This window comes from Nematolebias whitei, chromosome 14, assembly GCF_014905685.2.
Source record: "Nematolebias whitei isolate Nwh7 chromosome 14, NemWhi1, whole genome shotgun sequence".
NCBI classification, from domain to species: Eukaryota; Metazoa; Chordata; class Actinopteri; order Cyprinodontiformes; family Rivulidae; genus Nematolebias; species Nematolebias whitei.
In genome coordinates, this window is record NC_056511.1 from 14,882,582 (window position 1) to 14,951,031 (window position 68,450).

A 68,450-nucleotide genomic window follows, 5' to 3' on the forward strand; every position below is an offset into this window, starting at 1 on the left:
AGAAACCATCTTAGCTCCAGCAAACTGGTTGGTCCACTTAAGAAGTTTACTGCTTGGTGGGGAAACAGTTTACTGGAACTCCTCTGTCTGATGAAGCCCTCCGGATAGAGAGCGAAACGTCTTTATTAAAAGGAAACTGTCCAGATGAACTGACTGAGAATTATTGGACTTGTCTTTCTTCCATTGTTGTTCAGCTTTCCTGTATTTTTTCCTGAGAGAGTGACTGACATCATTTAACCACAGCTCTGCTCTTGGTTTGGTGAATTTAAATAAAAAAGGAGCAATGGAGTCCAGAATTTAAAAGTGGTTTGGAAAGAGATAAAGTCATCTGGACAAAGTTCAATAGAAACATAAAATTGTGAATTCATAAAAGCAGCAGTAAATGGTCCAGCTGTTTCAGGTAGTGGCTGATAGGGGGGATGAGAACTCCAAAAATAATGAGAAAGTGATCCGAGATAACAGACTCAGATGTTTTACAAAGTGAGATGGACAGCCCATGGAGAATAATAAGATCCCAGGTATGGCCATGAAGATGTGTCCCACACTGTGGTACGTCAAAAGAAGCTAAAACATTGATAAAATCAGAGGCTAATGGATCAGAAGGGCAGAAAACATGAATATTAAACTTCCCACAAATCAGCAGTTATCAAATCTTGGACTTCCACTAAAATTTCAAAAACTTGTTGAATTAACCCCTTATTATATTTATAGATGATCGACAAAAGGAAATAATACAGGCTGTGGCCGCTTTTCTACAAACAGCTGCAATTCAAAAGAAGAATAAATGCTGGCAAGCAGAAGTCTGCATTTAAAATTGTCACGGAAAACGGAGGCAATGCCCCCACCACAGCTGGTCAGACGAGGGAAGCTGAAGAAGGAACAGACGGGCAGGCAAAGCTCCGAGAAGGCACCTTTCTCAACTGGTTTCATCCATGTTTCTGTTGAAAGAAGAAGTTCCATTGTGTTAGAGGAGAAAAAGTCATTTGTGGTAAAAGTCTTGTCAGTGATATGATGTTACTTTAAAACTCTAACTCACCAATGCACATTGCACTCCCATGCTAGATGACCTGCTTTTTCATTCGCCAGTGCAAAACACTGATGATGGTCTTATCTACAAATCTGCAGCTCATAAAGTAGTTGTTTCTGGCTGATATTTACTGAATTTGGGAAAATAAGGCCTCTAAATATGAAGCGTTAAACTATTGGAAGTCTAAATCCAAGTGAGTCCTAATGAATGGCAGTCATATTGATATTGATAATGGCATTATACTCATATTGATCCAAATGTCTTTAAATTCCTTTAGCGAAACTGGTAACCTGCCTCTCACATGATGAACATACAGTAGAAGGTAAGAACGGCTTCCCTGTGAACGTGCACAGAAAGAAGGTAGAAAATTGGATGGCTGGAAACATGATGGCCGACTGGTCTTGTTGTTGTCCCAAAGAGACATCCATAACAATCTGTGTCCATGTGTTTGTACTAATTGCAGTTTGAGCTGCTGTTTCTCTTGGCTTGGACACTTGTGGCTGCGATTTTAAACAACCCTCTTTCATTCTGGTTAAATTAAAGTCTGAAGTCCAACAGTGACGACAATGAGAGAGAAGTAGAGTCATACAATTCTAGAAGAAAACCCCTAACCTCACATTAAACCATGGTTTGTTAGTACCGTTAGCCTATCACGTTTACCAAACTGCAAGGCAATTTTAATGCTTCCTGCTGTGGCTGCAAAACAAATATACTGATAAGATATAAATCGGTGGAGTTATACGTTGTTTTCCTGAATACTAAGAAGTATTTAGACTATAATCTTGTTCACGAAAAATGAAACTTCTGTGTGGTTTGAAAGTAGAGGAGTGATAATAATGAGTGAAACAGCATATTTTTTTCCTGAGGCAAGAACTGCATAAAGCTGACTCAGAACTATACTCGGTATGTCTTGGAGAACCAATCATTTTTAAAGTCCATACATATTGACCATTATACATGATGTGCTTTAGCTTCTAATACCTGGTCCAAATTGTTATGGGAGGGAGGCAATTGGAATGATGAGGGTACAAGGGACAGAGGTCACAAAGGTGCAGAACTTCAAGTAGTGGGGTCAACAGTCCTGGAAGGATGGAGATGATGGAGAAAAGTTTCAGGGGCGATTTGTGATAAAAGTGTGGCAGCAAAGGTCAAAGGAAAGGTTCACAAGACAGTGGTGAGACCAACTATGTTGTATGGTCTGGAGACAGTGGTATAGACAAAAAGACAGGAGAAAAAATGGAAATGGCAGAAATGAAGATGTTGAGGTTCTCCTTAGAAGTGACAAGGGTGGATAAGATTAGGCATGAAGTCATCAGAGGTACAGCACAGGTTGAATGAGAGGGTAGACTGAGGTGGTATGGACATGTCCAGAGAAGGGACAGTGGGTATATTGGTAGAAGAATGTGAGAAATGCACCTGCCAGGAAAAAGACAAAGAGGAGATACTGTATATGGATGCAGTTAGAGAGGAGGTGGAGGTAGTTGGAGTGAGGACAGAACAGAGGACAGAGTGAGATGGAGGAGGATGACTTGCTGTGGTGACCCCTGAAGAGGGAACATCTAAAGAAAACAAAAAGAAAACTATATTTTAGCATGGAAAAAACATCCAACATGCAGAAAATCTGGTAATAAATAAAGGTTAACATTCCTTTAAGGGATGCAAATCCCTTGTGTCCATTCAAGTCGGAGTTTCTGACTAAGATTATTTTATGTTCAGAATGATGGAGTTGTAGCTGTTCTGGTCAAACCTTGAAAAAACATTACCGGTAGTCATGAGATATCACAAGATTTACAGTTCAGATATGTGTTGTGTATGATTCTCAGCTATTTTAGCTCAATATTAGTAAAATTAGCAGTTATAGACATTTGTGTGTTGGGAAATATTGATTAGCTGTGGCGGCCATGTTGACCTGTATTGTCTTCAAAAGTTATTCAGTTGGAAATGTTCAGTATGACTATGAGATTGAGAAATACCAGAATGACGGATGATATTATGGTGTGTTAAGCCATAGGGATGCCATGTTTGTGGAACATTTTAAAGGATGTTCCCCTTCTCTAGAGTTTAACCCTGCAATGAATCATCTCTGATCTGACCAAAGTATTACTGTATTCTTTAGAAACATGAAAAGACAATTTGAAGTTCAGAAAAACTATAACTAGACCTAAGAAGACAACGTAGTGCACTATTCTCCAGTCATCCAATTTGGGCCAGACATATAAATGATATGGGCACAGAAAATACACGCAAATCTTTTTTTTAGAGATGCTATTTAAAATGATTACCGTATGTGGTTTGAAACTTCACTGTACGGGTTTTAGAGCAAGCAATGCCTGACGAGTGAAGATGGAATTTTCAGAGAATATAAAACACTTTCAGTACGAGTTCAATTAAGATTTGGTTTATCATTGCTTTTTAATATAAACCAGATTAATTTTGGATACAATAATTATTGAAGCCATGTATCAATACTGTGGTCAAATCTGACTACTATGGAAGTGTACGACCATCAAAATGCATCTTAGATAGGAATGAGTATGAAGAATTGTTTAGAATCTTTTTACATTTTACACAATATTTCAACTTTTTTTAGTTGTGAGAAAATATTTATATATCATTGAACCAATGTGACTGTGAGAATGTTCACAGTTGTGGTTTTGGTGGAGATGCTCTGTTAGAGAACGACACCAGTGCTGCGTGTATGCATGTACCCGTATGTGGCTGGGGGTGGGGGATTGCCATGGTAACAACAGGTAAGGGATGTGTGAATGACTATTTAAACACATTCATCATAGGATGTGTGAATGACTATTTAAACACATTCATCATAGGATGTGTGAATGAAAAATGAATAAAAAAAAAACACCATCTATGCATCAGAACATTCATCTTGTGCACTAGTCAAAGCAGATTAGAAGCTGCTAGTCCTTTTTGTTCCACTCCAGAAGTGCTTGGTTTCTTATTTATGACATTTTTGATCTATATATTCTTTAATGCAAAATGTGTTCTGCTGATATTTTGATGTTGTTACATTTAATAAAACCAGATGCCTTGCTCAGATATTGAATCATCAGGGGCTCATTCCAGCCAAGGAATTGTAGATTTCTATCTGACAACTGAATCATCCATCCATTTTCTTTACCTTTCTTTTTTCCATCTCACTGAGGTGCTGGTGTCTATCTCCAGCACAGGACCACTGTTAAATAATTTCAAGCTATTTACAAATGAACATTAACATGGTTGTCTTTTTACGTCCTTATGATGGACTTGAAAACTATCCAGGGTGTATCTCCTCAGGCGATGACTGCTGGAGATAGCACCAGTTCCCCAGTCACGTGGAAAGGAATAAAAGGTAAAGAAAAGTGGACTTCTGTGTGTGTTGTACCAGTTGGATTATGTACATTTTTTTAAAATTATTTTACAAATTTGTATTTAGCATAAAATAGTTTTGTTCCAATTTTTTAGTTGTCAGAAGTAGTAAACTACAAAGAAGAAATTGAGCTTTAACACAAGTCTGCTATGGTCTGTTCTCAAAGACTGGCTCTAGGAAATGTTTTACAGTGCCTATTAAAATTATTCACACCCTTGGATTTTTCATGCTTTTATTGTTACCATAAATCAAGTTCAAGTTTTTTAATTATTATTGTCATTACCATCACCACATGGTACATGAGGTAGAACAAAATTATGTACACAGGGTCCCAGTTACGTCACAAAACACAAAGTATAAAGAAAGTCTTTCAGCACCCTCCCAGGATGTTGTCTGGGCTATTTCCTTTATTAGTCCTCCTGAAGGTCCTCCTTACTTCTTCTGATGAGGTCTCGCTGAGGAACTCTTCTGGTGGTGCGGGGAGTCTGGTGCTAGGTGGTCTACTTGGGTCCTCAAAGCAGGCATAGAACTATTAAGAGCATCAGGCAGTGTTGGGTCGCTAGGGCATGTGCACCCCTGCTTTTATAGTCTGTGGTGCACTTAATGCCCTTCCACATTGACCACAAGCATGGTCAATATAAATTGTCCTTCTTTAAAAAAAAACCCAACACAACATAGAATAGAAACAGCCTTTATTGTCCCACGGATGGGAAATTCAAGTGTAACAGCAGCAACAGATAAAAAGATAAAAAAAGATTTCACACAAAAGTTCCTAAATGTAAATAAACAATACAATATATAAAGAAATATGATCATCAATATCAATAATAATGTGCCATATGTATTGGAACATTGATAAGGACAGACTATTTACAATACAGTAGTATAGGCAGAGTGTGTGTTTTAGCAGAGGTCAGCATGTTTTTAATACTTATTGAGTATTCAACATCAAAGTGAAGCTAAATTTCTACAAAGGTACACAAATTAAATTTAATTGTTATGTAAAATAAGTGACTGCATAAATATTTGCGTTCTAATGACTGTCCCAATTCAGCTCAGTGAAAAGATGAATGAAAAGCACAAGTGAGGGAATGGATACAAAATGATTTCCAAATCTATTACCAAAAAAATGGAAGGAATAGAGGATGTGTCTATATATACCAAGAACAGGGAGTTCTCACAAACTGAATGACAGTGAAAGAAGAATAGTGAGAGTTCACAGGACACGTGATCACTCTGGATTTAGAAACTTCAGCAATGATATGGGAGACTGTGCATATTTGTGCATACCTCATTGAACCATCACCTCTGGAAGCCTCAACTGAGCTGTGCGACAACTTCTTACATTTCTTTTTGGAAAAAATTGTGACCACCCAGGCTCTCATTTCCCCTCCAACTCATGACCCATCCATCCCACCGCAATCTGTAGCTCCTTTTAACCATTTTGAACCCGTCACTCTATCTTCTCTAGAGCAGGTCATGTGCAGCTTGAAACCTTCTGGTTCCCCCTTTGATGTGGTCCCCCCTCGACTACTAAAGGAGGTTTTTCCAACTCTAGATCCGTCCATTCTTGATATAGTAAACAGTAGTTTATCCACTGGCGTGGTGCCAAAATCTTTTAAACATGCTGCCGTCCAGCCTCACCTGAAAAAAAAACAAATTTGACCCCTCAGTCGTGTCCAACTACCCGCCTGTCTCCTAACTCCCATTTGTTTCTAAAGTACTGGAGAAAATAGTCGAGTCCCAATTGAAGTGCTTCCTGGAGGATCACGCCATTTTAGAGCTTTTCCAATCTGGCTTTAAACCTCTCCACAGCACTGAAACTGCCCTGCTGAAGGTCTTTAACAACATCTTCAGATTCACAGATACCGGTGATTCTGTGCTGCTTGTCCTGTTGGACCTCACAGCCGCCTTTGACACCATCAACCATGAGATCCTCATTGCTAGGTTGGAGCAGTGGGTGGGCATCACAGGATCAGCCCTCAATTGGTTTAGATCTTACCTCGCTGACAGATCCTTTTGTCTCCATCAAGGATTTTAGTTCCGCAGAGGCAGAGCTTAAATGGGGGGTTCCGCAGGGGTCCATCCTGGGTCCCCTCCTATTCTCTTTATACCTGCTGCCGCTTGGTGCTATTTTCCGGAAACACAACATGCCCTTTCACTTCTACGCCGATGGCTGTCAAATTTACTTCCCCCTAAGACACAATGGTACATGCTCTATTCAACCTCTGCTCAACTGCCTGGCTGACATCAGTGACTGGATGGCTTTAAATTTCTAGAGTTTCAATGAAAAGAAGTCTGAAGTCATGTTGTTCCCTCCCAACAACACGATCACAAACCACTGTATCGACCTCTCCGCTCTAACCCTGTCAGAAAAACAGAGTCACTAATCTGGGCGTGATAATGGACCCTTCCCTGAAGCTTAACGATCATGTAAACATGATTGTTAAATCATGCTTCTTCCAACTGAGGCGGCTGTCTAAACTGAAGCCCATATTATCCAAAAATAACCTGGAGACAGTAATACATGCATTCATTACATCTAGGCTTGATTACTGCAATTCACTCCTGTTTGGTATCAGTCAGACCTCCATTGCACGACTACAACTGGTCCAGAATGCAGCAGCCCGATTTTTAACCAGTACAGGCAAAAGAGAGCACATTACACCAGTTTTAGCCTCACTGCACTGGTTACCGGTTCACTTTCGAATCCAGTTCAAAATACTCATGTATGTCTACAAATCACTGAACAGTGTCGCCCCCCCCCCCCCCCACCTCTCTGATCTGCTACAATCGTATGTACCACCACGTTCCCTGAGGTCAGCGGACCAGTTGCTCCTCACAGTTCCAGGAACTCGTCTTAAGCGCAGAGGTGACAGGGCCTTCTCTGTAGCAGGACCAAGACTCTGGAACGAGTTACCTCTGTTTGTCAGACAGGCCCCCTCCCTCTCGGTTTTCAAGTCCCGTTTAAAAACTCACTACTATTCAATAGCTTTCAACACAAGATGATCTGTGTTTTGAACCTGTACGCTCCACACTGGTTTGTCGTCATTATCTGCATCGTTTTTATGTCTATATTCTGATTTACCTCATTTTGTATTTTGCTTTGTGTGTTACCTGTTTTGTCTGTACAGCACTTTGGTTGGCCTTGTAGCTGTTTTAAGTGCTTTATAAATAAAGTGGTATGGAATATTTGTTATTATGCATATCAGTTAATTTGAACTGTTGCCTCAGTTCTTCCCAAAATCTAAATCGCATGCTTTGCTAAGCCAATTTATTTCTATCAATTAAATTCACTCACCAACCAATGTATCTCAGAAAATTCTTAACTGCACAATTATATTAAAAATATAATTTTTAAATTGCCACTTATCTATGCTGTCCAGTCCTGTTTGTCTACCATCTTAGTCAAATGCAACAGTTGATTGTAGTAATTTGTTAATATTAATATACAAGTTTCCCTATTTAAGATACAGCACATTTACAATTGTTTTCTTCATAAAATATATGCATCGTTTGAAAAGTTTTATATTAACTAATGCAAATTCCATAAAATTCCTTCTTTTATTCAAGTAGCAACAGTATTTTTTCATTCAACCTTTATTTAGACAGGTAAATTCCATTGAGCCTCAAGGACTCATTTACAAGAGAGACCTGATTTCAACAAAGAAAGATGACAACAATGGACAACAGCGACAACAATAAACAGTTATAAAAAGTCATACATTTTTTTTTTTTAACAAATAGGATGGCTAAAAAAAAGAAAAGTAACAAAAAAACAGCTAGATTACAAGGTGAATGTAGAAAACTAAAAACAGGAACATGTCTTTGTTGGTCCCTGCCAGGAGTCCAACAGATTCTTAAAGCCACTTAGAGGTCAAGGTTGAGAGCTTCAAATCTTTTTGTAAGATATTCCAAGAAACAGGAGCGGAGTAGGAGAAGGCCCTTTTGCCTAGTTCAGTCCTCATTGAGGGAACACTGCAGGTAATAATGTCCTGAGAGCGCACGCTGTAGCTGCACTCACGCAGAGACATGTAGGAGGAGATGTATGAAGGCAGCAGACCAAGAAGTGATTTAAAGATGAAAATGCACCAGTGCGAGAGTCTGCGTGAAGTTAATGATGTCCAGTTAACCAGTGAATACAGGGTGCAGTGGTGGGTACGATAATCACAGCCAGTTATGAATCTTAGTGCACCATGATAGACAGCATCCAACATCTGCAGGGTGCTTGTAGGAGCATTCATGTAAATAATGTCACCGTAATCAATGGAGGGAAGGAAAGTCACAGATACAAGGCGTTTTCTAGCATTCAGGGTTAGACAGGATTTGTTTCTGAAAAAGAAACCCAGTTTAACTTTCAGTTTCTTTATCAAGTTTTCCACATGGAGCTTAAGAGAGATGCGAGTCGACCAAGATACCCAAATATTTATAGGACTCAATCAGTGGTGGAGAAAGTACTCAAACACTGTACTTAAGTAAAAGTACAAATAAACAGACAAAAATGTACTCTAGTAAAAGTACCACATTAACATTTTTACTAAAGTAAAAGTAAATAAGTACTTGCTTTTTAAAATACTTAAAGTATTAAAAGTCAAAGTACTTGCTGAATGTATTACCTAATGCAATGGTCTACAATATCTTTAAGTCTGCATACCATATGTATATTTTCTGTAATACATTAATAGTGTTGTTCCATTTTAATGAACGATGCTGCAGATAATACGTTTTTATTGTGTCTACTCTGTGACACAGTTCACACTTGGACTTGTGATTCTGTGCGCTAGAATTTCAGGGATGACATGCAGAGTTAAATGACATTAATCAAAATAAGAAAGAGGAACGATTATACCTTTGAAAGTTTTTATTTAACACAAATCAAAACCAATGTGTCATTTTAACTGCAGTAAAATATTTAAGTAAAAGTTGTCTGCCTGAAAAAAAGGAGCATTAGACACAACTGACAAAGGAACATGCTCTGATCATTTCAACTGATATTTCAACTCCAGTTTGTCATCAACTCTAGTTAAAATACTGTCTATTCAACCTTGTAATGGGTCAATATTGAACAATATTTTAACTTCCTGACACCATTTTTAAAACTTGGACCCGAGTGTTGAGCCATTTGGAGACATCTCGTCTCCTAACATCCCATGAAATGTCACATTTTAATATTGCAGCAAGAATTTCTTGTTCAAGTTCAGAAGAAGTTGGTTTTCAAAGATTTTTTAGTCCAATCTGGCTCTTTTGGGAGAGAGAATCTGTCCTGTTGTACTAAGCAGTCTTTCTATAAGGCCATGGGTGGAGCATATCTTCTGACTGACTCTTGTGGTGGAATACGGTTTTGGGTGTGTTAGTGGTGCTGCAGGTGCACCCAGCTCAGTGACATATTTACTAGAATATATGTCATTGGTCCAGCTCTTCTTGAAGGTGGGCCTAACGTTACCTGCCCACTTTGCAGTGATTCAATGGACCAGCTCCCCTCTCACCATTGGTTACTTTCAAAGTAACAAACAAATCAAAATGCCGCAACACGAATGTAACTTGTAATGCAACGCATTATAGAAATGTAGTGTAGTAGAAAGTACCGATACTTGATGTAAAATGTAGTGAAGTAAAAGTATAAAGTATCCACATTTAACTCTACTTAAGTAAAGTACAGATACACGAAAAATGTACTTAAGTACAGTAACAAAGTATTTGTACTTGGGTACATCCCACCACTGGAATCAACAAACTCAATCGGGACACCATTTGAGGATGAAATCAGAGGAAGAACTGCTGGGACCAACTTCCTGTTTGAAAAAAACATCCCTTTGGTTTTGTCGGCATTTAGGACAAGTTTGAGGTGAAACAAATCAGTCTGGATGATGTTGAATGCAGATTTCAAAAGCTGGAAGGCCTTATCAACCATTTTAGCTCGACAATAAACAACTGTGTCATCAGCATAGAAAAGTATGGATGCATCAGGGATGTTTTTACCTACATTACGAATGTATATTGTAAAGAGGGTGGGTCCTAAGACTGAGCCTTGTGGTACACAATTGTTGACTGTTAAATAACTGGAGGAAGTACCATTATGTTGAACACATTGCCTCCGGTCTAAGAGATAGTTAGAGAACCAACCAATGGTGTGTTCTAAGAAACCAATTTCTGAGAGCTTATGACACGAGATGTTATGATCCAAAGTGTCAAAAGCTTTAGACAGGTCTAAGAAAAGTGCAGCACAATAATCCTTAGCATCCAGTGCTTCAACGTCATTAAGAACCTTCAGAGAAGCAGTCGTGCTGTGTCGTTTCCTGAAACCAGATTGATGTGGAGGTAAGATGTTAAATGAGTCCAGGTAATTTTTGATTTGAGAGTTTATCAGTTTTTCTAGAACCTTGGCTAAAATGCAGTTTAGAGATTGGTCGATAGTTGTTCAGTGAGGTGGAGTCACCTCCCTTCAGCAAAGGAAGAACAAAGGCTGTTTTCCAAGCGTCTGGGATGGAGTTTTGTCTTATGGAGAGATTGAAGATGTGGGTCACAGGGACTGTGATGATATGAGCAGCCAGCCTTAAGAAATAAGGTGGAAGTTCATCTGGACCTGTAAAAAAGTATGTAAAAGAAAGCTTGAATATTTTTTTACAGAACTCTCCTACAGTCAACCAACCTTGCAAAGATTTTGTGATAAAGATATCTTTATATTTAAATAACAAAAACCAGAGGGGGGAAAAAAAAAAAAAGCAGACAGTGCAAACAAATACACTGATATTCAGTCTTTTGAGTTGCAGCACACATTAAAATCAGCACAAGAGTAGAATAAACAAATCAAAGCACATAGAACAATGTCAGACTCGGCACCAAATCTGGTCACGGGCAAAAACATTTATTTTTCAGTGATACACATTTCATTGCTGTGTGAGACAATTACAATAAATATTTCATTGGAATACAGATCGAAAAAACACAGTTAAATAAAATATTAAATAAATAAGATGTACGCATTGTAAAAAAAACAAACAAAAAAAAAAAACAACTAGATTTTACAAACATACAAGGCAGTACTAAACTATTGCATTAATATTTTGAATTTTCAAATCTTTCCGCCCAGATATTTTCTGTCATTCTAATTGACAACGTTCAGAACTACAACTAGACCTTTGTGAGTTGTGAGATTCTAGATGTAATCCATCGGAAAGGTCAGGGGCTGGATGGAGTTTTGGTGGAGCTGTTCCATCCTTTCATATTCCTACTTCTGCTACAAGCCACAAGGTTGTCCAGCAGATTTGTGATGGACTTTTTAACTTTTGACGCGGTCACATTCTTCAGAATCTCTGTACAGTTAAACTGAAAAACAAGAAATTCAGTCCATTTAGTGCACGACGAGTCAAATGTGTTCCCATTTCTTTAAAAGCAGACAAGACAGAGAAAACAAGTGCCTTTTCTTAGTAAGGTTGCGTTTTTTGGCTGTATATAGATAGAAAAAAAACCACAACAATCTTACATGTAATCTGTTGTTGTAAACGCCAAGTTCACGCACAATCTGGTGCACGGTCTCGTTTCTTTTATGATGCTCCAGGATGGTTTTCGCTTTGCAAAAGAATGCTTTCTGAATGGAAAACAAAACTTGACTTATAATATGCAACAATCACACATAAAAATGATTTTTTTAGTCATAGCATCTCTCTCACCTTACATCCTTCTTCAACCAGCTCCTGCACATCCTCCACAAAGATGTCCTGCGGGGCCAGAACATTACTTTCACTTTATCACAAATTTTAAAGATAAACGTTGCATATAGGTAGCATTTTTCAGTGGAGCTCTTACCTTTGTTAGAGTGTCCGATTTGTTACTAACCAGATCAATAATACTATTGAGGTGGACACTTGGAGGAGGAGCGATAGCTGGGCTGACCAGCTGAGCCACGGCAGAAACTAGCAGAATCATTACCACCTCCATAGTTGATGATCGTCGGCCGAAGAATCTGTTCGTGTAGCAGTTCTTGATTGTTCAGATACAAGCATGCAGTTGCTCTGAGGTCTTGACTGAAAGTTCGAAATTTATACTTGCTCTGCCCACGCCTCTAACGTTTCCCCCGTGCAAAAAGTAAAATGCAACAGATAAGAGAGTTGAGGTTGACGTCCTACTTTAGAGAAGAAAAAAGTCACTTTTTTTCAGAAGAAACCCGTCACCTTGTGGTCAACAATCACTCCAACCTCAGTGCTCTAGAAAACTTTTGATAAAACATCTCAAGACAGAAACGAGAAAGTTTAAACTGCTATACCTAAAATTTGGACACCAAAGGAGTCTGTTGCCAAAGCTAAACGTTTTAAAGACTCAGATGCAGTTGGCTTTTTTTTTACTTTAGAAAATCTATTTTTTAGACAGTTTCATCTTTAGTGATCTTATATTTCTTAAACACTTTAAAGCCAGAAACCGAAAGCAGGATGTGCTGTCACTTTACCATTTATTAATCGTGTTTAAAACAATTTCTAAACAAACACTTTTGTTTTTCAGGCACCAAATCTGGTGAAAATACGACATAATAATTAACTTTGGTATCACTAAGCACTATTATTAAAGCATGCATTCAAAACCCGTAGAGAAAACAACATCAAAATTATTTTCAATACTAAAAACATAAGAAGTTGCAGAAAAAAAATGAACACATTTAGTCACGAATGCCTGCCAATGTCTGTCTGAGGCATGTTAAATATTTAAATTTGTTACCGTTCAAGTTATTTAAAGTGACTCATTTGAAGGTGGATTTTCCTCAAACAGCGAGAAAACTAAACGTGAACGATTTCCAACAGAAAACTGATTTTGAGGCATTGCTGCACATTTCTAAAGCAGAACCTAAGAGCTTCAGTGGAGATAGGATGACAGGGAGGAGATACTGCACTTTATGATTTCGGAGTTCTGGTCCTGGTTTTTACGGATACGGTAAAAGTGTTCGATGTAGCTGGACCGGCCCAACAGCTCCACAAAGTCTTCATCGTGGGTGATGACGAGCAGCTGGAAGTTGCGCTGACGAGAGCGACTTTTAATGATTCTGGAAAAAGAGAAAGGAGAAAAAAAAATAAAAATCAAAAAAGTTTTTATTGGTTTAGTTCAAACAGTAATAGATCTGAATAAGAGTCTGCTGAGTGATGTAAACATATCAAACACAAAACAAACAAGGAACACGTTTAGATGATCACTGTGTCAAAAAGTGTCTTTACATTTTTTTTTTTTTCAGTCTTTGGCAAAAGAAAATATATGTATAATATTTAATTCAATTCATCCATCCATTTATCCACCATCTTTACCAGCTTCTTCCTTTTTGGGTTGCGGAGTAATTCAATTCAATTCAAAAATACTTTAGTCATCCCAAAGGAAAATGAAATGTTGTTGTAACTCATCATACTGGTTTCATTAGAGTTTTTATAGAAGCTGATGGCTGTATAATCAGAATCAGAATAAACTTTATTATCAATGCACAATGAGAACATGTACGTACAGTCGTCCAAAAGATGCGCGGAGTGCATGTAGCTGCAACTATAAAAAGCACGACCCTCTTAATCTTATTCAGAATAATATTTTGCTTAGATGAGAAAAGGAAAGAAAACATGAGGAGAGACGGTATAAAAAAAGATCTCTCACTCCGTGTCCTAGACAGGGCACGATTTGAGGCATCAAAAAAATCTACCACAGCAAAGCAACATAAACAGACGTTGTTATACAAGTACATATAGGCCGGAGAAGACATTGAATTTTTAAGGGAAAGTCGTAGCATAGTCCAGAGCCCCCCCCCCCCCCCCCTGCCATTGTCCAAATAAGAGGTGTCATTCATCACCAGCTCGGCTGAGGCTCTGTCACATGTCCACGGCCTTGGGGAAGAGAGGGATGAGGAGACAAAGCATCTTTGTTGTTTTCTAAACATTCCAGGAGTTGAGATAATTGGCGTAAAGGCCACAGTTGGAGTCAGGCAGAACTCATGAATTGTTGTTTCTGCCTTTTAAAGTCTCGCTGGTATATATTCCTCTGATGGAACTCCAAAACAGCCGAATTGATCCTTTACGCCAAAAGTCGAGCTCACAGCTTCTCCTAGATTATTTCCCCTTCATGTGTGCTGCTAGAGTCCAGAGTCCTGATAACAGCTGCTCCAGCTCTCTGACACAGCTCCCAAATTCAGTCTGAGCGCTGTCGAGCTTCGACACCCCACACAAATTTATAGACAATCCAGAATTCACCAGCCAAAACAGCAAAAAAAAAAAAAAAACAGTTGTCATCATGAATCCAATTTGTTTCAGTCGAGGTAAGAGGGTCCTCCTTACCCTGACGGGAGAAGTTGATCAATTTTGTTGGGAGACCAGCTGAACCTTTGAATTAGGAGGTATGCAGAAAAAAAAAAGGCTTTTTAAGAATTCACAGGACGAAAGAGTGCGAGCAGGGAAGCGGGGGGGGGCACAGGGAGACACGCCTGTTTTCACTGGAGAAAGACAGATAAATGTAGGCCGGAAGGATCTGTTTTAGCAGTCCGTCTTAGAGAAGATCTGAAGAAACTAGCTGCAGATGTTGATCTGTCTACTTGGACTTGGTGGATTTCTTGGTCTTCTTTGGCAGCAGGACCACCTGAATCTTGGGTAGAACTCCTCCCTGAACGTTGGCCACTCCTCCCAGCAGCTTGTTGAGCTTCTCGTCATTGCGGACAGCCAGCTGCTGGTGTCAAGGGATGATCCTGGACTTCTTGTAGTAACAAACTGCGTTTCCCACCAGCTCCAGGATCTCAGCGGACAGGTACTCAAGCACCTTTGTCAGGTAGATGGGGATGCATCCACGGCACCTCCTTTTTTAAAAAAAAAAACAACCTCATTTGTGATTTGGGGCTGTAGCTGAGGCATCAGTTGAGCTTTTGAGATGTTAATCAGCTGCTCCCAATTGTAAAAACTACCTTGTTGCCATGGTTACATATAATAAATATCCAAAAGTAAAAATGTTTCAGTAAACATCCTTTGAGCTACACAGCATCTGATGGAGGAAATAATCATAAAAAAGCCATTTACATCCAAAAAAATAGGAATTACAGTTTTCAAGAGCAAAATCCCAGAATGAAAGTAATAGAGCTACTCCAACATGCAGCCACCTTGAGCGGCGCAATTTTAGAACATTTATAAAACATATAATAATAAGAAGAAATGCCACAAACCAGAGAATGAATTCTGAGTGCTGAATGATTGCAAAAATTTGTTGGAGAATGAATGGTTAACTGAGTTTTTAACGTTAAAACAAAAAAAAGAAGCTAAAATCAGCAACACAGTAATAAAAAGATAAAGTTAGGATACCGTAGCTAAAAGCTAAATTATAATAAAAAAAATGTAGTTAAAAGCTAAAATGAACAAAACAGCAAAAATTTGTAAAACTGGAGAGAAAAGCTTAAATTGGTAGAACAGTTGTTAAAGGGTAATATTAGCAAGACAGTAGCTAAAAGCTCAAATGAGCACAAGACAAAAATATTAAAAGTCCACTAAAGTGGATTTTGAAAATAACTTGTTTTTGATTAAATTGAAGAGATCTATGGACAATATATATATATATTAAAATAGAAGAAAATTCAAACGTTTTAAAGTTACAAATACTAAAAGTCATGGCATGCTAGTCCCGTTCAAGCAGAACGTTCTGATGTATAAATGCTTAAAACAGGTGCTTTTGCAAAAAAACAGGGAGAAATTTACAAAAAAAAACTATAAACAGGAAAACAATGGTGTGATTGTTGACTCGGCATTCACACAATTAGCACAAAACATGTTTGATCTGGTCTGGTATGTAATATGTTGGAAAAATCTGTGCACATTTTTTTATTACTGTAGACATATTTAAGTTGAAGTTGTGAGATTAACTATTGTTTAACTGCATGGGTGTGTGTATACTAACTCTACAAGGGCATGTGCCAACGATTCAATGTTCTCCCTGTCCAGATTGGTAGTAGGTTCATCCAGGGCCAGGATCCCACAGTTCAGACAGAAGGTCTCTGCCAGAGCGAGACGGATGATCAGGGACGCCAACACCTGCACATCAGATGGCAAGACTGATTTAAAAACGAGCACAAAATAGATAATTGATGTAATTTTAAATTGGATCTCTGCTGCTGATATAATTTGGTTGTTCTTTTACACCTGAAAGTGTTTTTGCAACACGAGTGCTAACCTTTTGACCAGCACTGCAGCGTCCTCTCATATCCAAAGCTGTGTCTCCCTTCACCATAACAACCCTGTAGTTGTAAGTCCTCCGTCTCACTCCAGCAGATGAGTTCTCATCCACATCAGATCTGATCTCCACATATTCAATATCTAGATAAAAGGCAAAAGACAATACAAAAGTTTAGGACTGGGTAGAATAAGGCATCAAAGCTTTGACTGTTTTTTATTTCTAATGGGGTGCACCTTGACCCCTGTAGGTGCTGCGCCACAGGTCTCTGATGATCTTATTAATCTCATCCATCTTCATGCTGTGGAACTTCATGATGGTTCTGTAATGGAAAAAAAGGCACACGTCTAAAATGAGAAGTGTATTCATTCAAATACATTTATATTACAAATGATATAATAAGTGCAACAGAGAGGCACAATATTACTGAACAAACACATCAAAACTAGATAATTTAACAATGTTCAAATGAGGATTCCACCTGGAAAAAAGTAACTAGAGAACTTGCATTTCCTGCGAAAATGCAGTGCGAATGCTTATTGCTGAAGAGCTTGCTGAAAAACAGCTGAAATTAGCTAAAAACATGCTGAAATGTAGCTGAAACTGAAGAACAAGCCTAAATTAGCAGAAGAAAGGAGACGGACCACGTTTGCTGAATTAAGTTTAAATTAGCCGAAATGAGCACAAAAACTAGGGAATTAACTAGAAAAGCTGAAATTTGAAAAAAAAAAAAAAAAAAAAAAAAAGGCTGAAAAGTAGCTAAAAAAAGGGCTGAGAAAAGCTTAAAATATCAGAAGGAAGTCTAGAGAGCACAATTTTGTTCAATTAGGCTAAAAAAAAAATGCTAAAACGAGTACAAAAAATGTGGAATTAGCTGAATAAGCTAAAATGAGCATAACAGCTAAATAGTATCTGAAAGGAACATAACAAGCTGAAATTCGCATAAAGTACCGGTAGTTATTTCAGCTGAAAGTCGAAGAAATCACCAGAAAAAACATGAATTTATCTGAAAACAGCTGAAATTAGCTAAAATGCTAAAATATTAGCTGAAAAGGTAGAACAAGCTGAAATTAACACAAGAAAGCAGAAAGTACATGTTTGCTTAATTAGACCAACATTTTTCAGTCAGGTCATCTGGACAGTTTCTTTTTTTTGTGCTGAAACGTTTCGCCTTCGATCCGGAAGGCTTCATCAGTCAAGGAAACACACAACAAAAGTGATTCTTCCCCCAACAGCTTACTCCAAAGTGGAACAAACCAGTTTTGTTTTTGATAAGATGGTCTCTTTGGTACGGTCCGTCCTCAATTGCCGGCCCTCTTCCTTGTTGACAGTCGTGTCAAACTGATTCAAAACAACAAAGTCCATGCTCATTAATGTTGGATTGTATACCTGGATTATTGAGCATGGACCTTGTTGTTTTCAACCAGTTTGACACGACCGTCAACAAAGAAGAGCGCCTGCAATGGAGGAGGGGCCGTACCAAAGAGGCCATCTAATCACAAACAAAACTGGTTTGTTCCACTTTGGAGTAAGTTGTTGACGGAAGAATCACTTTTGTTGTGTGTTCCTTGACTGACGAAGCCTTCCGGATTGAAGGCGAAATGTTTCAGCACAAAAAAAAAAGAAACTGTCCAGATGACCTGACTGAAAAATGTTGGATTGTATACCTGGATTATTGAGCACGGACTTTGTTGTTTGTTCAATTAGGTTGAAAGACGCAGAAATTAGCTAAAAAAAAAAAGTGGAAATTATCTGAAAAAAGCTAAATTTAGCCACAAACAGCTGTAAAGTAGCTTAAAAAAGGGCAAAAAGAAGCTTAAATTACAAGAAGAAAATGGAGGGAGCACATTTTTGTTGAATTGGGCTGAAAAAAGTTTAAATGAGTGCAAAAATATTTGGAATTAGCAGAAAAAGATAAAATTAGCATAAAACAGCTAAATATTAGCTGAATTAGTAGAAAAAGATGAAACTTGCAGAAATAAGCTGAAATGAGCATAACAAGCTGAAATTAACAAAAAGAAGTAATAAGCATAAAAATGTAGTTAGATGAAAGAATCTAAACAGAACAGCTGAAAAAACAGCTGAAACTAACTCAAAGTAGCTGAAAAAATGTTTAAATCTGCACAAGGAAGCTAAACCAGAACAAAATGTGAAAGGAGCAGTAAAAGGTTGTAAACATATCTAAAGATCTGAAGAAGGTAAAATGAGCTCAACTCATTTCTTAGGAGAAAAAAATGGCAGAAAAGCCTAAATATTTCAAAAAGCTAAAGCACCAATACCAAAAGTCATAGCACCCTTCTCCTGAACGAGCTAAACGTTTTGACATTTAATTGTTGAAATAGCACAAAAATTGTGGAACAAGAAAGATGCCGAAAAACGTACTGGAAAAAAAAAGGATCACAATAGTGTGAATGCTTCGTAAACATTCACACTGTTACTCTCAAGGTGATAGAATTCGATCGTCATCAATAAGATTTACGTTGGTCAAGTTGGTTAGCTGTTGCAAATATGGCTTTACTGGTTTCTGTTTTCTAACAGTTTGGTTACAGAACACAAATGGCTTTTTTTCTTGTTTCTTCTTTTTGAAATCCATTTTTTATTGATCCGTGCCAAGATATATCTTGAATTTGTGGATAGTCAACTATTTTCCTGCCTACTGAGAATTTTTTTTTCTTATATTCTAGCAAACTTAAAAAGCTTCAATGTGGTTTAACCGAACAGTGTGATAAATGCAGCACACACCGCGTCTTCCTATGGCCATATATGGCAAACAACACAAAAGATGAAAAGCGTACAGACAAACTCTTATCCAGTCATCTGACCTACAATTGCTTGTGTATGTAACTGCTTACTCAACATATGTAATGAATGACTACTGACGTCTATATATGAGCACGAGAATCCCCCACACACAAGAAAGCCCTAAATGAAACAACTTTCAGGTAGTCCAATAAAAAGTAGCTTTTTTAAATTAGATTTTCAAGAATACTTTTTAAAAACGGTTCGAACTGAGATTTTGGAAATGACGTTATTCTTTACAGAACTGAGATAAAACAAACAAACTCTAACTCTGTGGAAATGTTTACAAAAAGTTAAAATAAAAGTAACCTGAGCAGATTAAATCAAGTTATGTCAGCATTAGGTGTTGAGCGCCAAGTTGTGGTGGAAACAAACGGTGGTAGTAACAAATGGAGACATTTATGAGTTACATGAATCTACTGGAAATATGGATGAATGTTTAATAAGATGCTTAGTTTGTTTTATGATGCACTCTGGGAATAATTTAGAGTGCTATAATCTAAATAAGGAGTTTCTTGTTTGCACTGTGTTGGTTTCTAATAAAAATCTGAAATTTGATCCTGTTGTATTTTCATAGAAGCCCAGGAGGGTTTTCATCAAACTGAATCCTTAGCTAAACCAGGGCCAGTGGTTGCCTAGCTCGTTTCCTTCAAACCTCAGAAGTACCAGCTCAAGCACCAAAACATCTGAGCCAACTTGGCATCAGCTCTCTGCTGTGCCAAAGGACACAAACACAAAGATAAAGACACCTGAATTAAAAAAGATACATCTATGACTTTCTCCCAGCACTGCAATCTCATGTTCAACATTTCAACAACATTCAACACTAATTTATAAGCTTCTTTCTATGATCAAACCAAAGTAGCTCTGCAATACAAATTGCTGTGGCAACATACAAGATGTCATCTGAATGACCCATTAACCTGTTTCTTTGTGCTTTCACTTCCCAAAACGTACACCAATGTCAGATGAAATACATGCAGTAAATTCCACATACCATCTCCCACTAACATTAGTTTGGTCAAATACTTGTTTTGGTTTAATATATAGCAAACCATAAAGCAGAAGTCACAAAGATGCAGGACTTCACATACCGGTACTTGGGGTCAAATATTCAGGAAAATGAGGAGTGTGGTAAAGAAGTGAAGAAGAGAGTCCAGACAGGACAGAGTGGATGGAGAAAAGTTTCAGGATTTGTGTCAGCAAAGGTCAAAGGAAAAGTTTACAAGACAGTGGTAAGACAGCTGTGGGTCTCATTTGAGAGTGACAAGGATGGATAAGATTAGGAATGAGATCATCAGAGGTACAGCACAGGTTGAACAACTGGGAGATAAAGTTGGAGAGGCCAGACTGAGATGGTTTGGACATGTCCAGAGGAGGGATAGTGAGTATATTAGTAGAAGGATGTTAGAAATGCAGTTGCCAGGAAAAAGACAAAGGAGATATACGGATGCAGTTAGAGAGGACTAGAGCTGCGATTTTTGGCCTGAGCCCCCAGCCAAAATTATGTGCTTGATGGGCGGGCCGGGTCAGGCTTTTGATGCGGTTTTAATTGCACATATGGCCCCGCCTGCCCTTTGCTCTTATCATATATCTGAGGATTTGCAATTGACCCACAACAAGTGACATAATGGAGCTGGCAAGTATTAAACAAAAGCTAACAATGGGAGAACTCCCTCTACAAAGCCAGCACAGTGAAACCTGCTGTGTGTAATGTCAGGTGCACGCTCAGGTCCGACCGGCGGTTGAAAGAGTTAAAAAAAAGTTGTGTTAAGCTTCAGATGAACAACTGGATCATCGGCTGCACGCGTCCACTGACCAGCCAGCGGAATGAGGTAAAAAAAAAAAAAGTTGCGTTAAGCTTCAGATGGACAACCGGATCAGATGGGCAACCGGATCATCGGCCGCGCGCATCCGCTGACCGGCCGGATGGATCACCTGATCATGGGCTGCGCGCATCCCGGTCCACCCTGCTGTCATCTGCGGTGAAGGAAGTTGCAGCATCTGATGCTACAAAAGCTGAAGCGAGCAGCGCGTTCAATTAAAACAGCCTTGCTCTATATTTTTCCAAATAATTTTGCTCTAAAAATATTTTTCTTCATCTGTATAACAGCCTATCTTTAGAGTTTATTTTTTCAGGCAATTTGTTTTGTATGTTAATTTCTATTTGGTGACTTGTTAATAAACAAGAAATCTTATATGTTCCTTTCGTTATGTTTTTTAAAACATCTTGTCAAACTGATTTGCTGTAATTACGTAATCCTGTAATTACGGTAGGTAATTTATTGGGTCGGGTCAGGCTCGGACAAAATGGCTACGGGTTGGGTCAGATTTTTTAGGCTCGAATGCAACTCTAGAGAGGACGTGGAGGTAGTTGGGAGTGAGGACAGAGAGCTGGAGGAGGATGACTCACTGTGGCAAGCACTGAAAATGGAAAAGCTGAAAGAAGAAGTCTTGTTTTGGTTTGAGATGACAACAGTAGTATATCTTTCTTTGCTGTTTTGCTTTGTTTTGTTTTTTTTGAATGTCCAGAGGACCAGATTTAACTTTTTTAGATTTTTCTACCTGGATTATTGAGCATGAATCAGGATATTTGTGCTCAGTGATTTCTTCAGTCACAAAACTTTTCTCAAAACAAGTAGAATGTCTCACTTGAGTCCACCTGTAAAAACGGTTCATCTAAACTCAACACTTTAAGACTGAGAAAGACAACTCTTCATTTGTTATGATAAAAACTGATAAAGAAACAAATGCACCGTGTTTAACCGCAAGTCCCTAAACAAAATGTAAAGTTATTAGTCACCCTATTGCCTTTTGGTCTTTACATGATAATGCTGGTGCTTGGTGCTTTTGAAGTGTTGCGCTTAGGTTTTTTTTTTTTTTTTTTAAACCGTCAAATCAGAACATCTTACCATGAAAGAGTTTTCTGTGTATTCAGACAGAAACTGCCGTATGAGATGTACGCTCTGCTGAGCCTCCTTACCATCTTGATAACTCTGCAGGCAATGATGCTTTAACTAACCCACAGATACGGGTAAGTGAAGTTTCTGCAATGTTCTGAGAAATTATTTGAGGCTGCAAGAACCCATTTCCTTACAAGCTTTACATTTTAGATTCGTAAATCTGTGGGAACTAATGTTGAGGTAGAACAAGAAAGACGACCATTAAAATGTGTACGCATTTTAACAGTACGGTATTTTTTTTTTATTCTAAGGTTAAAAATTACACTACACAATCTACTCTCAATGCGTTTGTTTTATCAATCGAAAATACCAAAGATAACGGTTTAACTGATTTATAACGCCACCAAGGTGATTCTCACAAAGCCATTAGCTGAAAGTTTGACCTACAATAAACGATTCAGCCAAAGGACGCTGCATCGCTCGGGTCTTGAGTCAGGTCTTTGCTGGATATTTCCCCCTTCATTTTTTTTAGCAACATGTCGTTAGGAGACTTTTTTATTGTTGTTTTGTTTTAGACCTGGTGATTCTTTTCTTTTCAAGTTTTGCAAAAACCTCAGGAGTTTAAAGTTGCAACTCTTCAGGAGTCTTCATTTAATAAAACTGACCTCAAATAGTAAATACAGATGCAAACAAACAGCAACAACTCAACCTTTCTGTCATCATGAAAAACAATATGCAACAGTGTGAGGAACTTTAAGATGAAACCTACTGATCAAGAGCTTTGTAGTAGAGATCCAGGTCTTTAATGACCAACTCTGTCGTTCTCATTATGATCATCTTGTTTTTATAGCGCTCATCAGCTTTGTCGTACTGATCCTCTCGCAACTCTTGCCTGTAATAAATTAAAAGATCAAATGGAAAAGAACAAGCTCATTTTCAAGAAAAAAAAGATTTTTCTCCAACATTAAACACTTGCACAATAGTTCTTCTTGTTAAAATAATAATTTTCCTCTTAACAAACAATTAGTTTGGTCAGTATGCAGTAAATATGCTATAAATGAATAAAACTGTCCTATATTGTAGAATGAAAGTAAGTGCAGAAAATACATGGCGTTACAAACTGATGAATAAAAACAGATTTAAAATTTCACGAGCTGTACTTTTATACTGTGCTGGATAAAAAAAATGAACATCTTAGCTGATATTGATTAGCTGTGTTGTGCTACCATCTTATTATATTATATATTATTATTATTATTATATTACCTATGATGCAGTAGCTCCTCTTCAAATCCTTTCTGACGACCCAGAGCAATGCTGCGGTTCTTTTTCAAATCTTCTAGCTTGCGTTCTGCTTCACGACGTTCTCTAGAAAACCAAAAAAACTGTGAAAACGTTGCTTATACCTTTATTTTGATCATTTAAACTTATTTTACTAATAACACATGAGAGTGATTTTGTACAGTTGGTTTGTATGAAGCGAAAGTCGTCTATGACCATCCCATGTATTGGGTTTACAGACTAAAGATAAACAGTTAAATGTTCTTACTGGTGCAGCTTCAAGACTTGCATGTTGCCCATTTCTTTCAGAAGAGCTTGTCGTTTAGTCATAACCTCCTTCAGCTCCTCAACACGTTTCCTCAGGGTCAGATTGTCCTGCAACCAGCGCTCTTGAACCTAAACAAATATACAACATACATATATGTACATATATATACAACAAATTCTTTCAATCCTCTGACCTGCCTGTCATTAGCTACGTGCCTCTCAAGTTAGCAAGCTAACATTTAGATAACCTAGCCTAGGCTATTGCCTTGTAAAACTTTATCCAGAAAAATAATTTAACGTAGAGGTAAATATATCAGTGTTAGTAACGTTATCTTTGTCATCCTCAATAAAATGCCTTGTCTAAAATCTTTACTTCTCTGAAAACAATAATAATTGCTGCTGCAGTCAGTACTAATTAGATCTTCACCATACATGACTGACTGTTTAAACATTGAACAGGGAAGGGCGTTTCTTTGTTTAATTTATATTTTTGTAACACATTTGATAACTTTATCTTTAATAATAGAGAATAGAAAATGTGAACGCACGTTAGGAAGACTGTTTTGATGACCAGTGCACCACTTGTAAACCTAGTGTGGGACTATGTATAACATGGATCGGATTTGCTTAGCTTTGTGGTTGTGAACAGCCGCAATAAATATAGAAACCCCGCCCCATTCGCTGTTTACTTAAGATTCTTGGGGGTGGATAAAGCTCATTTTCAGCCATTATATCGGTCATCGGCGTTAGCCTTCCCCTTCTAATATTCCGTATCGCCGATATCCAAAATTTTAATATCGGTCAGGCTCTAATAAATACAGTGTATTTTAAGAGTTCTTTAATCACAGCCCTCACAGGCTGTTCTGTGCTGTTGCAAAAAAAAAAAAAAAAAAAAAAAAAAAGCAACCTCTACATCTCAAGTCAATCACTGCAAACCTCAGGAACAAAATGGTATACACTCATCTCATCACAGAGCGATTTTATAAAGAATCAATGTACAAGAAAACTGGTAGCAGATCATTTGTTTTCACCAATTAACCTAAAATGAACGACTTTAGACCAGAGATGGGCTTTTAAAGGGAGCTGCAAAAATATAAGTCATTAATATACTACTGTAATAAACTTTTCTGTATCTTTCTTCCTTGTGGGCTTAAAAAAAAATCCCATTAAAAGCCAGAAATTAAAAGAGTAAGTCAGACTACCAGTCTACCTTTTGAGTGTCTATGTCCTGACGGATGTTTCCCATCTCTTTGTTGATCTTCTCCTTTTGCTTCTCAGCTTCGTGGAGCTGAGTGTTGGTTTCCTGAAGCTCAGATTCTTTTTGCTGCAGCCAAAACCAAAGTTGGTTGATGATTAGATCATTTCAATTACTTTTAAAGAGAAAAATGACCGAGTAACAATATTTTAAAGCGATATAGAAACATTTTTAGCTATGTTAAAATGTTTATAATGCGATTAAAAACTGTAAAATGATAATAAATCGGATGAAGAATGGCTGCTAGGAATGAACACATTACCTCTTTATATGTGTTTTTTCCATCACCTACGTATTTAGTGATCTCTCGTTCGAATGCTGTGATGTTTTTCACTCTCTCTTTAATAGCATTGATCTGTCAGAAAAGAGTTATTACAGTGTTTACAATGAGGTGAACAAACGTTTAATTATTAGTTATAATGAAACAGAAGGAGAATAAGAAATGTTTTTGTGTGTGCTTTTCCCCCCAGTAATTTTTAAGAAAGGTCACTTGTTTGAGTTTTAACATTCATTTTACAAGAGTAAATAAAAACTGGACATGCTACTTTTCTTAAGGGCGTTTAAGAAAGGCAGTTCATTGACCTATTAATAAAGAAAAAAACTGAACACAAAAAAAAGATGCACTCAAACAGTACCACAAAAAGCTTGAGGGATCAGAGTGTAGACATGTGGAAAAAATAAGAGTTGAAGTTGAAAAGTTTTTAGTACAGAAAAAGTTAAATGACAAAAAATAAGTTTCCACCTTCTCTTGTCCTTCTTCATGCTTTTGTCTCCTGTGCTCCACCAGCTCTTGTTTCTCTTGTTGCAACTTCTCCAGAGTTGCAGACAGAGGCAACAGTTGCTCCTTTGCCTCCTGATTGACCACAAAGTATTGATTGATATCGATAGTTTTTTTGACCATGATAAAAGAAACAAAGGCAAAAGTACCCTCATGTCCCTGGTCAGAGCCTGTATCTCTGCGGTAAACTCGACACACTGCTCCTCCAGCTGCTGCTGTTTCTGCATGTTGCTGCTGAGCTGGAGCTTGTCTGCCCTCGTCTCATTTACTGCACTTTTCAGCATTTGGATCTGGTCCTGCTGGTCCTGGATAAGCTTACGCTTTAGATCCATTTTGCTGGAGGCTAAAAGGAAAAAGAGAGTCAAAAACTATAAAAAGGCAAACATTACTAACAAAGTTCTACCAAAAGTCTGGGAATGTACAGTTGCTCTACTAGAGCTTGTCGATTTACTGGCTGGATTTTACCTACAGTCGAAATTTTGGACCGAGTTAAGTTTGGGACTTTGGGAAAGTCAGCCCATAATCTCAACGTTAGCCTGTTTTCTATGATTCAACAACCTGTTGTGAAATGTGACTTTGTTGAAACAATCAAGTGTTCAAATATCAACTGTCAAGCTGATGGTTTGAAATACTGAAAAAAAGACATTATATTTAAAATTAACTGATTCAGTATAATCTATTCTATTGCCACAAAATCAGCCCAAAAGCATAATTCTATCACAGATCCTGCAAATAAGATTGTAAGTCTTCTGAGGGATGAATCGTTTACCCTAATCAAAGTTCATGCTCAATCATTCAGATACAAAATCCAGTAATGGTCAATCAGGTCATCTGGACAGTTTCTTTTTGTGGAAAGATGTTTCACCCTGTATCCAGATGCCCTGATTGACCATTATTGGATTTTGTACCTGGATGATTGAGCATGAACTTTGATGTCTTGAACCACTTTGGCTGTGGCTGCCTGGCTGGGATGAGTCGACGGGGGAGAGGACAGACCCCAGAAACCATCTTATCACCAGCAAACTGGTTGGTCCACTAAAGGAGTGTACTGCTTAGTGGGGAAAACAGTTTACTTGGAACTCCTGAGACTGATGAAGCCCTTCGAATAGAGGGCGAAACGTCTTTCCACAAAAAAAAAAAAAAACTGTTCAGATGACCTGATTGACCAATATTGGAGTTTAACCTAATGACTCTAAACAAAACAGAAATAAGTTCATTTTTTGTCTAAACAGATGATAAAAATTCACTCTAATTTTTCTTTGTTTTTGTAATTAAAGTGGTTAAACCTGATGGTGTCAGTTTTAGGGCTAGGGTCTACTCAGTTTCTGCTCCCCCTTGATAATTTACAAAGACCAAACAAAGACGGCTCAGTGCAGCACTAAAAAAAAAATCTATAATTCATGCTAGTACAAAACAAATTGATGCAATGTAAAAAACTAGACTTTGTAAGTTTTGTGTTTTAAAAGCATATGATGAAACTGCAACAATGGGTTCTTACTTGTGTCCAGATTGTGTTGAGTTTCTTGTTTCTCCTGACTAACTTGCTGAATGCTTCTGGTCAAATCAACTCCCTGGAGCTTGGCTGCATGCTGAGCGATTTTCCTTTCCAACTCTTTTAGGTCCATCTGAAAATAAAATGATAATAAAATATACCAGCACACAAAACACAAGGAAATACAATAATTGCCAAGTCATTATTTATAGTTGAAATATTAACCAGTTTTTGTGTTTATGCAGTTCTTTTGAAATCAAGAAATGAGGAGTTTAAAAACTTGGGACTTTCAAAATTAATCAACGCTTAAAATATTAAAAGAGAAATACACAGAGATGGAAAAGATACACCCATCAGCCATAAGATAATGACCACTGACAGGTTAGGCAAGTAATATTATTAATATTGATAGCATTAGCAAACTGACAGCAGTTCAGCCTAATTTAGTACAAGTTTTGTTTAGGTTTTTCTATTAGCAGCGTATAAAATTTTTTAAATTTGGTATTATACTTGTGTAATTTTATTAGGTCAGAGGAGAAAATCACTTCTGTCAGGGCTGAAATTTAAGTTAGGAACCAGACTGGTAAAATTAGTGTGGTTTTAGTCAGCTTAATCCAGTCAAAACTGTTTGAACACAACCAAAAAGGTTAAACTGTGTCATCTGGACTTGTTTCAGTAAGTGAGAAACGTTTCGTCCCCCATCCAGAGGACTTCCTCAGTCTCAGGCTGTTTATGAGGCTGGCTTGAAACACAGCATATGTATGGGACAAATCTGGCTGGCAGGCCATAGACTGAGGAAGTCCTCTGGATGGGGGACAAAATGTTTCTCACTTGAAGAAACTGGTCCAGGTGACACGATTTAACCTTTTTTTTAAATTGTTATCTACCTGGATGATTGAGCTTACAACCCCTTTTTTTCGTTTGAACACACTTTTCAGAACCCACTAAAGTCCAGATGTAAGAATAAGAAATGAGAGACGCATGCCTTGTGTAATTAGATTTCTTAGAAATGGTTTTTAGTACACAACAAGCAAAATGTCAGAGGGTTAGGGTTGATCAGTGACGGATAATAATAATAATTTCTGTTGGAAATAGTGACAAGGACACAGGTTAGTTTGTGAGAAGATGCCAATAGAAGGGTGTTACCAGGTATCTGTCCATAAGAGAGATGTCCTGCAGACAGGCCTTGGCCGTTTCCTCTTCAGACATCAAAGTCTTGAGCAGAGTCTCTTGTTCTTCCACAACCGATTTGAGCCTCTCAATCTCTCTGTTAACAGCCTGGAGACGGTTTCTCAGCTCAGGCAGCTCCTTTTCCTGAAACTGCACAATGGACTGTCTAGAAGAAATAAAAAGGTACAAATAAATGAGTGTACAACGATTAACTCTAAAGATGTAGATGCAAAAACTTTGAATCCCTCAACTATTCTTCTTTGACAGACCGTGGATGTTGCTGACGAAGGTTACCTCAAACTGCTGCAGACTTACAATTTAGAAGAGTGAAAGATAAAAAAAAGTATAAGAGCGTAAAGCAAATTAGTAACGAATAAGAAATTTGTTGACTAGTCATGCAGCAAATGAAGATGTACTTTTTGCTAAAGGTGATAAATACAACTATGTATATAAGGTAAATATGAAGTCTTTAAAAAATAATTTTACTTTTTAGTTTATATTTACTGGTATACATATTTTAACATGGGACATTTTAACTTTTACTTTCCTTGTGATTGTAATGGTTGAAAAAAAATTGATAAAAGCTAAATTAAATAAATTAATGAAACCAAACCAAACGAAAAGAGGGTGAAAACTGAAACAAAGTGGAAGAGCTAACCAAGTTTAGCTCTTATAAGTAAAATCATATTAAGCTGCTTATTATACCCAGAATACATGTTTTTATTGCTTATTTTTTCAACAGCAAAATATGAATATGTATAGTTTTAAGGTTCTGTTCGTTTAATGAGCAGTTTTGAGTTCTTGAACATATAGGAGTTTAGCTCCACCTGCTGGAACTGATTTCATAAACGTTGCTAAATAGAGGAAATGTCCTGTAACTCTGAAAAGATGCTTTATTTTTTACAGCTGTTAAGCCACATCAGTCTGTCTAAAAACCAGAAACAGAAGTGGCAGATGTTTTATATACAATGTGAAAATCTTCTTTCATTGAGCATTTGTATCAAACAACTTAAATGTTTGTTCATCAAGTAAAAAATGACACTTTACTGCATCTAGTTTATTTCTCAACTTTACATCAACTGAAACCAACCGTCTTTACTTTCTGTAGCATTAGTGAGATTCTTCTGAGCACCAATATGTTATTTAATATAAAATATTTGAAAACCAATGATCATGAAGCAATGAGAAAAATGTATCCAATCAGACATCAGTGGATTTTAAACTTATAGAAATTGCAAAAAAATTTTTCTGCCCCACTATCAAACTTTGACTATTGCTCCAACAGAAGACACTAGGAACACCTTACCTCACAGGTTTGAGAGATATCATCTCATCTCTCCTCTTCTCCTTTTTCTTCAGGTCGTGTTCAGTGTTCTTCAGTTTGTCGGGCACCAAGCGTAGCTTTGACTGCATGTCACTAATAACTTCCTGCAGATCCGACTCAGAGGGAAAGGTTCGCTGGCACACAGGGCAGCAGGGTTCCCTCTCCTCTGTCAGCTGGCTGATGAACTGGCTGTAAACTGCTGTGGCTCCTGCCAACATGGCTGTATCAGGACAAACGGGACAAACAAAACTGAAGAAACCAGTTCTCTTTACTTTAAAACTCGAGATAATATGTATGACACAACTTTGCTGTACGGTAGTCCCTCGCTACTTCGCGGTTCGTTTATTGCGGTTTTTCAAACTAAGATTGGACATGACACACAATTAGCTGATTGATGGATGAACCGCACGATCGACATAGGATTTTTATTTAAAATAAATTATTTAGCACCTGCTGCACCTCTGTGTAACCCACACTGCAGGATAAGCTTCCTTCTGCAGCTGATCAGCTGATCTCGGTGCAGAGTGGAGAAGTGGGCGTGGCCGAGAGCGCTTGCAGGTGGCAAAGAGCAGCGGAGGCACAGAGCTGATCATGACGTTCTGTGCTCTTTTTGTGTTTAGAGTTTAGAAACGCTGTTTTAGAAAACTGCAAGAGTGTGGGAAGGGTTTACAACACCTTAATATATACAGGTGCTGGCCAACACTTCTAAAACTCCTTTTATTTTTATTGGTTTTAATTAATATTCTAATTTTCTGAGATACTGAATTTGGGGTTTTCATTAGTTGTCAGTTATAATCATCAACATTAAAAGACATAAACATTTGAAATATATCAGTCTGTGTGCAATGAATGAATATAATAATAATAATAATGTCATCACAATGTCAGCGCTGTATGTTTCCATACAATGGCGAAATTAGTCTCTGCATTTAACCCATCCACCACCAGGTGGTGCAGTGGGCAGCTATTGAAAGCGCCCGGGGGACATTTTGGGGATTAGACGTGCTGCCCAGAGACGCCACGTGATGTGCAGTGACTGGGGATCGAACCTGGGACTCTCGGGTCCCAATAATATACAAGTTTCACTTTTTGAATGGAATTACTGAAATAAACTTTTTCATGATGTTCTAGTTTTATGGCCAGCCCCTGTATATAAATATTAAAATAAACAACTGCCATATTTTCTGCCGTAAATGTCGCACCACCCTATAAGTCACATCAGTCCAAATATGTCTAATAAAGTGGAAAAATCCATAAATGCGTCACTTCGCTGTGTATGTCACATCCATTTAGAGATGCACCAATCCGATACCAATGTCGGTATCTGTCCCGATATCGGAAAAAAACTTCTGGATCGGGTATCGGTGACAATGTGACCGATCCATGATTGGGCAGATCTATTCACTCTAATTCTATGCTTTGTGCTCTGAGTGACATCACGTGCTAGCGAACTCACCGCACACATTGTTTTCAAAATGGAGCGAGTGAAAGGATAAGCCATTTGGAACTATTTCACACTACCTCAGGCAACACATTCGATAGCTACGTGCAATATGTGCGCAGTGACGGTTCCAAGGGGTGGCACTAAAACTTTCAGCTAAAACACTACCAACTTAATCAGCCAGATCAATATCGGATCGGTATCGGCCGAAACCAAACAGCCGATATCGATATCGGAAGTGAAAAAAGTGGATCGGTGCATCCCTACATCTATTACGCGTCACCGCTGACCACCCGGAAATGTGGGCCGGTGTTGTGCCCAAAATCTATTGGGTGCCAAATGGCAGCCGTGGGAGTGTGCACGGGAGGACTTTAACAAGAATTTAACAAGATAAACACTTAAAAACAATTATTTGTTTGCTCAAAATTATAGCAAAGGTGTGTCTGAGTTTAACTTTTCCTTAATAAATGCACTTTGACGGTCAAATCAGCTGCATTTTCAAAAGCCAATACGTGGAAACATGAACATACAGAGGGACGACTCGCTGTCCATTTCTTCGAAATTTAACAAGAATACCACCTAAAAACAATTATTTGTTTACTCGACTTTATAGCAAAAGTGTGTTTCAGTTGAACTTTTACTTAATGAATGAACTTCAATGGTCAAATCAGCTGAATTTCGCCGAGGCGACGCAGCGAAATGAAGCCGATTTGACGGTTGCTCCAGGCAGATGACGGTGGAAGGCTTTGGCAAGCCGATTGCGTTATTAATAGCCATTTTTACCTATTATATGATACAACTGCATGCCATACTACTCAACTGCCATCTAGCGGCTAAAAATGGTAGTGTTCAATATTTTCAAAGTCAGAATGAATGAAAACGGTCATATCTCAGCCAAATTTTTTTTATAAATATGGGGAAAAAAAATCCATAAATACGTCTTCGGCGTATAAGTAGCAGGGCATGTAAATTATGCAAAAAACGTTGGTTACGTACTGTAACCCCAGATTCTATGAGTATAAGCGTAGCCCTTTAAGGCCTTCGCTTTAGTGGGTTTATCCCGTTATGCAGAGCATAAGCACTGAAAAAATTAGTCCACGCCCACCTGCTGTGTGGGCCCCACCCGGTCCGTATAAATTACGTTAAGAGCGGGAAATCGGCTCCCAAAATAGCTTTTTCTTCAGCCATTTAGGAGCCAGTGAGGCCCGACGCTTAAAGGGCTACGCTTATACTCATAGAATCTGGGGTTACAGTACGTAACCAACGTTCTATGTCGTATAAGCTTCGCCCTTTAAGGCCTTCGCTTTAGTGGGTAAAGGGCGAAGCCGATGTGGTCCTCGCCTCACTGGGTCCATTCGAACACAGTAAGAAGCGGAAGCTTGCCCAAAAAACGTCTTGTCACCCAGCTCCCCGTGTGCATAAACTACGCATCGCGTAATTATGTGCCATGCACAGACGCATGTTGTGTAACTATGCGTTCTGACAAGCATGAATACCCCGGAAAAACTTTCAACGGGAAGAGGAAGTTGAAAAGAGGGGGGGAGGGGGGCATGAACCAACTGGTTCATGGCTGAACAGTATAAACAGATTAATGTCCATGAATTGATAAATAATCAAATGAACTGATTGGTAACAATAATCATGAACTGATTAGTGACAATAGAACCAGAAACACAGACACAACTGTGACTGATAACAACATCTCACACTGTAATGCATGCAGACAGAAGTGAGCTTAAACAGAGTTCCATGAGAACAATAATATTCATTCTGTTAGAGCACTAAGGACAGAATGTGTCATGGAACGAGCCGTTACATCACGTAGGTAAAAGCGAATAAATGAGCAGGGTGTTGACCATGCAGCCGCAGTGCAAATGTCCTGCATTGACATACCATTATGCAGAGCAATCGAAGATGCGATACCCCTGGTCGAGTGTGCTTAGAGGTTGACAGGAGGCCCTAATCTGATGCTCTGTAGGCTTCAGAAAAAAGGCCTCACACAGCCAGTGTGACAAGCGCTGGATGGATAACGGCGACCTGCAGAAGCATCTCTATAATGCACAAACAATTGTTGAATTTGAACGCATTGCAGCTGTGCGCGTTACGTAACACGTCAACGCCTGCACCGGGCAGAGAAGATGAACAGATGCTTCCCCTTCTGATCTGTGGGAGGGAAAAAACCCCTCCAACGATATCACTCTTGATTTAAAAGAGCTCGTGATGTTTTAGGCATAAAAGCTGGGTTGGTCTTAAATCAGCTGAGCTGCCCGTCAGCCTACTTCTAAGGCATGACGAAGCAACAGAGAGGGCAGATAAATACTTACCCTCTTAGCGGGTGTTAAAACCAGCAACAGGGCTGTTAAAAGAGACAAGAATTTAAATGAAACCTGATCCAGAGGCTCAATTGAAGCTTTGATCAGGGCTCGCAGGACCAGCGTTAAACCCACTGTGGAACAAGTGGGCGTGAAAACAGGCCTACATCTCTGTACACCTTTTAGAAACCGCTTCATCAGCGGGTGATAAAAGCTGTTCTGTCTCCAAACCCTTTGTGGCAGGAAGAGATGGCTGCAATCGTACGTTAAAGCGTACTGAAAGCCAACTCCCTATCCATCAGCTGTTGTAGAAAAACAACACGCCGCCTAAAAGGCATGAAGTGGTCTCTAAACCTTCTCTGTGCACCAGCGCTGAAAAGCCGTCCCCTTGATGTGTACAGAACTGTGGTAGATGCAGCACGTGAATCTTGAATTGTGCACACTATCTCCTGAGGGAGACCCATCCTCTAAGTGGAACCGCTCAGCGGTCAGACACACCGGTGTTGACCTATTTCTGGGTAACTCTTGGTCGCTCCTCCTGCCTGAAGGAGAGCATCCTTCCTCCATGACAGTTCCACGGCGACCCAACAACAGACGTTGCAGGCCTGGGAACCATAGTGCGTTCACACGCCGGGAGCCACCAGGAGAGCTGTCAATCCCTCCTCTTGAACTCGGTTCATGGACCGTAAAAAACAGAGGAGGTGGGGGGAAAGAAACGCGTAAAAAGCGTTTTGGGCCACCGACTGTGAGCAAATGCGTCCCCCCCCAGCGATGGATCGTCTCGCGGGCTCAGGGAAAACCGTAGTTGACATTGAGCGTTCTTCTCGCATCGCAAACAGGTCCACAGCTGCTTTGCCAACTTCTGCTGCGTCTGAAAACATCAGATCCGGATGGAGGATCCGGTCCACGTAACGTGGGCCGCCCTTGGACGTCACATCAGAACACCGGATATGTAAACCGCTCTAATAAAAGCAGGTTTTGATGAACCCAACTCAGTAGCTTTCGCACAATGTGTAACATCTGGGCTGAACGCACACCCTGATGGTTATGTACGCAGCAGTCATCATGATGTCTGTGTGAATCAACACGTGTTGATTCTGTAGCACAGGAGCAAGGTGTTGAATCACATTCAGTACTGTGCGACACTCCAAAACATTGATGTGGGCTGATGTGTAGTGGGGCCACAGCGCCCCTACTGCTTGAGATAGGTATGTCCCCCCCCCAGCCTGACAGCAACGTGTCCGTGAAGACTGACCCATGACGTGGGTCTGCTGAGGGGGACTCCCTCTGATAGAAAAACAAGGTGTTTCCCCAGAGTCGGAGGTCTGCTTCCACAGAGGAAAAGACAATGATCATCCGTCGTTTGTTTTACTGGATCCACATGCAGACGTGCAAAAACACCTCTAGAGGCGTCTCATGTGATAAATGAGTTTTCATGGTGGTTGAATTTAATTCCACTCCAGAAAACAAATGTCTGGGCCGGGAAAATCGAGCTTCCTTCCACTTATGGCGAAGCCCAGATTAACAGGTGTGATGTCAACACCTGATCCTGCATCAGCGCCTCCTGTCTGAAGTGACAGGATCCGCAGATCATCCAGGTAAAACAAAAAACTCTCGTCTCTGTGTTTTAGGATGATCGGTATGCGTTCTCTGGATGTTAAAACAACAGATCCAAGAACGGTCTCACCCCTCCGATCCGTGAGTAAACACCCTCGTGTTTTCTCTCCCTTGGGGAACTCTGTAGATTACTTTTATCAGAAAACACTTGGATTTCTGCATTTAGGGAAGAGAATCAGTCTGATGATGATGACGGGACCGTTTATATAACTCCTCTGAATGGAGGGGTTCGGGTTGCAAACTGTAACTTGTACCATTTGCATAAACCCTGTCCATCCATCTGAAAAACGGCGAGCATGTTTAGCCACTCTACGTAACGTTCGTGGATGAACGTGCGTTAATGATGCGTCATGTTTTGTACGGCTGTCAGCAGTCCGTCCCTCAACCGCCGTCATGCGTCGCGGGAATGTTTTCTGTGTGACCCCGGGCGAGACTTGAGCTGAAGGCGAAGCGTGTGACAGCTGATGACGCGGTGAGCTGCGCGTTTGACGTCGCTGTGCGAACGTTGAAAGGCGGAGGGCGTGACTTCATTTACACCGTGCTGTTGGAGTGAAGGCTGCTTAGCCCCGCGGGAGCACACGTTGTTCTCTGGAGGGACGCGCGCCGCTCTCGCTGGAGGGGCGCGCGCTGGAGGGAGGTGGGACTCATTACCGGATTCTTCGGCTGCTTCACGTTTAAGCTGCGGTGAGCTGCCGAAAGCTGAGAGAGAAGGACCCCCACCCGGACCAGCCTGCGGACCACATTTATACCGATGTGAGCTGGTTAGCGCCGGCAGCTGTGTGCGCCAGCATCAACGCAGCACCGTTGAATGGAGGCTGTCATCTTAGTGTTCGACTCGTCATGTCAAGAGCGGCGGTGAATTAAAAACCCTATTTAAGGACACCGGCTCATGTGGAGGCTGTTCCATCCCACAAATGCGAGTTGACACCGCTTGAGTGAGGATCATGCAGTTCTAGTTGGTAATGAGTTATTTTCGCTTACCGTTGTGCCGTGATCGACCCGTCATGTCTAGAGCGACGGTGAGTTTAAATTAAAAACCTTTATTTAAGGACACCGGCTCATGTGGAGGCTGTTCTGTGATCGACTCATCATGTCTAGAGCGACGGTGAGTTTAAAAGCCTTTAATTAAGGACGCCGGCTCATGTGTGGAGGCTGTCCTTTGATCGACTAGTCATGTCTAGAGCGACGGTGAGTTAAAAACCTTTAATTAAGGACACCGGCTCATGTGTGGAGGCTGTTCTGTGATCGACTCGTCATGTCTTAGAGCGACGGTGAGTTAAAAACCTTTATTTAAGGACACCGGCTCGTGTGTGGGGCTGTTTCATCCCACGAGTGCGCTCTTATGTGTGCGGCCGCTGTGAGCTGATCCGGGCTTACAGACTGGCTAAAAAACAGACACTTGGATCATTAATGATGATTTATTTCAACTTTCGTGTCACTTTTACACACACCCTCCGGAGACCGTCATTTGAGAGCTTTCTCTCTCATGAGCTCTGCGATTGTTTGCCCAGAGCGCTGTCTTGCAGGCGAACTCTGGGGAAACGCTGAGCTGCAGGCTGCCGGAGTGCAGAGGGCTGGATTCTGACGGGCGGGGCTGGTGGTGGAACTCAGCGAGAGCCGCGGCCGTGGAAAAGTCGAAAACTTGCTCGCGACGGTCCCTCCAGCGGGGACGGGGTGGGCCGCGCGGCTTGATGAGGTGGCGAACAGCTTCTGGCACCTCCTCCGACTGTTTCACTTCGCCAGCATGGTTTGAAGCTGCTCTGAACAGCGCGTCCGCGATGGGCTTCATCAGGTCTTGTGCAGATTCTCCGGCAGCGAGGGGAGTAACGAAGCCAGGTGGATCGTTGGGTCATCGTCCTCCGCGCTGCAGTCCCCGACAAGGCAAACCGTGGGAGAGGCACACATGTTGAGCTGGCGTCAGCTGCTTACAGAGGGAGATCTTCGTCTCCAAGGCAGGTCTGCGGCCTTCAATCCCTTGGACATGCTATATGCTAGCAGCGCACGTTGTTGCTAGCTGCGGCTGCCTGAAAAAACACGTCGGTGGGCTCGATTGGAGAGCGTGGTCGCCGTCTGTGTTCCTCCGGAGGGACGGGACGCTGCTCCGACCTGGGCAGCTTCGCTCCGGAAGCTTCCGCGAGGCTTGGCTCCGGGGGGGGGGTACCGAGGAATAGCGTCAGCTGCCTTACAGAGGGAGTACTTCGTCTCCAAGGCAGGTCTGCGGCCTTCAGTCCCTTGGACATGCTATATGCTAGCAGCGCACGTTGTTGCTAACTGCAGCTGCCTGAAAACACGTCGGTGGGCTCGATTGGAGAGCGTGGTCGCCGTCTGGTTCCTCCGGAGGGACGGGACGCTGCTCCGACCTGGGCAGCTTCGCTCCGGAAGCTTCCGCGAGGCTTGGCTCCAGGGGGGGGGTTACCGAGGAATAGCCCCGCTCGGTGAATCCCTCAACTCTGGTGATGGGAGCGGACTGGGGACCGACTCCTCTAATCTACCAGGAAAGAACCGTCTGCGGCCTCGCCCGTGGAACGTCCTGTTGGAACGCGAGGCCGTATGGATCAAGACGGTGAGCCAGAGTGGAGCCCAGTGAAAAATAACCTTTCCGCCGATCATCCGAACTGGCGGGAAAAGGCGAGGGACGTAGAAAAAAAGGGGGTCCCTTCATGTCAGCCTCCTCCTGGGTTCCGCCGGGCAACCCCTGAGGGCGCCGTCGGCCGGGAGCGGTGTGATCGCCGATGCGAAACGAGGTGGGATGGGGTGAGCATTCACTCAGCCCCCCTCCACCTACACTACGCTCCCCAGGAGGGAAAGAGCAGCGGGGCTGCAGCTGAGCACGCCTTGCCCCGGAGGAACCATCCGGTTCGCCCCGAGGGTCGGCGATGAGGAAAACCACAAGATGGCGTTGTCCAGCGTGTAGTGACCTGTCACTGGGAAATGTTCCACGACGCTTACCTTGGAATAAGACTGCTGTCATCTTCTCCTCGGGGAGGAGAACTCACCGGACGACCGGAGGTCGACTGCCGGGCCAAGCATCTTTCGCAAAGGTTGGTCATTTACACAATTTATCTTCTTTGTTCTTCTGACAGTGCTATATTAGCTCGCTGAAGAAAAAATGGGAGCCGATTTCCCGCTCTTAACGTAATTTATACGGACCGGGTGGGGCCCACACAGCAGGTGGGCGTGGACTAATTTTTTCAGTGCTTATGCTCTGCATAACGGGATAAACCCACTAAAGCGAAGGCCTTAAAGGGCGAAGCTTATACGACATAGAACTGTGACTTATAGGCTGAAAAATACGATACTTACTACTTTACTTATCACTGGGCTTCAGGGTACGGATCCCCCGTGATAAACGAGGGACTACTATATCTCAATTTTTTTTCTTAACTTTAAAACATCAGAATTTTAAGGAGACTGCACACACAAACATGTTCACTTGCAGATTACACTCTAACCAGGTATAATCACATTCTGAAATCTGACTTCAACAGAACATCTACCGATAATGTAAGCATCGAAGTGCACGTGTACAAATGGATTGTGTACAGCTTATTTTAACATGTACTCTGCAATCAGTAGCCGTGTTAAACTTAAGAAGGCTTCTTCAAACTTCTGCTTCTAACCATTTACCTCGTTGTTTGGATATCTTCTCCAAATCTTCCTGCAATTTGCCCAGGTCCTGATCCAGATCTTGACTACCACAAACGCTGAAGAACTTTTCTTCATCACTCGCCAACTGCTGCTCCTTCTTACGCAGCTCAGCAACAATGTGATTTTTATTCTGCTCACTTGAAGCCAAATCCTTACTGAAATGAATGGAAAGAGCAAAAGAACGGTGACAAACACCATACACACACCTTTTGTTCTAAACTTCTGAATTCTGTTGTTTGCTTTAATGCAACTACATTATACTAACTTGAGTTTTGCAAGTCGGTCCCTGGTGCTATTGATTTCCTTGGATTTGGAATAGATCCAATCCTCCAGCTCTCTCTTGTTGGGAAAGTGACCCAAGAGGGACACAAGTTCATCACCATGGCGAGACTTAATCTTACGCACCTGCTCATCTTTTTCCACCTAGAAGAATCAAGAAGGCAAGCTGAAAGAAGAGGCAGCCGATGACAGTTTCAGTGTAAAAAGGCTCTGCTCTGACATGAAATCTCATACTTTATCCTTTTTCAACATGTCCATCTGTGTGCGCGCAGCTGTGTGCATGTTGAGAAGCTGAATCTCTTGGTCGAGCCGTCTCTGGGCACGGTCAAGTTCGACCTTTTCTTTTTGGAGTTGTTCAATCTCAATCTTAAGCTCTTCCACGTTGGAGCTCTGAACCGCTCGCTGCAGTTCCTGTTCCTGAGGTAAAACAAACCAGAATATTGTGGTCAGGACACAAAATAAAACACAATGTGGCCAAGGTTAGTGGCACACCATAAAAGTCCATTTTAAAAATAAAACTGCTTGAGTAATTGTTGATTTATCAGCATTAGTACATCAAGCAGTGGTTTCTTGTTTGTTGCCAACATAAGCTGATTGTGTAACTCTGGCAACATATTCTGTTGCAAACACACTGAAAATTTAGATAAGCACCAAGTTTTGTTAATTTGTGATCACTCAAGAATGTACTGCATTTCACTCAGGGGTATAAGAAGTAACACATTCTCACAGCTTTAGCCAACTCATTTTCCAGCTCTTGTAGTCGACTAGATGAGCCCTCGAGCCTCTGAAGATCTTCCCGGACATTCCTCAATTCTTGCTGCTTTTTCCCCTGCAGGTCTCTCTTCAGCTCTACTGTTCTTTCCAGGCCGGTCTTCTTATCCCTCATTTCATCAATAGACTGCTGCTTTTGCTGCTCCTTTTCTTGTAGATCAGCCTAAATGGACAAAATACAGAATATTAATAATGTGTCAATAATTTTATTCAAGGATTCAAGGTTCTTTTTTGTGTTCACAGGGCCCCAGTTACATCCAACAAAAGTATTAAAATGTAAAAGAAACAGTAATAAGATCTAAGATATGAACTAAGAAAAATGTTAATAAAAAATACACATTATGCACTATTAGCATAAAAACAATACACCGAACAGCAGCACACACATGAGTCTGTGTGTGCAGATGAGCACGCATACCATACCATACCATACCAATTTATTTATAGAGCACTTAAAACAGCAACAAGGCCAACCAAAGTGCTGTACAAAAGAAAACAAAACCATTGTAAAAATAACAAAAATACAATACAAGCAGAGAGCGAGAGATGGGCAGCCCTACACACCGGCGCCATCTTGGAATTAAATGAACACAGCAACATGAAACAGATCAGCAGCAACATGAAACAGATCAGCAGCAACATGATGTGATTTTTCACAGTGATTTTCCTGATTAGAGATTCATGAGTCTAACAGTTTCAGGGTAGAAGCTGTTCCTCAGTCTAGTGGTTCTAAACTTAATGCTCTGTAATCTCCTGACTGAGGGGAGTGGGACAAAAAGTGTGTGTGCTGGGTGAGTGGGTCCTTCATGATGCAGGTGGCCCTCTTCCTGCATCTAGGTGTAAATGTCTGTGATGGTGGGGAGGCTGACTCCAACAGACTTCTGTTGAGACTTCTGTTCTTCCATCGCAGATCCTCCTATGTTCGGGGTGGGGGGTAGATGTGTTTGTTCCTTCTGAAGTCCACAACCATCTCCTTCGTCTTCTTCACATTGATGTGAAGGTTGTTCTTCCTGCACCAGCTCTCCAGGTGTTCCACCTCCGGCCTGAAGCTGGACTCATCATTGTTTGTGATGCATCCCACCACCGCTGTATCATCTGCAAACTTTACAATGTGACAGCCTGGACGGGTAGCTGCACAGTCATACGTGAGCAGAGTGAACAGAAGAGGGATCAGCACACATCCCTGAGGAGAGCCAGTGCTGAGGGTTATGGTGGAGGAGGAGAAGTTGTGGATCCTCACAGATTAAGATCTGTTTGTTAAGAAGTCTAGGACACAGTTGCAAATGGAGGGGCTTAGTCCTAGTGTTTATCAGATTAATGTGGCTCTGCTTCTGCTTCCTGTGCATTTCAGTCACGTGTTTGATGCTATTACTCTGATTTAACACTTACCTCTGTTATTAAAGGTCATAGTCAAATATACACTTATACAAACACAGTGAGAGTTATATTTAGGAAGAAACGATATTTCTTAAAAATGTTTTTGAAATAAAAACATGCAAAGAGTTGACAGGATATGTGTTTTAATTCACGTTTTTACCCATTAGACCTCCAGCCGGTGACCATTTAGTGGCTTTTTGCATTTACAGTATTTTGGAGTCAATGCAACTTAACTTTAAATCTGAGAGCAACACCAGAACTTGGCTTAGGGTTATTTGAAGCAATCTACGATGTAAGAACAAATTGTGAGCCTTGAAAAGTGCAAGAAATGTCAACAGAAGAAGTTGAAGATAAAACCAACTGACATGATGCCAAATGTCAATCAATCCAGTAGTAGTCAACTTGTCAGCAACTGACCAATCAGTGATCACAATGTGACCCAAAGTGGAATACCCCTTACCAGCAGGAGCTGCACCCCCTTTTTCTCTGACATCGGCGGAATTTTACATTACAGACACTTTGCAGTCATAGGGATTTTGTGAAAAATCATATGAAAAAATGGTTAAACTTTGTCAGAGGGGAACATACAATTCAGAAACGAGTTACTCTGAGCATTTAGAGGGTGGAATACAGTTTAGATATTTTATTACCAAAACCTAAACGGAGCCTGAAAAAATGTATAAGATGGATAAAGGCTTGCGGCCGACCTCATGATCAGCTGAATACAACAGTGATAAACAGGAAGTAACACTTGTTCGCCTGTACGAAGGTAACTTCAAGTAAATTTTCCATTTTATGTCATAATTACATTGTACGCTTAATGGTTAAAATAAAGGTTAATGCTTAAAGCTAGTTGTGCTGTTTTGTATGTACATAGATATGTGTTGCAACTTCTGGTTGCATAGGTTTAGTCATTGTTTGCTATGATCAGTTAACACTAAACCAATTTTGCACAAAGCAAAATGTTTTACATTAAGACATTACAATTTTTTTTTACAGCAAATACTGCATGCTCAACATTTATGGGGGAAAAGAATCTAGTATTTTGACTTGACCCAAAAGTATAAACACAATGTACACTAAAAGAATGAGCATTTTAAATTCAGAAATCAGATAACTGCTCTGTGGATGAGACTTAGACACCAATAATCAATACATCTTATTGCACTGCCAAAGATGAGTCGATAATATGATGTGAGTTTAGTCCTGTTCTGGTAAATTACTTGAAAAAGAAACCCAGTGATAAAATACAGGATTAAGTTTCTGCAAATTATGTGTTAACCACCTTCCCCTTAGCTGCCATGAAAGGCAGCACATTTCCATCTCTTATATATTGACTGCAGTGCTGATAAATGTTTGTCAAATAAGGAAGTATATAGGGACATATGCTGGTTTGTTTTAAAAGGAGGAAATAGGTCCTAAAATGTATTATGCAATGCATATATTTGGTGTCCATTCATAATAAAATAAAATAAGAATTTCAGTCCTAATGCAATATCTGAAAAGCTCCGAGTTGTTTGCATGGGAAACTTAATATAGGAAAAATTGGTTTGCATGCACACATACATAAATAATAAATGAAATTATGTACTGGACTGCTTGTCTTCTTACATGTAACAATTATTTGAGAAGTACTGTTTCACAGAAAATTTCTTACCATAATCTGATTGAGCGTCTCTTTTTCCTGCTCCAGTCTTTGAGTGACGTGTTGATGAAAGCTCTCAAGCTGCAAAGAGGTGAAGGGCGGTCGGTCATAACCTTCCATTTCCAGGTAGGATGAGAGCGCACGAACCTGTGAGACAGAAGGGATGTGAGAAACAGAAAGGTTTTTGTATATTCTATGAATAACATTTTTTGTTTACCTATTATACCTGAAAACTAGCTAGTTTAGAGACCATATTTACTTTTGGTTCTCAGTGGGAACATCAGCTACATATTACCACGGACTAAATATAAAAAAAATGAAGGCAGTGCATGAGTGCATTGTGCTTCCTCTGACCTGAGCATCACGATTTTTGATGCTTTGAATGTGGTGATCAGCTTCCAGCTGTAAACGACCTGAAGAGAAAAATGGGGGTGTTTCTTCTATTAAATGCAAAAAACAAAATCCATGCCTGCTTTTCCAACTCAGCTTAATGTTATAATTTACAACTGCAATAACATTGTAAAAAAAAAAGAAAAAAAGACAATGTTTTGTTGACAACCACCCAATTAAACGCATAACCTAAACTAAATTAGTGCAACAATGACTAACATTTAATTAAGAAATATATAGAAAAACAATTGTTAAAATTCCTTTTTTTATGAAACTGAAAACTTAAACTGCAAAATATAATTTATTTAACCATAAGATGTCCATATTGACAAGGTTAAATTACTATGCAAGCACAATGCTATTTACATTCAGTTGACTTTAAGAAATAGCTGTCAACAATGTTGGCTATTGTGCAGTTAAAAAGTAAAACAATTACTTAACATTGACTAAAATGGTTAAATGTTGGAAGTGTGATGAAAAAACTATGTGAACCGCTGGTCATCAATATGTTTAAATAATACGCTGCCTAATAAAAACATTTAATTGCAATTTAGTCATTAGCCCAGTCAAATCCAAAGAGTATGAAACACAACAAGCAAGCTGCCTTTTATAACAGTAAATAATTCAAATTACCCAATTACTAACACAATAACAATAAATTAATTTACATTATTTACAAAGAACTTAACAAAATGATCCACTTGTTAAACATTTTACTGCTTGTCAGTCAATGTACAGTGTATCTACTAAATCATTTAAAGAAATCAATTAACATTTTGTAATTGACAGAACTAGTACCTTGCTCTACCAAGAGCTCAGCCTTGACTCTGTTGAGTCTCTGACACTCTCGGCCAGCTCTTTCTAGCTCTCTCTGACAGTCTATCAGCCTCCGCTCCTTCTCCTTCACAGTCCTTTGGTGGTTCTGGTAAACGTCTTGCAGTTCCTCATCTGATCCCTGGAACACCTGCTCCACACATGTTCAATATCTTAAGAAAGGTTCTCAGACCCACTAAATACAGTTTGACAACATGTCAGGATCAAACTATGTACGCACAAATAAATCAAATCGCATCACTTATTTCAAGATTACACACTACTGCATTACCTTTTCCATTGTTTCCTCCAGCTCCTTATTGTCCTCCTCCATTTGTTTCTTTCTGCTGTCTAAAGCCTTTATATCATTATCCAGCTTCATCACTTTTCCAAGTTTCAAGTCAAAATCTGTAAGTTGATTCTTAAAAAAACATAAAAATAAAATAAATAAAAAATAAAAAGAATGAGCAATTGAAAGAAGGGGTTATTGATTTATCTTCTGCATAAATTAGGCCTGTCACAATATTAAATTTTGCTGGGCGATTAATAGTCTCATAAGTTATTGCGATAAATGATAATATTGTTTGAAATTTGACAATAATTAATTGTCTAATTTTAGAAGAAACGTTGATTTGTTTAGTGTGTAGTACCTTTTTTGACCACCTGATGGCAGTATAAGACTGTTTGAACCAAAGGATGGATATTAAAGCAGCGAGGGCCCTTGACATGACATGGGCTGACATGGCATATGCTCGGTGTGGTTTGAGCTCTTTAGCATAGCATTTTTCATACAAAGCTTTCAATAAAAAAATTAAAAAATAAATAAAAATCAGTAAAGTTCTCAGCTTCTTTTTGCAGAGAAAAACAACTTTTTACAAGAAGGCACGGGTTTCAACAGTAAATTTTGGAGACTTAGATTTTGGGCAAGACGGAGGTTTAATCACGAGGTCGGACTGTTAGCTTAGCTCGTAGCTTAGCTTCTCAGCTTAGCTGCTTTTAAGATCCAAAAACACGATTTTGGATGATTAAAATGGATTTTGAAGAGAAAAGAGAAAGGGAGGGGTCAGTGAAGAGCACCGGAGTTGAGCCGTGTCTTCAGTAGAAAGAGAGAGACACGAAGAAACAGTAAAGCTGGTAAATGAAAATGAGGTTGATAATTTTCATTCATGCGATTAACTGATTTATTGTTTATTGTGACAGGCCTAGCATAAATGTTTAGATACAATCTACTACAATCTCAAAATCAACTCCATCAACCCACCTCAAGTGGATCAATCTGGCTCTCGATCTGCTGGATGCTGTCTTTTGAGGACATCAGTTGAGCCTCCTTAGTGGCCACAATATCTCTAATCTGCTGAGCCTTCTCTTTGTTCTGCTTCAGATAGCGCAGCTCCACCTGACATTCTTTAACCGTCTGACTTTTTTTGAGGCGCAGCTGACGCATCGTCTCCAGCGCTTTGATATATCTAACAGAAAAACACACAAAATAACAAAGACTGTATATTTTGGTAAAATCTGTATAGTATGCTGCTTTTTTCTTTTTATTTAAATTCATTTTAGGCTATTTGATGGTTTGGAATGATTACCTAAACATTGCAATAAAACTGACAAATATGTCATACTTAGGGCTGAGTACCGAACCGAGGTTCTTAAATGGCACCCACCGAACTGCACCGGTCAGTGTTTGGATTGAAACGTCACTCTTTTTTCAGTGTCAAGGTTTGTATTGGCTGTAACGTGTCACGTGGTTTCAGCACGCAGGCAGGTAAAACACCAGACGTATGACAAACAGACTACGTGTTTACACCCAGAGCTGTATATAGCTGCCGTACCTAATCTATGTATAATGTATGTCTATGGTGCTGGTAAGTCCGTGTTTTTCTGCAGGAAGACAGACGGACAGCAGCCTCCCCCCTCTTCCTCTCAGCGTTGGTCAGTCTGTGTGTGTTAAACGGACTCAATCAACATCTCCATGGCCAGATTCGTCTTCATCAAAGAACTCCCGTGGACGGCTCTGTGTCTGTGTTTCAGCTGGTAAGTTTACGTTTGTTAACGTTACTGCAGCTTAACACGTACATTGTGGTGAATTAAACTAGAATCCATGTAACGCTAACTTTAAGATATTAGTGTGTACATTTATTTTATCTATGTAGCTAGCTAAACTCAGAAGCTAACTAAAGATTGACAGTAACAGATGAAGCTTGGCTTGTGAAACTGCTCATCCATCCAATCAGCTGCTTAAACAGTTCACCTAATGTTCACTGATTGTTTATGTTCTCCTCACAGGAGCCTCTGACCCAGATATGAGGACAGAAACAAACAAAAGAAAAGCGAGGTGGGGGCCAAAGAACAGTCACAAACTTTGTTGTTAAAAATTTGCTGCCTTTTTCTACAGTGGGGGCTCCATGGTGGAGGTTAAGTTAAGCTGTAAAGGATTTTGTTGACCAGTTAAACTTTTATCTCTCAGCCTAGATAATGTTTTTGAGCAATAATAACACAACCATGTTATTGTTGATGTTTGTATTCTAATGTCAATTAGGGAGATGATAAGAGCCCTAAACCCCGGAGAACCACAGAGAAGATTCAGGCAGAGACACAGAGGTGCAGATGTCTGCCATCAACCCTAACCTCAGTGAATCCAGTGACCTGCTGGTGGAATGCGAGGGACAATATGTCAGTGCTATCAAACTGACAACCAGGTATCTGTGTGTGATACAATCATCATCTACAGCCTCAGAGTGAACATTTTCTACTGCTGGAGACACCATCAGCCAGGAGCGGGCTTGTTAGTGTCCAGAGAAAGCAGACATGTTGATTTTTCTGAAGAAACACTGTTAAGAGAAAAGGTCCTCAGTGTGTAGCAGTGAGCATTAGACACTGACGTGTCACTGGTTTGCAACTGTTCTTTTGAACTGGAAATTATTTGTTTATTTTTATGTAAGAAAACTGCTTGGAATAGAAATACCAGTTAAAAAATAAAATTCACAATATGTACTGTAATGTGTAACGTAATTTTACTCTTGTTAGAATTAATATCAATTACAAAATTGGTACCAAAAAAAGAACCGCCCAGGAACCGACACCGAAGTGAAGGTACCGACACCGGTACTGATTTTTTTAGAAAGGTAACCAGCCCTAGTCAGACTTACTTGGTTGCAGCAAAGATGGAGTCAAACTTTTCTTTGAGGGCTTTGCCTTCACTGAGTGGCCAGTTAGAGTCTTCTTGGTGGCAGAAAATAACATGATTCAGCACAGGCTTGGATACTCCTAATGCAGAAATCATCTCCATGTCCACCTCGGCACACTTTGCTGGCAAGCTCACTCTCTCACCATTTCTGAATAGATTACAATACAAGTCACGTGCAAAAACAGATGTCACGTAATACAGAACCAAATATTTTTCTACCACTGAACAAAATTTGGTAAAACACTTGGGTGGCTTACTTTGTTCTGGTTATGACCTGGTCTAAGCTTTTGAAAGTGTAGTTTTTTGCCTTCTGCGTGCAGGACATGGAGCGTTGAACAGTGACTTTTTCTCCATTGACATCTGTGAATAAGAGTTTAATCTGAGCTCGCACATCTGTCTCGTGAGCGTCCTGCAATAATATAAGATCACTTTTATGAATATGAAAGTGCATAAGCAACTTCATCAACAACAGTATCATCTGACTAGATTGGGAGTTCAGTTTACTTTTATGCCGCTTTGGGAAATTATACAGGAAGATAAAAAATTAGCTGTGATTGACAGATTGATAATATTTTATAAAACGTATACATTAATTTTTTTGAATAAAAACAATTCAGTCATTAAATCTTATTGTGATTATGTTATATTCAGTAGCTATTTTCAGTCTTTGCAGCTGTTATGACTTTTATGGAAATTATGAAATTACAGAGTGTAGTGCAAATAAAAAAGTTTCCGTGCTTTTAGAAAGTATTTATACAACTAACCTTTGGATCATGAACAAAAGCACCTCCTTTAGAACCAGGGGGAAGTTCTCCTGTTGTGGCATACTTAAGGCACTCAATAATAGTCTGAAAATATAAATACATAGATCACTGTTACATGTCCTATATATAAACCCAGACTAAAACCTATTTTTTAATAAAATGTTTTCATTGTTTTTATACTATTTTAAATAACTCTCATTTAGAAAAAATATGAAAATGCCAAGTCACCCTAAGACACGCTGCCAACGTTCGTCATGGTCATGTTTCTGTTAAGCTCATGTTAATGTTCTCACCGTTTTTCCTGCTCCGTTCGGTCCAACCAGAACAGTTAAAGGAGGATGGAAAGCGATGATTTGTTTGTCTTTGTCCTCAATTCCAAAGCTCCTCACCCCCAGAATGCTCATTTTATCTATCTTTGACATTTTTGCTTTCTGGAAGAGATTTAAGGGGATTCATAATTTAAGTCTACATTTTATTAAACAAATGTAACTTCACTATGAGGTCGAACAGCGTATCAAAACATTTGAATGTCCATGAATCCGATAACAAAAGCCATATAAACACATATACGGTAGGTACAGAATCAAAGGGAGTTTATCATAAGATCAGATAGCATCAGATAATCTGCTGTATGCATCGTTTCAGTTTGTTGTTAGTTTACACTGTGCAGCAAAAAAAATTACTGACAAAATACTTCAGAAAGTTTAGCAACATGTCAAACATTATTACCTTGTTGTAAATGTATTATTGTTTGGATGGCAATTTCACATCACCAATGAAGTCTTAATCTATGGCATATGTGTCAAACTCAAGGCCTGGGGGCCAAATGTGGCCCTCGTTGGCATCTTATTTGGTCCGCAAGATGATATGTTAAACATAAATTACTTCTATCACTTGAATTTTTTTTCAGTAATCTTTGATTAGTATGTCAAAAGCACAAGCGAGAACATCAAATGAGACCAATCAAACTCTTGTTGAGGAACCTGTGACTATGAAAAGATGTTGGGTATCTGCTTTGAGTTGATGTTTCTGAAATTGGCCCTTAAGTTTGAAAAATGTTTTAATTTTGGCCCCCTTTTGTAAGTGAGTTTGACACCCCTGATCTATGAGTTTTTAAAAGGTATTTCCTGATAGGTGCTTGGATGAGGGGGCATTTGTTGTTGCCTGCTCCTCCAACACAACACTATGATGGCTAAAAACACAAAAGTTAAAATCATGTTATCTGGACCAGTTTCTTTAAGGGAGAAAATTTTTGTCTTTCAATCAAAAGACTTCATCTGTCTGAGGCCTGCCAACCCAGATCCGTCTCTTATAAGTACTGGTAGCCCTCATTGATGTGTAAACCAGCCTCCTGTTGAATTCCAAGAAACTGGCTTAACGCATGCAAAAATGGACCATCCGTCCCAAACAATCAAGCATCATGCATAACAATTAAATGTTTTAGGCCAGATGACCAACTTGCTACTCACAGAAACAGCTGAAGACACCTAGCCAAAATGATTCAGAAAAAAAGGTTTGTAAGCTCAATCATCAGGTACAACAAAAAAGGTTAAATCATGTCATCTGAACCAGTTTTTTTTAAGCGAGAAACGTTTTGTCTTTCATCCGAAAGACTTCATCAGTCTGAGGCTTGCCAACCCACATTGGTCTCTTATACCTGCAAAGTTCATGCTCAATAATCCAGGTATACAATCCAACATTTTTCAGTCAGGTCATCTGGACAGTTTCTTTTTTTTGTGCTGAAACGTTTCACCTTCAGTCTGGAAAGCTTCATCTGTCAAGGAAACACACTACCTGCCCTCTTCCTCGTTGACAGTCATGTCAAACTGGTTCAAAACCAACAAAGTCCATGCTCAATAATCCAGGTATACAATCCAACAATTTTCAGGTAGGTCATCTGGACAGTTTCTTTTTTTGTGTGTACTGAAACGTTGTGCTGTCTCTTATAAGTAGCCCTCATTGATGTGTTTCAAGGCAGCCTCCTGTTGAATTCCAAGAAAATGGCTTACATGCAAAAAGGGACCATCCTCCATCTGTCCCAAACAATCACATGCATAACTTTTTTTTAAATGTTGGCTAAAAAGTTATTTTAAGACAGTTGGTAGTTCTTTTGCAGCATGCACGAGTGAAATTTAAGTTCTATTCAACACTCCTATAAGAACTACAATCTAAATATCATAAATAATACTCTAAATCATGGGCTAGAAACTGGTTAGCTAACTACGAAATAAGCTAACGCGACGTCGCGGGTTAAACAGTCACGAACACACGGTTAAATAAGTCACTGTAGGTTATTACATAACTTATTTCACTAAATGTAGCGGTCTACAGCCACATATGGAAACTTTTCACCCAACTTACCAAGCCAAGTAGCTACACTTCTGCTCAAACGTGAAACTACAGTTTTCGCACGGCGGTATTTTCGCGCTACAGTAGGAAAGTAACCGGAAGCAGATAATCTCTTCCGGTGCAAACCTGGTAACCATAGTAACCACAAACCGTGCAAAGTTCATTGTAATTTTTTTTTGTTCTTCCCACTCAGTGAAACTTATAATTTTGCTTCAAACATCTTGACGTATAATAATTAAAAATAAATAAAAATAATCTTTTATTTACATCGATTAAAAAAAAAAAGAATTTTAAAAGCATGTTTGCACAAAATGCAGGAATAATTACAATTTTAAAAGGTTTTTAATTTGAAATCAGACAGCTCAGGAGTTAAGGTCAGTATTTTGGATACAGACAAGTTCAATCATGCAGCATTGCGTAAAAAGCATATAAAATCCGCTTTTATGTTGATTTTTCTCTTCTCATTTACTTTTCACATAACAGTAGTAATGCATATTGAATGTTTTTTTCCCCATGTTTTTGTTGTTTTTGTTTATAGTTTTTAATAAAAATTCAGAAATCATATCAGACAATGCTAAGGGAAAAGTACCATTTAAGTTAATCGCTTCACATTTCTTAAAACAATGACCACAAGAGGACAGTGTTTGTTCAGACAAAAACAACCTAAGCTTTCAAATCAGAAAAGATGGCTGTTTGTCTCTGCAGCAAACAAAAATAGTTTTCTCATACTGTAAATCCACTTTTTAAAATTCAAAAACACTAACATCATTTTTGACACAAATATTCAGTGACCTGAATTCTTTCATTTATATTTTCTTGACTTTATTACTTAAAAAAAAAAAAATACCACAGACTAACTTTTAGCATACTGGGCATACAGTACATCGCAGATCGCACAACTGCTCCATGTAATGCTTTCAAGCAAATGCAGAATCCATATGTTAGACATAGCTAAAGCACAAGTGACACTTGCACAATCATAACTGTTCAGTTATTGATAACAATGTGATTAATCTAATCTGAGACAGTTCCAAGCCAACTTTCTGCATGGTTGAATTGACCATGGATCATACCATCCATTCAAAAATGAGCAGTAGTCTAAAAGACAGATGAAGGTGTAGGGTGGACAATGAGGAGAAGCAAAATTCAGTTTTCAGATTAGAATATGTTAGGTTCTTGTTCATAGAATGACATTGATAAAACAGGACAAAAAGTCTCAGCTGCTTTGTTGTGGCCACTACTGCTCCTTCATATGTGCTTTTGTAGTGCCACACATATCACTATATATTTTCAACTTCCTTCCAAGTGTGTGTGGAAAGAAATCCAAAGATTGGTCCTAAATCAGGGACTCTGCAACAAACCCACTTTCTCACAGCAAATGTAATGGAGCTGCTACACACACACATTAGCCGAAGCAGCAATACTCTGGAGATTTTACATTGCACCTGGCTGAAACACTCCTGCAAGAAGTCTTCTGTCTCCTGATGTGTGCAGAAATTCAATCATAAAGGCTTTCCTGCCTTCCTGACAGATTTTAGCCTAGGTTCTGTTACTTTTAGCTAGCCTTTTGCTGCTTTTAGTATTAAGCCACTGGTGTGCTACTCTAGTTTTCAACTAGCATTTTGCTACTTTTACCTTGAGCTATTGTTCTGGTACTTTTTGCTTGCTTTAGCAACTTTTGACTTTTAGCTAGCCTTTTGTTATTTAGCACTGAGGTACCTTTCTGCTACTTTTAGCTTTCAGTTAACCTTTTCTTACTTTTAACTATCCATTTGATACTTTAACTTTTTGTCCTGTTTGGTACTTTGAACTTATAGCCTTTAATACTTTAGCTTTTAGATACTTTTAACGATTGTTGAGCTTATTTTAGGTTTTAGATGGTGATGTTTCTTTTAGCTTTAACTCAGCAAAGTCATTCAGCAATCAGCATTCACACTGCACTTTCAAAGAAAAAATATTTATTGATTTATCTTTATGTAGATTGTTTTAGGTGTTAAATGTTGCTATTGTCAGGATTCTTGTGTTTTGTGGTGTTTGTCTTCTTGTGATCATTGTATTTACTTTTCTCTGAGTCAGTTTTTATTTGTGTTTTCAGCTTTCCCAGTGTTTTCCTCTGTTATTTAAAAATATTTATAATTGTGTCACTCCCTTGTCCGTGGATTGTGCTTTCCCCAGCCGTCATGTTCTGTTCCTATGAGTCTTCCATAATCTTTTTTTATTTATTTTTTTCCATTCAGGTTTTCGTGTTTCATAAATAAATCTGTTTTTTTTCTTTATTTTAACCTCAAGTCCCCCGTGTCTGTCTGCACCCTGAGTTCAGCTCTCACAGAACATGATAGCTATAAGGGCATTTGGTAGAGGATTCAAATATATGCTTTCCTTCACATTAGTGCATCGAACCGAAGCTGACTAGGGTGGACACATGTGCAAGAACTCAGCACATGCAAGCCAGCAGTGTATCTGTGTGTGCGTTTGTGTTTGTGTACGCAAGCGAAAAGAAAAAAAGAGAACAAATCCAGCTGAAATAGAAGAAAGGAGGTTATTTTTAGCCTCAGTGTGTGGCACTGAACAACATCCACAGGGACCTGCAGGCTTGGTGTTCCCCACCTGCAGCAACACCCCCCCCCCCCCCCCCCCCCCCCAAAAAAAAAAAAAAAACAAAGAACATCATCTCACTGATGTCCTCCCTGTAGTCTTCCCTCTTAAAGACAGAGACACACACATTCCCCCAAACTGCCTGCTTTCATCCCTTTGACTCAGTCCTTCTGCGTATCAGCCGTCTGACTTGCTGTGCCTCAGTCTTGGCCCTCTTTCTATTTTTATCCTGTTCTCACATGAAAATGTCATGACCTTGTGTTTTGTGTTGGACCACTAGAGGTATTTGTCTATGTGTGTATTAAATGTGTTGGTGTGAAAGCCTAATCCCACACTGTCCCACCTCCTCTGCTTGAATGGAATTTGTTTACTTTTGCAGTTTAGATATTCAAGGAAGCCGGCGGGTCCTCTACTGCTTTGAAAAGCAAACAATATGTGAGAAAAAAGGAAAATAAAGATCAAAAAGAGGAGATTTTATGTCTTACATGAACTGTCCTCCTCTTGACGTTTCATGAAGTCCTCTAAGTGCCATATGCCTACGAGTTCTAGAATTGCGCTGCTCGGGGTTGCTGCATGTTGGAGTATCTCTGTTACATTCATTCTGGGTTATTGCTTTTGAAAGCTTTAATTCCTCCTTTTTTTTCTGGATGTAAATCACTTTTTTTGGATGATTACTTCCTCCAGTATCAGATACTGTGCCGCTGGAAACCTTTTTACTTTTGGGCATTTATTATGATGCGTAACCATGGCAATAAGGTGTTTTTTTAATAACCAGAAGCAGCTGATTAACATCTCAAAAGCTCAAATACCTCAACTACTGCCCCAAATCCCAAATGAGTTAAAAAGGAGGTGCCATGGACGAATTCCCATCAACCTGGCGGCGGTGCTCGAGTACCTGACCATCGAGATTCTGGAGCTGGTGGGAAACTCGGCTCATGACAACAGGAGGACCGGGATCATCGCCCGGCACCTTCAGTCTGTCAATCCAGACTGATCCAGATATTTGTGCAGTCACCAATATCCCTATACCAGCTGCAGTCACTGATGTCCCTACGTGCCACGCCCTCTGCTGCAGTTCCTGAAGCTGTCCATGGCGACCAGGAGCTTAGCGTACTGCTGGGAGGAATTCTGCCCGGCATTTGGGCAGTCCTGCTGCCCAGGAGGACCGAGAGGCCCGTCATATCTGACAGCAAGCTGCATCCGGGTGGACGGATCAGTATCTGTGGCCAGATTCTTCAAATTCGCTGCAGGAGATCCTTCCTGCCCAGAGCTATCAGCATCTCAACTCTTGAATGAAACCATAATGATGAGCTACGACAACACTTAATTTCCCTTTGGGATTAATAAAGTATTTTTGAATTGAATTGAAGTGAATTTGAAAATTTACAGCACCGAATTACAAAAGTCAAAAAGCTGATTGATTTGACGCTGAATCAAAAAACATTCTCACTGGCCCGAATGATGCATTCAATCAATCATACTTTTAAAAAGTAAAACTTTTTTAATAGGCAACAACTTTTCAAAACACGTGAATATGAATTGAGGTTCTGCTTCACTCCACTGTGCTAAGAGCTAGGCTCATTGTAACCATTGGACTAAGGAGGGTTGTTATTTGGACAGAAACAGACAGAGTCAAGGAAAGTACACATTGTTTTTAATTGAAGTCAAATCAAGACTGTCACAGTTTGATGAGAGTTGGACCCAGAAATGAAGAGTATCACACACACAGAACAGTAACAGTGCTGACACAAAAGTCACAAACAAGGCAAACTTAGTCCAATGCTGACCAATAGATATTTCTAACTTTAAAATATTTATTTACAGTAGTGGCTTCTCTCAGAACAAACACAGAAGGTCCACCAAGACGTATTTTGTTGACAGGAAAGGATTATTCCTGCAAAGTTTTAATATATAAAATTATAGCTTTGTTTGTTAGTTACATCCATCCATTATCTTTTACCCACTTCTTATGAATGAAATGTGCTTTGTTTGGAAGCAATCAGTGGCGTGATAGTCATACTTAGCAATTAGATGCATCCCTGTCCCAGCAAGGGATACAGGGATGCAGACATCCTCTTCCCATTTTTTCACAACCTGTGTGTCCGACCTTAACAGAAGCTACACTACACTGCACCACTCCCCGCAAGTGGGCAATAGGAAACCAATATGTAGACTAGACAGGCTATATGAAGTAATGCATTCATTTTTTTTTTAGGAGAGGGCAGGGGTCGGGCTGGACGCTTGTGCTGCCCTTGATGAAATGCTGCCCTGGGTAGCTGCATATATCGCCCATACCAGCAAACACCACTGAGCTCAGCCTCAGAGATTTGGAAAGGAACTCAGACAACCAGGTAGAACTCAGAGGACCGTCAGTATTCCTTTGACTGAAAGGAGTCCATCCATCCATCCATCCATCCATCCATCCATCCATCCATCCACCCATCATCTTTTACCCGCTTCTTCCTTTTTGGGTCACAGGGGTCACTGGTGCCCATATCCAGCCATCACTGTGCGAGAGGTGGGGGACACCCTGGACAGGTTGTAGTCCATCACAGGGACACAGAGACAAACGAGACAAACAACCATCCACTCTCTCACTTACACCTAGAGACATTTCAGAGTTATCAATCAGCCTAACATGCATGTTTTTGATCTGTGGGAGGAAACTGGAGTACCTGGAGCAAACCAACGCATGCACAGAGAGAACATGTAAACTCCAATTAGGAAGGTCCCAAGCAAGGATTTGATCTGGCGACCTTCTCGCTGAGAGGCAACAGCTCTACCAACTGTGCAAACAACTTTATGAAATAAAAAGCATGGAGCATATTTTCAAACTTATCTATACTTTTGTTTTACCACTAAATAATATGTTTGGTCTGGTTTAACAATTGACATCCATTTAATTAATTTACTGGAGCTGAATCTCAGTGTACACGTTGAACAAGCTCACTGAACGTTACAGACTGAGTTAATAATAATACAATTTGACAGTTTTACTCGTTAGTTTTCATCCATTCAGCAGACACAACAAGCAAAGTAGTTTATGTGCAACAGATCTTGTTTCAAAATGTTGTAAAGTGGAAATAAAAACAAAACGGACCATAGTCAATCAGAAAAGCTTTGACAAGATTAGTATAAACTTAACCAAACAAAACAAAAATCCTGATATGTTGACTCCACCATCATCAGTGATGTTGCATCAATTGAAATAATAAATTGAAACAAAAGATTTGATCAATGATGAAAGAAAGCCACATTAAAAAAAAAAATATATATAAAAAAAATATATATATATATATATGTATGTGTGTGTGTGTGTAAATTTTGAAATATTGAAAATCTGATCATTGCAGAACATTTTAGCATTTTTATTGTATTTTTATTTTTAAAATTAACATTTTTAAAAAAGGGAGTGGTGGCACAGAGGTTCGAGAAGGTGGGCCTGTGATCGAAAGATCGCCGGTTCAGCTCCCGGTACCGACAACATCAAAATGGGGGTGGGATAGGTGAAGCACCCACACCTGCCTCCACCCTCATTTGCCCCACTCTAAGCCCTTAACTCCCATCATCTGCTCCCCCGGATGCCTCAGATGGCAGCTCTCTGCTCCACACAGAGGGCTGTGGTAGCTCAGCGGTCTGTGGTTGTGTCAGGAAGGACATCTGGTGTAAAAACAAATGCCAAATCTTTGTGCGACCTAGTTCTCTGTGGTGACCCCTGAAGAAAGGAGCAGCCGAAAGAAAGAAAAGAAAAATAGCATTTTTACAAACACCTTCTAAACATGTAAAATAAGGGTCTGCTATCACGACACAGGCACTGTGATATTATATATTGGTAGTTTGACTTCACATTTGAGGTTCCCAAGCTTTCTCAGTGCGTCCTCTGGGATGTCTGAGGACATTACTTCCTTTGCTTTGATGTTTAAAGTCCCGCTGCGTCTAGCACAGCTAAACTCCCGCAGAGCCAGGATTTGTCAAAATGAGTTTGAGTTCCAGCTGAAGAGGCTGTCGTCTCCAAAAAGCACTTGATATGTTTCAGGACAGTAAAAGGAGGAAATAAAAATAGAACAGAAACTAAAGCTTTATACTGAACAGCTATAGATAGTTTAAGTATAAATAAGAAATAAGAAAAACAGACCCTTTTTGTGTTTTCCATTGCTTTGAACATATTTTATCTAAAGGGTCAAATTATAAAATATAAAAACACTGATTTTATTAATCTATGTTTGTGATGCAGCTCTCTTTCACACACATTTTGAGCTCCACTTTAGTCCCTTTAGCTAATATGACGTTAGACATTCCTCGGGCACAACAGCACCTTTTCATAACTCAGGTCTTTATCTTCATAGATGACTACACATTTATTTAATTTACAAAAATAAATAAATATCCATTTTAACAAAAGGCATGAGTGATAGCAGGATAAAATATGGGTTGCAGAATACATGTAAATTGTTCCTTAGTAAAGATAAAATAAAATAAATAAAAACAAAAATTGTTTTTCTTGAACAAAATGATAAGCAAAAATGTCAATTTTCTACACTTGTGCCCAAAGTGTTTTTTAGAAAACAGTTATGTTAAAACAAAATAAAGACATGATAATGTGATTATAACATAATGTAAATAGTGAAGGGTTAAATTAGATGAAGCGATAAAGGAGGAGCTTTAGTCAGAGGTGGATTCATTTAACCACTCCCTCAGACACACATCTGCCACATCTGCACCTCCATGCTTGACTGAACAGAGCCAAGCATGTGTTCAGCAATTGTCACGCTGCAGTAACTGCAAGCATGTGACTGTTGCTAATTACTGTAGAGACTAATGTGGGATTGACGCAGGGTGAAATATTATACAGGCAAATAAGAACAGAACAGATGGATACCTATTTCCGATCAGTAAAATATTTTTTGGAGCTTGTTTTTTTTGTGTGTTTTATGTTTGTTGTTTTTGTTGAAAAGCCTATAATAAAAAGGTACATGAATAAACTGGGCAGAAAGGGGGGAAGTGAGGCAATAACAGGTAAATCAAAGGTCCATAATAACATGGATTTGAGAAATAATTTCATAAACAACATGCCCTTCTTCAGTACTGGCTATATGAAAGCAGTGAGTATTGTGTGTGTTGCAACCAAATGTTATATTTCAGTAAATGTCTAAGTTGAGGCAATAAAAAAGATAATGGCAGCTTTAATTCAAACTTTAAAATGAGTCTATTTAAGTTATCAGTGGAATTATAATTGTTAAGCAAATGCTCAGTTTCTGTTTGTTTTGACTCACAAAAACAAGAGTTCCATCAAAAAAGTAAAAAAACAAAACAAAAACAAACAAATATTAAGATAATACAAAATAGAACTACCTGCAGATCCCACAGGAAATTGTTGTGGCAGAGCTTCAGTACAAGGAAAGATACACAATTGAAATTTACTCTTGTGTGTGTTGCATTGAGCCTAGGCTTCAGTTATGAGTTAAATTCATCTGTTTGATATTTTATTGTTTTTTGTGGGTTTGGTTATTTTGTTATGTTCTTGCAACTGTGACAGTGTTCTTAGTTGGCCCAGCTTCCAGCATCTCACTTGTCTCCCATTAGTAATCAACACCCCAGTTACCATTCACTGTTTACTCCTGTAATCCAAACTCAGATCTTTGTTTCTTACTGTCTGATCACTATTTGTTTCACTTTAGACTTTCTACACAGCTGTTCGAATATGTTATTATCGTCATCATCATCATTATTGCTGTTGTTATTTCAAATCCTGCCTGCTTCTTGCTTGTTTTTAGGTTATTTTACTTAATGCAGTGGTAATGATAATTTGTATATATGATGTCAAATTAAAAATAAAATGTCATATTTTATCATACACTTTATTCTTTGTGTATATATTAGTTTGTTTCATTGATAAACAAAAATGCTTGTTTTTCTTTTTTTGGTTTGTTTTTACATTTTCTGACACATTTTACTAAATTATTTTTCTTGCATTTCATTCATGTTTGTGATGGTTTACTTTTTTAAACCAATATGCATTAATGACCCAGTATATATATATATATATATATATATATATATATATATATATATAACACATATCAAGTTATTGAGCATGAAAGAATGATGAAATGACAATGATATGAAAAGTCAAGAAAGATATTTGTCTGAAAATACAAAAAACAAAAAGAAAAAAAAACACATAAAAGAAAATGTGTCTGTGAAGATTACATGTTGACCTTTTTTCTAATGTCTGTGCAGACTGTTAAATGATTCAAGACAAGAAGACATTCCATTTCCAGCCACTCACAGTAACATGTCCAAGTGGTTTAATTTTCTCTGTGTATTTGAAAGGTAAGTTTTTCCATTCCAGTAATGTCAGATCCATAATTCATCAATGAGAGCTCTCTGTGAAGCATTCATGTTGCTCTGCACAATTATACAGTTCTTCTTACTCAGCTCCTCGTCAGCAGTTTTGGTTCATGCATGTGTATACACTGTAGGTGACTTTTTTAATCGCAAGGACAATAAGAGCTCATCGATTCAAGAAAAAGGTAATAACAGGAAGGTGAGATTTGTAAAGTTGAAAAAATTAAATATGTAAAGAGGAGTGATGAAAACAGGCTGTGGTTGTGAATCGAGGTAAAATCATTGTTGTCCCTGTCTCTCTCCATGTTTTCAATTTGATGCATGCCTTCGTTCATCTTCTATAAATTACTGTGGGTGTCAAAAATAAGGCAAACTAAAACTGACACCCACTGTTGAACTGACTTAAACCGATAATGTGCATGACCAGTTTCAGTCGTAACAAAACAATTATTCATTTCTGCATGGCAGAACAAGAGAATGTATTTAGAAAAGCACACCAGAATCAGACAATTGTAATTCCTTACGCCTGCAGTTGTGGTCTGTCTTGTAAATCATTCTGCACTCCAATTTTATTTTATGAGGCCAAACCTGCAAGCATCAGTGTCATCAATATTCCTGCATCGCAGTGGGTCGACTTATGAAAGCTGTTGAGTGATAGCTATTTTTTTTTTTAAATAATGTAAAATCAAATTATGTGTAGTTTATACCTACTGAAAAAAAAGAAACAAAAAAAGTGGTTTTCTGGACTGGAATTGAACAGGGAATGCAAATAAATCTTAATGTTTGTGGTGCAATATTCACAAGTGGATAGGTGTTCCATTGTGTATAAGAACAGAGGTAGTTCTTTTTGTTTTCTTCTCCAAGGATGTGCAAAGTGATGGATCCTGCCGAGCGGAGGGAACAGTTTTATCCATCATGAAGCACAATGGTGGGGTCAGGGGTGGACAAAGGTGGCCTTGGCCACCATAGAATAATTCTTCAGTCATCCCACCAGCCACCCAAATCATTTGATGAAACTACTTTCAAGCTATTTAAAAACTAGAATATATAGTTTCCTCAAATGATAGGGGTGGCAGTTTTACATACATACATACAAACATACATACATACATACATACATACATACATGTACTGTATGCATGTCTGGAAGCAGCTCCACACTAAAATTAAAGTCAGTAACTCAATAATTTTTCCAAGTTATCATGCTCACAATATGCATGGATGAATGGATAGATGGACAGATGGGCAAACAGAAGGTTGGAGAATATTTTCATTTCCCCTTCTTCATTCTGTGAAAGGGGACAATAACCATGTTGATATGTCACTAGTGCAGTGAAGGGATATCAAAAAAAGTGTTTACATATTTATTGATTCCGCACTGACACCACTTCAGGAATTAACAAAGTCCACTTCAGGAATTGTTTCAATAGTCACAATGCACACAGCATACTGAATGGCTGACATCCTGTTATTGCTGTAAATTGGGCAGTAAATGCCTACAAATGGTAAAGTTGCCTGTAGTTTGGAAAAAACAACTTTAAATTTTATTACATTTTGTTTAAATACATTTAATTTGAAAAATATATTAAAATATTTTAGATTGAGGTTTAAGAAATCAGGACTAAATGACTGGGGCTAGAATTTTTTTGTTGTTAAAATTTTTGCATACAAGTGTGTTGTTCAACACAAAGACTGTTGACGAAGACAAAAAAGGAAGTCGATGTCCCTTTCCTGGGCATGGGTTACCGGGGCCCAGACCTGGAGCCAGGCCGTGGGGAAGAGCTCATCGGCGAGCGCCTGGTGACCGGGTCTCTACCCATAGGGCCCGGTCAGCTCCAATGAGCATCATGGGTTTGTCTTCCTGTGGGCCCACCACCTGCTGGAGTGGCCATATGAGTCAGGCGCATGATGCCATGGGCAGTGGCCGAAGTTTGGGGCCTTGGCACTCCGACCCTGGCTTACCAAAACATGAATCTCTTGCAAGGAAGGAGTCTGAGCTTGTGCGAGGTTAAGAGGAACCAACTACATATAGTTGGACTCACCTCGACACCGTCATGGGCTCCAGAACCAAGCTCCTTGAGAGGGGCTGGACCTTATTCCACTTTGGAGTTGCCCATGGTGAGAGAGGCCAAGCTGGTGTGGGTCTACTCTTTGCTCCCCAACTTAGTGCCTGTATGTTGGAATTTTCCTCGGTAGATAAGAGGGTAGCTTCCTTGCGTTTTCAGGTGGGGGGATGGGCTCTGATGGTTGTTTGTGCCTATGACTCAAACAGCAGATCAAAGTATCCAACCTTCGTGCAGTCCTTAGCTGGGGTGCTGGAAGGTTCTGGGACTCCTTTATTCTACCTGGGGACTTCAATGCCCATGTGGGTAACGGCCATGGGACCTGCAAGGGAGTGATTGGGAGGAACAGTCTCTCTGATCTGAACCTGAGTGGCGTTCTGTTGTTGGACTTCTGTGCTAGTCATAGTTTGTCCAACATGAGCACCATGTTCTGTCATACTGAAAGGGTATCCATAAATGTTAGGTAAGGTCTTCTAGAAGTTTGACATTGACTGCTAAACTAGTTAATATCTGAATAGATTTTAACTGCATACCATTATGGTTGTTAATTGGGAGACACTGTTACTCTAAGAAGTAACATCCTACCTGATATATCCGATCATAATGATCGATAAGGGAGGCTGATCTTGGAAGATTGGACATGTTAATTTTGTCTTAAGTTTATCTAGCAGTGTGGGAAATATGCATACACTACTCTCCCCAGGCTGAAACAGAAAGAGTAAACCAAAACTACCACAAACTGAAGAGTTTTTCTAGGTTACACATTTACACAAGACTGTTTTAAATTTGGTTTGTGCTAAACTTGTAATTAGACACAAATTAGCCTCCTGCTGAGGCATTGTGGTGTCAAGAATCAAAGAGCATTAATGACTCACTCATGAGCATTTGAACCATCTCTTAAAACGTAAAAGTAGACTGATAATAAGGGGGGAAGACAAAAGGAAAGACAATGGCAAGAAAAAGCAAAAGGAATTCATTCTAATACACCATAGTTTTTATAATAAATGAAAACTTCTGTTCACTCATATTTTCTATTTGCAACAGCTATTTTTTTTTGCCATATCTGAACATTTGAGATGAGATTTTTTACCAGCTGTTGTTTACCATAAATGTTGTAAAACATAGTGGACGTGTGAATGTGCTTTGGCAGAATAATCTGTGGTCGTAAACATGAAACCCAAATTGATCTTTATCACTAATCCCCATTTGTCAAACACACAAATTTATGTCTGCAACACAGATAATATATGTTCTATACTTCTGAGGCCTGAGTAGACAGCAAAAGTGCACGGCTCACCTAACAAAGAAATACACAGAATGGAGTTCATACCATGAGTCCAGGTTTAAGCTGTAGTGATATGTTAAAGAAAAGAGGTCTGAACACCTTATTAACAGGTGTACAATAAAAAGAATAAATGCGGATGACCTCCGTTAAAATAATGTTGAATTCTTGGCAATGTTGTGACCCTCCTCACACAAATTAAACACACAAAACCCGGTTGATTAAAGCCACACTTCTGTAACGTTTATTGTAAGTTTGAATAATAAAAACAATATGAAGTTATGGCAAATATTTTGGAAGGTGGATGATATAAAATACAGTTTAAACTTTGAGGAGAGATGTCATCTAAATTTAGGACTAATGTTTAAAAATTAAGGTAAGTTTCTGAGGTTTGTGAACTAACTTAAATTTGTCTAAAAAGAACCGATTGGCAGAGTCTAAAGTCGCCTTTCATGAGGAGGAACATGGCTTGTCCTACCAGAAGATGTTCTCATTACCACGATGGATACGAGGTGGAAATGAGCCAGTGTTTGTCATTCCAGGAAGTGACAATTCTCTCCAGAGCAATGTTTCATCCAGCTAGACAGCACCATCGTTCCGGGGGTGTCTGAGAGAGAATTATGGGCTTTCTCCACATTTCAGCCGGATGACTCCATCCAGATGGAGGGGACCGGAGCCTGGCTCGAAGGAGGCCCAAAGCAAACTTGAAGAAGACAATGACTAGTCTGATTCTCCTTCCCTGAGTTTCAGTTTTACCTGATTATACAAAAAAAAGTGTGTGTGTGTGTGTGTGTGTGTGTGTGTGTGTGGGGGGGGGGGGCTATGCAAATTGTATCCAATCTAAGCAACTCTGACCAAGAAAATGAGCGTTAACTGAGTTGCATAAATTAATTTTGATGAGATAACTCATCTCCTCTCAAAGTTTAGAGGGAAAACAATGACTGTTTTGTTTACCCTGTAACACCTTAAAATCATAATTTTCTTCACAGATGTACATTTGGGTTTTTCACACAATACTGTAAACACAACAGGGATTCTGCTTGAAGCTCTGTCCAACTGGCAAACTTCCTTCTTTGCCATGGCGGACACACACCTCTTGTCCTGGGGGTATGACAAAGTTCTGTCCTCTGTTGAATGCAGATTACAGAGGTGTTGTCCTGTATAGCTTTTCAGGAAAGGGATTTGATTAACTTTGCAGAAGGTAAATCCTGTAAGGAGTCATTTTGTCTGGCTTTGCTCAGGAAAGACAGTTGATTAGTAAATAGGAGGATGAATAGTTTAGTTCCAGTGTCTCTGAGGACAGGATGTGGATCTCCTCTGAGGGTCGTAAGCCACTACAAAGCTAAACATAACATTAATGATTCAGCTTTAGGTGCATTTTCCAGTTTTCAATTGAGAGTGAGTTGTATGATGCACTCTTTTGTTTGGCTTTGTGTGTGTGTGTGTGTTTGCCAAAGCAGTAAAAAGACTGAAGCTGTATGTTCACTCATTAAAGCTACAGAGTCAGGATGAAGGGATAAATGGGGGCACGGGCTGTTACAAATTAAAGGGCTTGTATTCCTGGAGGGAATGTTGTTCACCACCTTTCATGCCAAAGTTTTAGACTAAGATCCTTTTCTGTTGCGAAATAATGAAGCTGAAGCCATTTTGGGCAAAACTTGAAATAATGTTAGGTATAGTCTCATGCAATGAGATGAGCAAGGATGAGCAAGGATGTCATAGTTAATGTGTTGGTAATGATTCTTGTCTACTTTCACATTAAATTTTAGCTCAATATAATAAAATAATAATAATAATAATAATACCTGGGTCATAGCCATTCTAGTAATGACTAAAACTGATAAGCTTTGATGGTCATCTTAATGTACAGATGTCTAGATGTACTGTACATCCAGTAATTACTTGTTGAAAGTATAATTAAAATTTGTCAAGTAGTCTATGAACTATTTTGCAAACAGACAAACATGGTTAATGACAACATTTAATGCTAAATTTTTAGCAAAACACTTAGAGAACGTGTTGCGAATAACCCTCAGGTACCAGCCCAAATTCTATTACAAAATATGTAAAATTGACTGATTTTCTGTATTTTCTAGAGTTCGCTGTCGTGGCTTCTTGAATAAAGCTGGTGTTAAAAGTTATTGAGTTGTAAATGTTTTTCCAATGATTACTTTCTAAAAGTTTGATTAAAATCCACACAGTGATTGATGAGAGTTTTGCTGAGAGTTGACTCCAAATAGTTTAAGGCATAATTATAAATGACTTCTGAGTACTTTTTGGGATTAGTCTCAACTACTACCACATCAAAATTGAGGCCAATAGCTGTAAAATTGATTAATCTATAGCAATAATTGTTTTTGTAATGACAGTTGGCTGTGTTGGTCATTTTGAATTGGTTGGTCTCAACAAGGTAATCAGTTGCAGTGGTACATTCATTGATTCCTTATTGCCAGCCTCATTTAAGATCCATCAGTTAATGAGATATTTTGCTAAAAGACACACAAACACAAATACATTTTTGCTTTTTGTCTTTGGTGGTGGACAATAATTATTGACGTGACAGAGCTCATTCTATGTTGCATCAGCCATTTTCACTATCATAAAACTTACAATATGTTGAAACCATATCAAGGTCTTTTGGTAGATGTTCGCTTTTCAATCCATTTAAAAGTGAGAGTGTTGAATTTTTATGTTCTTCCATGCAAAAAGCTGTATTCTTTTCAAGAACAGAGATAGGAACGTACAGAGCAGTTGCTTCAGGCCCAATGGAGTGTTTAAATCTCTAAGCTTATTGTTCGTTCCTCTCATCTTATCTCAGCACTTTGGTGCAGTTTATATGCTGAAGACTGAGCTGTGTGTGAATCCGAAGAGATAAATCCTGGTGAGATTATAGGGGACAGCCAGCCAGTGAGAAAAAGAGCAATTATTAGAACTAAAATAATGGTTGCGCTATCTGGTCCTTTAGCTTTTATTATTGCAGATTCTCATTTTTTTTCTTGGTGCTATCATGTTTTGTCAATAACAAGATACTCAAAGTACTGACTGAAACTTGACACACCAATGCAGTTTAAACAGGAAGTGTTGATTTACAATAGTGAATCACAGGAACACAGGAGGATTCTGGAGGAGAGGTTGTACAGTGAATACAAAAAAAAGAGGTTGTACGGTGAATATGGTTTTCTTGAGTTTGTTATAGTTCAGAAAGGTGATTATTAATATGAATAGTTTACTCTTTATCTAGGTTCAAGAGAAGAGGATGAGGGAATTCCAGGATGAGAGAGCAGACCAAAGAAGTAGTGATAAAAGAAGAATGGCATGATGGACCCTAAAGGCTGGATGGCAAGATGTTTAGTTGGTTCTATAGTTGTAGGTTGTTGGTGCTAAACCCAGAAGGTGGATCCAGGGAAGCTCAAAGAGTTTGACTAAGTGAAGTCACAAGGGAAACCAAGGGAGCAAGGAAAAGTAGAGCAGGAGCTACAATGAGCACAAAGAAAACACAACTTGGATGAAATATGATCACACTAGGGCCAGACAAAATACCATATTTTGACCAATACTCCAGTAGTGTCTAGTAGAACCAAGCAGCCTTAAGTAGTCAGTGATCCCAATATCAAACTGGAGACAGCTGTGGGTAATTGGCTCTGCCCTGCCACTCAGGAGCTGCAAGAAGGGTTAGAGGATGAAGAAAACCCAGAATACCCACAAGTGCTTCCATCCATTCATCCATTATCTTTTACCCGCTTCTTCCATTTTGGGTCACGGTGGTCACGGGGGTGAGGGGCGGGGTACCACCCTGGACAGGTCTCCAGTCCATCACAGGGCCACATAGAGACAAACAAGACAAACAACCATTCACTCTCTCACTCACACCTAGGGACAATTTAGAGTTACCAATCAGCCTAACATGCATGTTTTTGATCTGTGGGAGGAAACCGGAGTACCCGGAGAAAACCCACGCATGCACGGAGAGAACATACAAACTCCACCCAGAAAGGCCCCCGGACCAGGATTTGAACCAGGGACGGGCTCGCTGAGAGGCAGCAGCCCTACCAGTTGTGCCACCGTGCTGCCACAAGTGCTTCCTTTAAAAGTTTAAATTATTGTACACCTCCATGAAAAGTGATGTGTGTGGGTTGGTTTGTCTGTGATTCTGTTAGCAAAATATCTCATATACTATATATTCATTCATCTGCCTAGTTTACTTACATTTAAATGTTTTAAGATCAGGCATAAAATTAGTTTTAGACTTTTATTATCTCTCCTGGTCTATTAGTTGCTTCATATTAAAGGATTTAGCTCATATTTCAGTAAAACTATGTTTCTAGTTCAAGCAGCTGCATTGTTCATCGGATTATTACCATGGTAATAATTAGGATTTATGATTTAGCATAAATGTCATATTATGGACACCTTGTGTGACATCTGCTGTTGATTTTAATCTTTGTCAGCATACAGGTGTCAGCAGCGCTTCTGAAGCTTTAGTGAAAGCAGCATGACACTCTGTGATAAAAGACTGACAGCAACACTGATGAAAGTCAGGCTTTCACAGCAGCGGATGAAAACAGATGCACTGATGTTTGAGTGATGTTTTGATCTCAGGAGTGCAGACAGGCTGGACCCCATCATCATTTCAGAGCAGAAAAGAAACAATGTGAGATAAATAGAATGGACCAAAAATGACAAACTCATTTACTTCATGTGTCTAAAGCCTGCAAATCAGACTGAAACTACTGAACTCAAACTAACTCAAACTTAATTTTTTCATTTTTATCAGTTTTATTAATGGCACAAATACAAAAACAAAACAAAAACTGATTTTATTTACCAACCAGAGGACCACAGAACTCGATGAGCTGCTAGGATTTCATCAAACCTGGAATAGATTTATACATTTGACCTCGCACTCATTTTAGGACTTCTGGGTGAATAAACATGTTCATGTTCAACTTCAAAACACATCACAATCCAGAAATTGAGTGGTCATGTCAAGAAAGAAGACTTCCTTTGAAAGAAAAAAAATAGTAGAATAACAATAAGCGTCACAGCTTGCAGATTTTTTTTCGTCACACAAACTCTCTTTGTTAACTTATTCTTGGCAGTGTGACGTGCAGATCTCAGGTTGCTGCCATCCTTTCACCCAGCAAAATGAAAACAGGCACAAGTCCCATGACTGAGCTTGCTCACACACAGCAGTGTTTAGCATGCTAAGCTACATAAACATCTATAACGGGGGATATCTGACGCAGCCTCATGAACCATTAGCCCATCAGAAATGGGTGACAGATTATTATTTGATAAGAGACCATGAAGGCCACTTACAGATGTTATAAAGCAATCAAGTTCTTAATTGCCCCCTGGTTTTAATTCACCCATTGCTAACAAGGTATTTATTTACACTACCTCAAATAAACAGGACAGAAATGACTTTGATGAAGACAAAAGACTTTGCCCTCAGTAATTCTGACAAAAACACTAACAATGTAAACTAAACCAACATTTTTCAGTCAGGTCATCTGGACAACAAAGTCCATGCTCAATAATCCAGGTATAAATTCAACACTTTTCAGTCAGGTTATCTGGACAGTTTCTTTTTTGTGCTGAAACGTTTCGCCTTCGATCCGGAAGACTTCATCAGTCAAGGAAACACACAACACAAAACAGATTTTTTTATATACCTTTTGTATACCTGGATTATTATTTAATACTCCGTTTTGTGTATATAAATACACACACACACACAT

General features: G+C 39.3%; 1 protein-coding gene across 1 annotated transcript; it reads right to left on the reverse strand.

The window, feature by feature from the left end:
* Positions 1–13,238: 13,238 nt before the first annotated feature.
* On the reverse strand, positions 13,239–50,514 carry rad50 (RAD50 homolog, double strand break repair protein). Its single transcript, XM_037688268.1, has 28 exons — positions 50,434–50,514; positions 48,366–48,503; positions 48,073–48,156; positions 47,566–47,717; positions 47,271–47,456; positions 45,383–45,587; positions 44,414–44,542; positions 44,107–44,272; positions 43,273–43,331; positions 42,931–43,065; positions 39,853–40,059; positions 39,360–39,542; positions 39,112–39,269; positions 38,826–39,001; positions 29,811–30,048; positions 28,481–28,670; positions 27,341–27,467; positions 25,992–26,185; positions 25,807–25,917; positions 25,327–25,419; positions 25,020–25,133; positions 23,811–23,938; positions 23,528–23,629; positions 23,031–23,153; positions 16,796–16,881; positions 16,560–16,702; positions 16,287–16,420; positions 13,239–13,425 (listed from the first exon to the last, which is right to left on the reverse strand). The coding sequence occupies exons 2-28, from the start codon at positions 48,492–48,494 to the stop codon at positions 13,239–13,241; spliced, it is 3,939 nt and encodes a 1,312-aa protein (XP_037544196.1). The 5' UTR covers positions 48,495–48,503; positions 50,434–50,514.
* Positions 50,515–68,450: the final 17,936 nt, after the last annotated feature.

Coding starts and splice junctions, on each gene's coding strand:
- rad50 (XM_037688268.1), bottom strand. CDS start 48,494: ATGTCAAAGATAGATAAAATGAGCATTCTGGGGGTGAGGAGCTTTGGA. Junction 43,066..43,272: donor TCAAAAATCGTGATGCTCAG/GTCAGAGGAAGC, acceptor TCTGTCTCACAG/GTTCGTGCGCTCTCATCCTA. Junction 23,154..23,527: donor GAGGAGCTACTGCATCATAG/GTAATATAATAA, acceptor AATTTATTACAG/GCAAGAGTTGCGAGAGGATC.